At 33.2% G+C, this 55,660-nt stretch overlaps 3 protein-coding genes, 1 long non-coding RNA gene and 1 pseudogene across 5 annotated transcripts; all 5 read right to left on the bottom strand.

Annotated features, from left to right (window-relative positions):
* Window positions 1–5,435: 5,435 nt before the first annotated feature.
* LOC143242844 (uncharacterized) lies at window positions 5,436–24,462 on the bottom strand. Of its 2 annotated transcripts, none has more exons than XR_013023332.1 (5): window positions 23,699–24,462; window positions 21,218–22,759; window positions 16,843–16,897; window positions 11,988–12,085; window positions 5,436–6,446 (listed from the first exon to the last, which is right to left on the bottom strand). It is a non-coding gene; the product is annotated as an uncharacterized LOC143242844 (long non-coding RNA). The 2 variants fall into 2 exon arrangements; XR_013023331.1 differs by having other exon boundaries at window positions 21,218–21,254; window positions 23,699–24,451.
* A 761-nt stretch (window positions 24,463–25,223) lies between these two features.
* Window positions 25,224–28,407, bottom strand: LOC143242811 (uncharacterized). The gene is made up of 2 exons (XM_076486313.1): window positions 27,959–28,407; window positions 25,224–25,570 (listed from the first exon to the last, which is right to left on the bottom strand). The coding sequence occupies exons 1-2, from the start codon at window positions 28,127–28,129 to the stop codon at window positions 25,415–25,417; spliced, it is 327 nt and encodes a 108-aa protein (XP_076342428.1). The 5' UTR covers window positions 28,130–28,407; the 3' UTR covers window positions 25,224–25,414.
* Window positions 28,408–48,000: 19,593 nt separating this feature from the next.
* LOC143242849 (uncharacterized) lies at window positions 48,001–51,031 on the bottom strand. The gene is made up of 2 exons (XM_076486449.1): window positions 50,721–51,031; window positions 48,001–48,330 (listed from the first exon to the last, which is right to left on the bottom strand). The coding sequence occupies exons 1-2, from the start codon at window positions 50,889–50,891 to the stop codon at window positions 48,175–48,177; spliced, it is 327 nt and encodes a 108-aa protein (XP_076342564.1). The 5' UTR covers window positions 50,892–51,031; the 3' UTR covers window positions 48,001–48,174.
* Window positions 48,668–49,241, bottom strand: LOC143242848 (E3 SUMO-protein ligase ZBED1-like; annotated as a pseudogene).
* Window positions 49,232–49,642, bottom strand: LOC143243235 (E3 SUMO-protein ligase ZBED1-like; the record flags this gene model as incomplete). The annotated part of the gene is made up of 1 exon (XM_076487085.1): window positions 49,232–49,642. A coding segment is annotated over exon 1 (411 nt), but the record flags the coding sequence as incomplete, so codon positions are not given.
* Window positions 51,032–55,660: the final 4,629 nt, after the last annotated feature.

Genomic DNA, 55,660 nt, shown 5'->3' with positions numbered 1-55,660 from the left:
CCTGAAGAAATATTTTAAAGAACTGTCGTTAAATAAAAATATTTATGTTACATCGTCCGACAAAACCATTGTTATTCTTAACTAAAATAATTACTTGATCAAAATGGTGGTTATTCTTGACAACTCTACCACATTTAAATTCCTTATTAATACCTATTAATTCATTATCATCGAACGTGACGAAACATTCCAAAGACAATCTGAGATCTTAGAAAGAAAAACGTCGTAGACATTTGACTGATGATGAGACGACACCGGGTAAAACCATCACAGTATATTAATTTGCTATTGTGGGTTATGTAGATATAATTATCCTAAATTTACTAAAATCACGAACTAAAAGCCATTAATTAATAATACAGCAACATGGTATAGCTATCTATTAACCATTGCACCATTATCTTATACTGAAAAAAATATATTTTAGTAAATCCAATATAAAGTATTAATTACGTATATTTTCTAATTTAACTATTATCTAAAGGACATGGCGTGTATATTTGTATCTATGTAACCGAAATAACAAATACATTGTGTCACTATCTACTAAATGGCACCACAAAAAAAATCTATAAAAATTCCTACTTTGGTATTCTAAATTCAGACAATTATAAAAATAACTACGATACGTACAACAAACCTTTGTTTATCAAAGAACAGAATTTTAAAGTACTGTCCTCATAACAAGAATCCCACTTTCACTAGAACTAAATTTGAAGGTTTTATTATATCTTTATTGATGTAATATCTAAATATAGTTTTAAGAAAGGAGTAAAAACTGTTTTTTTTTTAATTAAACGATAACACACTTAATAGACCAAAAATAATGTTTGTTTGCACAATGAGAAACATTTCCACTGCAGTAATTACTGTAAAAAAAATATTTGTGTTAAAAAAATGACCCATTTTTATAAATTTTTCAGTACGACATTGTCAAAACAGCCCAGTACTTGCTGACCCTAATTGCTAAGCCTCTCACAGGTTGCAGAGTAAAGTGAATGTTACTTGTCTGACTTTTGCTTCTTATTTCAAGAATTTAATTGAGATTTATAGAACCATCTTATGTAAATATAACAATAAAATATTCATACAAAACTTTAAACCAACAAATTGTACTGGTCGAAATACCCGTGGAATGTGAGGTGGTAATTATTTGCTATAAAATTTTATATTTCTTCAAAGTCGGATTTTATTTTAATGTCTGGTCTCCATAGTTACTATATGCAAATATTCAGTAATTTTGTGGTTCAACTTTTATTGTTGTCTTCTTCACAGTTTGTATTGGTTTCAGTGTAACTATACTCTTGAATCAATTGTTATGAATGACGTAAGCCAAAGAGAGAAGGAAATGATATAAAATAAAATTGATAAGTGAAGGAAGCAATGGGAAAACTCAGATATTCAAAGTTGAGTGATGAAAACGAAATGTTATCCTTTAAATTTTATAAAGAAATTGTGACTAGATTACAAATAAAATTGTGTTTTTTCGCGATCACGTGTATGACGATTTGTCGGTGTGGATTTTAGAACAGCAAGTCTTAAATGTAACAAGTTTTTTGTCGTCTGTAGATTTATTTTGTACAAACAACTTTAACCTTTATATATATTTTTATTCATATTCACTATATGAATGTATTATATAAAATAAAAAATAGAGAGAACCACAAATATTTTAAGATTATATTAAAGTAAACAGATTCTGCTAAGAAACAAGCATTTAATGTTTAAAGGTATACACGTTTACTAACAGTGATTAAAACAAACTGTTAGATTGTGTGATACTCGTGGTTTTTTAAACCATACTTTTGGAGCCCTTGAAATTAACGTATTTCTCATTTACTTTCTATGTTTTAAGAAATACAACAAAAAAATGTAAACATTAATGAATAAATAGTAAATGCATGTGTACATTATACAGTAACGTACGGTAGCCGAAATAGTGTGTTTTGTAGGCAAATACGAAGTTAGGCCTACTGCATTTGTGTTATTGTCTCAAAACTAAAGTAAATTTAACACCGCATTCAAAACTTGACAACTTTTAAAAAACAAGAGAACTAAATTTTATGAGCAGTGCACAAATAACACCTTCATACATATATGCTGCGAAATTCGACAGACATAAAAGAATGAGCAGTAGCACTGAACACCTGCGATCTCAGATCCTACAACAATGGTTCCCAACCTTTTTTATGGCCCGCACCTCTAAAAAAAATTAATATGTTCTCACAGTAATTATTTATTTAAGAATAAAGGTGAAGGTGGTCAAAACAAATTTTTATAATCAGTTTTAATGATATATAAACAAAAACGAAACATTTGGAAAAGAAAAAAAAATATTTCGCGGGTTCGCATCCCGTTGCGCCAAACATGCTCACCCTTTCAGCCATGGGGCGTTATAATGTAACGATCATTCCCACTATTCGTTGGTAAAAAGAGTAGCCCAAGAGTTGGCGGTGAGTGATGACGACTAGCTGCCTTCCCTCTAGTCTTACACTACAAAATTAGGGACGGCTAGCACAGATAGCCCTCGGGTAGCTTTGTGCGAAATTCTAAAACAAAGAAACATCATTACAATTTATGATAATGGTTGTCACAAATAAATGATTTATTTATATAAATTTTACAAACTCACAAATAATTTAGTCTCTCTTTGGTTCAGAATTGAATATTGTATCGATGATCCAGGTCCACAATTAGCGAATTAATTCTGACTTGATGTTGTTATACCTTGCTCAAGTTAACTTGCCCTTTATTCTTAGCTGTTTTTGCACCACTTACAAGGTAACTTTTACCGACGAAGATATTTAATGTCCTCTAAGAAATACTAACGTCATAAGTTAATTCACTTATGTTAAATGGATTGTAATGTTCGAAATCTATAAATATTCCTGGTACAATTCTGTGGTTTTACGACGTTGATCACATTACAGCTTACGAAGCTTATAGTGTACTGACTCTAGCGACCAAACAACATACTATTTTTTCCCGCGCTTTTGCGATAGCTTTTATAGCTCATAGTTTCTAGAAAGTTCGGTAGACAACAATTGTTGATTTATGCTCCACCAATCAACATACTATTTTTTCCCGCGTTTTTGCGATAGCTTTTTATAGCTCATAGTTTCTAGAAAGTTCGGTAGACAACAATACTGTCAATCACTGATTATTACACACGTCATACATTGTTGATTTATGCTCGACCAAACAACATACTATTTTTTCCCGCGTCTTGTGATAGCTTTTATAGCTCGTTAGGCGAGCTTCTAAAAAGTTCAGTAGGCAACAATACTGTCAATCACTGATTATTACACACGTCATACATTGTTGATTCTTATGCTCGAAAATCTTCTAAATATTTAGAAACAGTTGGGACATGCGCAATACACATTTACAAATGTACGTTACGTTTATTAAACTTAAATAAATGTATAATAGTAAATCCGTAACGCGATGGATAAATTTTAATGTCAGAGAAAAGGAGAGCTGGTGAGTAAAAGTGGCTCACAGAACTGTTATTGCAGTGGTTCTCAACCTTTTTGTATGTTTCAAGAAATCATTCTCTTCTTTAAGGTCGATTCTTGACAGTGTTTCGAACTCTTTGGCTGACATGTAGATAACTAGTTTTTCTTCGTGGTCAATGTGGAGCCCAAGACGTTACCAAAGATGTGGGAAATGGCTTGTGTCCATAAAAACTTTAAACACAATACAATAATACTACGAAATACTTAACAACTATAGTTACCTAATAAACGGTAAGATTAATCTTTCACTGAATATCAAAATCAATACTCATGAATAAACTAACTTTCATTTAAACAAAACTATTTCTTAAATAAATTTGTCCCGACGAAAGTTTCGAAATTATTCAACTGAAACTTAGGTTTAACGTTGAAAATATGCCTCTTTTTAGAGTAAATTGGTAGACATCACGAAAAACCATGAGGTTTTAAAAGTCTCGTTGTAAAAAAGGGTTTCATATGCTCAATAATTACAGTGGTCAACACATTCAACAAACATTGATATTTTTTTGTCACAGAATTCATTTGACTAACGTACAATAACGTTCTCCATTTTTAAACTGTTTTGACCACTTTTGTATTTACATGTTTTAACTCTCTGGTGTAGTATTTATCTATTATATACAAATGAAAATGTTGTTCTAAATGTCTGTTCATAGATCCTACACAGTCTCCTGTGTATATATGTTTCTACTTAACAACAAACAAATCAACTAACTACTACAGGACCAATCGTTAACAATTTTGTTGGAAGAAAGTCTTCTTTATGAGCTAGAAACATCAAACAAGACCAGCACCAATGAAAATAGGTATAACATATGAAAGATAAAGACCACTATCGACACATAGTTGTGCTGCGTATTGACACTGCTAGAACCCTGGTTTTGATACCTGTGGTGAGCAGAGCACACATATAGATCTTTATGCTTAAATATAAAACAAAAGATAAAAGTGAAACGCAATTGAATCCATTCTTGGAAATTTTGCTTCAGTTCATATTAAACAGTCAACGTACCAACAAAGTTTTGAATTCCTCAAAATCTATTATAAATAGGTAACCAGGAACAGGGCTCATAAACCGTGGAAGATAACGATATTTACTTTCTGATCTTATATTCTCAGACAGCTCATAATCTAGAACTCTCAACTATTTTACATCAACATAGAATGAGGAATAGCAGGATAACATTTACGTAACTTTCAAAATAATGTAATTACACTTTTTTAAAGTAAATGTTTCTGTGAATATAAACCTAAAATTTGTGTCAGAAAGAATTTACCTAAAATAGTTATTGTTTATTTAAATACAAGGGTTTTATTTCCATAGTGTGCTTCGACTTTGGAAGCAGTATTTTAACATAAGAAAACAGAGTACCTGCTAACATTTCATGGCTTTAACGTTTCACTTAACTAAAACTAGAATCTCCAATCATCTCTTAAATAACACTTTGACTTTATATTTGTATTTGATATGGCTGTTTAGTAGGCATTTAAATGCTCTATGCTGATAAAAGAAAATAATGTGTACATCTCGATACGACAGAAAAGTAATTTCTAACGCCAAGAATAACTAAGAAATAATTTAAATAAACGTACCCACTAAACTGTGATGTTTCCATGTAAGATCGTTACTATTACTATTTGTAAAGCGATACCGTAGATCAAATGAAAAGAAATAATCTGTGTAAGTTTCAATGTGTATTATTGTACTTATTATAAATCATACTTTCACAATCTAAAACTGAATCATCTATTAAAACATACCTTTTCAGTACGTCACTATATTACTGAAAAAGACAAGGGTTCGATTCCCTTGAGTGGGCTCAGCAGATAGCCGATGTGGCTTTACTATAAGAAACACACACACACACGTGTTTTTTTCAAAAGAATCTTTATTTGAGCTACAGATACAAAAAAAGACATTACACCAACATAGAATGAGGAATAGCAGAATTACGTAACTGTTTCTTTATTTAAATTTTACATAATTTTGTTTTTAAACGTTTATTCAATTAGTGATTTTAACATCAAAATAAATTTTCCACACAAAGCTATGAACTTCAAGGAAGTAGTCATGGAAATTGTACTGTTCTCAAATAACAAGAGCAAAAACTATTAATTTGGTTAATATTAGTACACATAAAGTTGAAAGTAGTAACTACTAAGTCTAATTCAAATTAAAAATATACTTCTTATGTTTTCCAAAATTTCAATCTCTTTATGATACGATGAACTGCATTTTTAATTGTAGTCATGTTTGGCCTTGGTTGTTCTTCCCGGATGATGCGTTCGTTGTCTATGAAGTGACCATTGGGTAGTGAGATTTTCAGTTGATTTATTGCGCCACTCAGAAGAACACGTGATGGTGTATCCTAGTTTTGACACAGATTGAAACAGAAGGCAATTATATATTGTCTTTACAAACTTATACTTTTTAAAACACGTGGACACCTTCCATCCAAGATGTTTAAATTGTTTGTCAGCCTTTGGTTTCACTTTTGGTAAAGTTTCCATCAAACTTTTCTTTGAGCTGTGAATCGTCATTAAATATCCACGATCAGTAAATTCCGTCTGAAACGCTAATGTTTCATCAATGCAGCTGATGAAATCATCCTCACGATCTTTTTGATCTTGAAGAAGCTTTGGTGATAAAAGAACTTCTGCTGGTTCAGTTTCATAACATGTAATTCCTTGTATGAATGTATTAATACTGTGATCGTCTTCAGGAATAATGAAATGTCTTTATATAATGAATAAAGAAAGGGAATATGGTCCCACATCCTTGAAACTGATATTTCTTATCTTCAGGAAGATACCAATGTTGTTCACGTGCTGGAGTGGTAAGTGAACTGCCTAGTTTACATTTGGAGAGCGTTTCAACTGGAATCCTGTGTCTGATTCCACCAATACTCAAACGTATAGTCTTTATTCCTTCAGGAAACATGGAAAAATATCAAGCTCCACTTATTTTACCTGAGATTTTATTTCTCAAAATCTCATTATTTTACTTGCTATCGTTCATTAACTTGTCATGTAGTAACTATATTTCATAAATGTGTACATATTTTCATATCTAAGCATTACTTTTTAATTATTGCTACGTAATACATTGTTTTATCAATAAACGACAATAACTATCATTGAATAACTTTTCTTTCCACGTGTCCTCATTTCGTAACCAATCAACAAAATACTTGACAGGGTGACGTACGATGGCTTGAGGGGTGAGTTGGAACCTTCATCTTCTATTTAAATAAACGTCACTATACGTGTGCATCTGTTCATTAAACGTTTCCACATTTATTGATAAAAGAGCACCAAACTTGACATAGTGATTCAGTAAGACATGGGCTTTCTTTACCAACGAACAGTGAGATTGACCGTAACCTTATAACGCCCCCACGGCTAAATGGGCAAGCATGTTTGGTGCGACGGGGATTCGATACCGCGACCCTCAGATTACGAGTCGAAATGCCTAAACCGACCTGGCCATGCAAGGTCACCAAGACTTAAGATAATTTGAATTAGGTTGGTGAAGAATCCCAGTGGTGGTGATACTATATTAACAATAATATGAGTAAATGAATAACGTTAATACGTAATATTAATAATAATTCAGTGGCATGGTGATTTGACGAGCTGTGAAGTGTGATAGATACAAATACAATTAATTGGATACTTTATCATGATAGTAGTTTAATACTTTTGACTCAGAAGTTCCAAACTTATAAAAGGCAATTGTGCAAAGTCAAGTAACAAAATCTTTCATTATAACACACATTTAATGTTGTGGAATTGTTTGGTATCCTAATAACTTTAAGTTTCAAGCAAAGTAGTTTAACTGTATAGTACTGATAATAGTGTCTCACAAATAATCAGTTAATATTAGATTCACACAAAACAATTTATGGAATAAATATACCCTCCAAGACCAACATATATTGTCTATAATATTTACAGAGCCATTTTTCTATAGTTTTATAATTTGAATTTTGTTAGTTTAGTACTTGTAATTAAACCATGAATTATGATGTTCTTGCTTCATGCCTGAGGTCTAACAAATAGCTTAATATTTAGTATTAACTATTCATACTGTTGATGTTCATCATTTTAATATTTTTGTATCATTGTGCATAAAACTTAATTATTGTATTAGTTTTTGTAGTATTAGTTGGAAGAGTTCCAGAAGTGAATAAAATTTAATTTGTAAGAAGAGTATGGTATAAAGTATACATTTGATTAGAATAACCATTATAATTTAAGTTTATCAGTGTCTTATTTTGAGACCTATGATATTTATATGTATCAAAAGCTTGTTTATATACTTCAGGGGAACTGTATGGGTTTAAATGGGGAAACCTTGATAGTTATGCAAGTTATACCATTTTCTTTCACTAACGATACATAAGTAAAGGCAGAAATGGAATATCAGTAATCATAGAAATGATGCATGTGTTAGTTTGTTATAACTTGAAAACAAATTAAATAAAAAATGCTGCATTGACTGAAAATGTGGGATGTGTTTTCCTTCCTCAGTGGGCCATACTTTTTCAGAGCACATGATCTGCCATTGCTCCTTTTGGTCTTCGCATCCAGGCGCAATTGGATGAATTGAGTCTGTCCTTGGATAACATTACAGAATCCATTGGTCAGCCCATCCCACCGCGGCTCATTACAGTCCCCAAATGTGACCCAATTGGAAGTACCGCCTTTTGTTTACTGAACATCTTTAGAACAATCTTTCCATTCCAATGTATACAGATGTCTTTAACACTTTTATAACTTTACCTTTTGGTACTGGCCATAATGACACATAACCCGGAACCAGGACTGGAAAGACCAACTTCAGGTAACGGGTGGTGATTCTTGTACTTACCTGTTGGGTGGTGGTTCTTGTATTTACCTGTTGGTCTTCCTTGTGGGTTATGATCATCAGCATTATGCTACAGAAAGTCCTTTACAACTTTGTAGACTGGATGTCAACATTGGTTTTATGCCATTTTATGTTTTAATTACTGTTTTGGTTTTACCTTCATTTCCTTTTATGTATTTTACTTCATTTACTTTATGTTTACCTTTTTACTAGACATTTGGCTAATTATTATTACGATTTTGCTATGTGTCTTTTAAAACTTTTATTTTACTTTACCTTTTGATAATGACTCTTATGACACATAACCCGGAACCAGGACTGGAAAGGCCAACTGCAGGTGACTGATCGTGGTTCTTGTACTTACCAGTTAGTCTTCCTGGTGGGTTATGATCATTACTATTATGCTAAAGAAAGTCCCTTACAACTTCTTTTACTCTGCTTTCTCTCTTAACATTGTAAACTAGGTGTCAACACTGGTTTTATGTTTTTTCTATTTTTCAATGCTGTTTTGTTTTACCTTCATTTCCTTTTATGCATTTTACTACATTTAATTTATTTTTACCTTTTTACCGGACATTTGGCGCAGATAGCCTAGCTGCTTTGTGCCATAAAACATGAAATCAACCAACGAATCAACCAACCATCTTGGACCACCTGATTGGACTTGAAACACTGACGATCACAGAAGACTTCAACAATGAGAGAACACCTTGTTTCTGTCTTCTTTGATCTTGAGCTCCCTCTTGGTGATGTTGTTCTTCCCATGGTCCTTAAGGCAAAATTCTTGGGGTTTATTTTTCACCGTAAGCTTTCTTTCATTCATCACATCAAACAGCTATGTGTCAAGTGTACAAGGGCACTAAATATCTTTTGTGTCTTCTCTACCACCTCTAAGCGAGTGGATCAATGTTCTGTGCTCAAGGTGCTTGCATTTGATCCAAATTGGACAATGAGTTTATGATTCTGCCAGGACCTCATCTTCAAAGTGAGAAAACCCCCATGCAGAGCCAAAGCCCCAGATGGTGAATGGGGGTTTTCTCACTTATTCAGTCCAAAGCTTGTACACCAAATCCTACAAACCTGTTCTTAACCTCCACCATTTGCTCTTTCTGAATAGATGGTCTGTCATTTTTCCTTTAGGCTTTTGTATGCAGGGACAGTTGGTTGAATTGGGCATGTCATTGGATGATATTGCTATCTCCACTGATCAGCATTATCCCACCATGGCTTATTATCATTCACACCTGTGACCTTTCTTTGAGCCATCTGAGGATGGTAGATACTCCTGATTAGAAGGTACTGTCTTCTATTTGCTGACCATGTTTTGAACCTTTCTTCTATTTCAATTTACACAAATGGTTCAAAAATTAGGCAACTCTGTGAACTGTGCCAGAGTTTGTTGTGACTCGGTGTTTGCTTTGTTATTTGCTGCCAAGTTGCATGCCATTTACCTTGCCCTGGATGACATAGTACAATAGTACAAATAGTACAATGATTGTACTATTTGCAGTGATTCTAGCTCTGGAATCACATTAAATTCCATCCTGTTCTTGTCAATATTAAACAGCAACAACTGGCCCATCTTCTTCATCTTCCACTAACATACAGTTTTGTTTGGATAACTGGCCATGACAGTACTTGTGGGAATGAGCTCATTGACACCTCAGCCAAGTCCACGTGCTTTGGTGCTGTCACAGCTGTGCCTGTTCCATATATGGACTAAAAGGTCTTGTATTCAAGACTTGGCTTCCTACCAGTTGTCTTAGAATAAACCTTCTTTGGCCATCTTGTTTCCATAAGGATTGGGAAGGAGGAAGTTGCATGCAAATCTCACAGACAGACTTACAAACAACATAGTGTGTGTAGATATGAGTATCTTTGTGGAATACATTTTGAGAAAATATTAACTTGTTTATTGTATCTGAACACCAGATAATTAATACTTACATTAACATACATCTAACATCTTTACACGTTCACACTTGTTATGTTAAAATAAGCTTTGAGATTTGAAGCTGGGTTCCAATTGTTGTTAGAACTTTATATTAAATCATTTAACAACCATCACAATAGATGTTCAGCTTGAAAACAACCTCAAAGTGACATTTTTAGTGTTAAACAACTTACATTATTGATACATTTACATTATTCTGAAATTTAGGTCTGTTTTAAGCAGATGAATTTTTCAGCATATTTTTGTATAAAACTGAGTTAAAATACAAAGATCTGATACTTAAGATTAAAAATATGTTTTTGATATCTTATTGAACAAATAGTTAGTAGCAACATAGCTTCTCCTGATCAATAGATTTTATTGTTTTATAACTCATGTATACCTACATAAAGTTCAGCCAGATATGGCAACTTTAGTTTGCTATTTTAACATTAATTTCTTCATACATTAACTTTATTACTTGCCTCCAATAGACTTTTGCGATATTATTTTGTAATTTTTTGACCAAATTATATTGAATAGAAGTCCATAATTGTGTTGATATACATTTTGATACCTTTCATCCCTTAAATTCTAGGCTAATTTAGAATTTCTAGTTATTACTATAACTACTTGAAAACGCTACAAGCAGGTGTGAAGTTTTTGTTTATTTTGAATTTCGCGCAAAGCTACACGAAGGTCATGTGTCCCTAATTTAATAGTGTAAGACTAAACGGAAGACAGATAGTAATCACCACCTTGGGCTACTCTTTTACCAGCGAATGATGGGATTGACAGCCACATTATAATGGCTGAAAGGGTGAACATGTTTGGTGTGACGGGGATTTGAGCCCAAGACCCTCGGATTACGAGTCGAGTGCCTTAACCACGTGGCCATGCCTGAGCATTGTAAAAAGTTGGATTTATACTAGTGAACATATGCAAAGATATCCAAAGGTACTATCATATTCATGATGATAAGAGGTAAGATGCAGTGGTAAGTTTGAGGTAACTAGATATAATTCAAATACACGATAACTTATTGCGGAGGACTCCAGAAACTGGATTTAACTAGTTTGTATAAAAATGGATCTTTAAAACTTTAAAATTGATTTTGAGATTAGGAATCTCACAGTATTATTGAAAAAAAATGTTATAGGAGGAAATAGAAAGTGTAACAAGCAAAACAAATGTTGGGCGTATCGCTTTTCATTTTTTTTTATGATAATTTATGGTAATTTTTTTCACTAATTCATCACCTAGCAATCAATATTAGAGACATGACAGAGGTTTGGTAAAGCACAACATGAAACTGTTTGGAAAGTCTTTCGATGACCTAAGTCTTTTACTATCAGTTAAAGTAATTAATTGAGTGTTTTAACGACAAGGTAACAGTAGTAAAACTGTATTAAGTTTACTAATAGTAGAGTTAGTACTGTATTTACTTGGGAGTGCTAATGCCAAATTATACCTCATCAGACGAAACATGACTTACTACATGTTTGACTGAACATTAATAAACTATGAATCTTGAAAACATCAAAATCACTTTTCAAAAAAAAAACTACAGCACAGTTCTTAAGTCTCAGAATGAGCCAACTGTCATAGAAAATGTTCTTACATGAAATTATTACAATAAATATCTATTTTAACTAAAAAAACTTACAGAACACCCACTTCCACCACGGTGTTAACGAACTGCTTCCCTTCCACAATTATAGCTAACTGTAAAGAGAGTTCAAACAAACACCCTCCTGTTCTACACTAGAAGGAAATGTAGAAAAACAGTTTCAAAATTACTCTTATATCACTTTATAAAATATCTCAGAAAGGGCACAAGACTGAAAAGTACAATCAGGTATAAGTTAGTGAGCGAGAGCACTAATAACTTGTCCAGAACCAAATGGTCCAAAAAAATAATGTTTCAAACCTAAAACGTTAAAGAATGTGTGTGACTGACATGAAAAACTTTGATTGATTCTTCATCGTTTAACTTTCTCACGACAGGCTAAATCCCAGGAACTGACCTAATAATTATTCTGTGCTTGTTATAGTATTACAATGTATTCATATCATTTTGACAGGCTTTAAGTAAACACAAGTTTTTTGCACACCAAAGATAATATTTTTTAATGGAGTATTTTTACTAAAAATGTATCTATGAATACTTACATATGTATAAATGTATAAATAGAGAATTTCTGTATACTAGTCCGAGTGTTCATTTCCATGTTTAGATTAAAAATACTTTTTTTTTAATCTAAAGAATTACAAACTTTTTTTTTGTGTATCTAAATCTAAACCTGAAGCCTTGTTACTGGTGTAACTCCTGAAACAGTAAAGAAACAGGACTTCAAATTATGATATTAAACTACTAATGTTTATACTAAATAGTTTTATGATCATAATAGTGTGTATGTATACACATTGTTAAATTTTATTGTTTTATTGCCTTAATAACCCCTGACTAATTACTATTCATGCCTTAATAAGTGGTAAATCATGTGACAAATATGCAGCTCTTGTTATGCTTTTGAATTCCATTATGCACAAGCTACTCATGAACATTTTTAAAAATATTATTATTAGTTTTTTGTTTGTTTGTGTGCTTTTGGTATTTTTTAAAAATTTTGTTTACACTATTATTTCAGTTTTTTGCATCACAATACTACCTTTTTTTATGTTTATTTTTGTTTAGAATTTCGAGCAAAGCTACACATGGGCTATCTGCACGAGCTGTCCCTAATTTAGCAGTGCAAGACAAGAGGGAAGGAAGCTAGTCATCACCATCCACTGCCAACTCTTGGGCTACTCTTTTACCAATGAATAGTGGGATTGACTGTCACATTATAACGTCCCAACAGCTGAAAGGGTGAGCATGTTTGGTGTGACAGGGAATCAAACTTGCAACCCTCAGATTACGAGTCGAATGCCTTAACCCACCTGGCCATGCCAGGCCTATTATCATTAGTAGTAAGAGTAGTACTTATTTTACTTAATCTAACCTAACTAAACTAAACTATTTTACACATTGCATTTCCCATGGCAATCAAGGTTGAATTGAAAGCAAAATATGGAATTATATTTACAGGAAACATTGCAATACTATAAATCATCTGACAGATGAAAACCATGGATTTCTATTGGTTTTTAAGTAACACCGTATTGAGTGGCTCAAACACTTATTGGTAATTTCTAATAAAGAGGACGTCACAGGTGGGTGTGGCAAGATGGATTTGATTTCATGTCTCTGGAACCAAGTAATATCAAAGGCTATGAAAAATTATAGTATGCCTAAGTGAAATTATATCATAATAAGTGATTTACTTTAAATTTCATTTTTTACTTCTTGGTGGGGTGATAAATAAATTAAAGAAAAAAAGGCTTAGAGAGAAAATGTTGCAATTCTTAGACTAGAAAATTCTAGTTTTTCTATTTTAAATATTTCCTTCTGAAAGTAAAATCTTTAAACTTGTGTGCTATTAAAATATGGATTATGAGCTATGTATATTTATTAGTATATCATAAAAATAAAATAGTTTAATCAACTTTAAATGTAACTCACTAAAACCTTGAGTTACATGCACAGAAAAAGATGTCTATGGAGTAAAGATTATTAATGCTATTTTTTCCAAGAGGAAGTGTACTTGGAATAAAAATCAAGATTTCATGTTTTTTACCATGACTACAGGTCTAAAATACCAGTGTAAATACAGGACTTCTTATAGTTATTTGGTTGATTGCTATTATGTTATTGAGCAAAACATTGTTTAACCAGATTTCAGATAGAGCATATACATATTGATAAAGTAGGTCATTGATCAATGTTGTCTGTGTTAAGTAGATTACCTCAAACAGTGCAGGTCAGTAAGGTCATGTGGGAGCTTATATACATGTATTAAAATGTAGCTTATTAGAACAAGTAATTTAGGTATGTTACTTTCTAATCTAATCTACATTTGTGTGTGTATAAATAATTATTACTGACCTTGGATCTTATCTAAGCCTAGATCTCTACTACTGTTAGTAGCAATAAAACAATGCAGGTGTCCTAATGATACTCAGGCCTAAACACAAGTATTAGCAACACTGTTTTAGATGTGCAAATTGGAGATAGTTTTACAATGCTTTATGTTTAGTGTCATTTCTACAACATAGTGACAATGTTGAATACTTATAATCTCCTGGGAGAAAATTTCAAAAACCAAAAATTCTTATGAATATGTTTGAGAGACAACTTAAAAAAGAACATTGGAAAAGAAAATCACTAAAGTGCTTAATTATAGAACACATTTAGTTTTATAGATACAGTATAAAATCAAATCCTATTTGCAAATTTCAACTTAAACTAAGAACAAACAACACAATTATTAGTAAAATATTCCCTTCAATGTTTCAGTTACTTTTTAACTTATTTAAATTCTTAAATCATAATATCCTTAGGTATTTAGAAGTTAATTAAGTTAATGGCCATTTTGGCTAACTGACACCATTTTTGCATACATTCTTCACATGACTATATCAACTTTAAAGATACTTTACAACATTCATGTTTCAATATTACCAGGAAATATAAATGAAAGTCTGAAAATGACAAATTGTCTTAATTATTTTGGTAGTGCAAAAGTAAATAAAAAAAGTAGGATTTTATAAAAAATAAAAGTGCAAACAAAGAAAACAGCAACATGTTATTTATTATGACTTAAAGAACAGAAAAGTGGTAATTACATTCCAGATTTAGTTTCTTACAAATTACAAGATTACTGGGAAATTAGAAGTCTCTAGAATCCTTATTTTATAAAGTTATCTAAAGTTAACATTTTTCTTAAAATGAAAATGGTTTCCAATAATACTTACCATCCATCAACACTATAGCTAGAATCTCACATTGATAAAAGTGTAGGGGGCAGTGCAGACATGATCCACACACAAAGCATTTATACAGAACAGGAATGTACTAAGAGAAAAATGGTACAAGAGTGTGGAAATTACACCCTACCTCCCAAATAGATATGCTCTTCACTTGGAGCTTAGTTCCTCTATCAAAGGCAGAACAGAATATGAGTAATCATCAGGTAGGCCACCCCTGACCAGACAGCTGAGATTCTATGACTCAGGGTTTGAATTAAGGAGTTGTAGTACCTATATCCTATGTTGCTGGCTATGGCTATTAGACCACAATATTATATGTGTGTGTGTGTGTGTATATATATATATATATACTGTGACTACAAAATGTTGCATTTGGCACCATCAGAATAACAACAAGAAAGTAAGCAACATTTAAGTGGACAGATTCTCTTCTCCACCTGAATGAGTCCAAAAGGTAACACCTGAGGCTCGGAATGATGGGATCCCATATGCCATTCTCAACAAAGGAACAGAATTCATCTGGTTTGGAATTATGAACATTCATTCTCAGTCCCTAACCATGTAGGTAAGGTGTATTCTACTTAACCCTGGAATTATGTGGAACCTGCACTCAACCAAGGACTTAGGATGGAACTGCTTTGGTTTCAGAATTACGATATATTGAACCAACTTCCATGAATGATAACTGAAATTGGCACTGATCAAAGAGAAGGGTTTTGCACTCCCCAACGAGATAACTGTATGCAAAATATGAACCAAAATTATGAGTAGGCTCCCAGGAAGGCTGGAGCCACTCTTACTGAAATATGAAAAAAACATCCAAGAACCCTAGAAGAAGGACCCCTCACTTTGCCCTCTTCTCCAAGAGTGGTTGAACACACTCAAAAACTTTGGTTGAAAAGCCTCTTGTCTACCACAGATTCTCAAGCTCTACTCATACAGCCTGGGGTGCTAAAATGTCTTGGGAAAACAGAGCTCTGGAAACTGTGCAGTAGGTGAATCAAGTTCCCTACATTTTATTCAAATCAATCACAGTTTGTTCAACATGAAGAACAGCAAGATTAGCTGTATTCACGAATGTTCACCAGTGCCAATCCATAATATCATCTGGTAGGTGTCTAAATGATCTTACAGGACACCTCATTTTGACAGTACCTTTTGCATACTGGTGGTAATTATAGTAAAAGTAGTTGCTAGTATGAAGTTGAAAAAAGAAAGCATTCCTGCCTCAGAAGCACTCACCCCAGAATGGTATACCATGAAAAATAAAAGGACCCTGGAAATAAAAGAGTATATGACTGAGGAAAATACTCATTTCTGGTAAAAGCCTAGGAGATGTGGTAAACAAATCTACAGGAAGTAGTAGAAAACCATCAGAAGAGGAATTGGCAAGATCATGTAAACAACAAGATAGGAAAGTAACAGAAGTATTCCACATACCAGCTGACACAATGTCTTCAAAGAATCACTGAATCCGGCAGCTAATGACACTGGAGATTGAGAAATAGCTACAGTGTCAACAGATGTTAAGTATGTTATGGAATTATTATACAGTACTATGAATAAACTGTGTACAAAAAAAACATTTTAAAGAACATTTTAACAGCTGAACTTTTATATAACAAAAAAAATGACAATGTTATACATACTTCCTCTTGTCGATATCCAAACAATGAATTGTAATGTCCTGGATACCCAATAAACCTATTGCATCAAAAAATAAATTTTAACATAAAGAGCAGTCTTCACATGTAACTTAAAGATAAAAATGAAATATAAAAAAGTCAATTCTGTATTGATGAACTATTGACAATTACTTGATTGTCCTTTTTCATTTTTATGTCTCTCAAAATTTCAAAAGTAAAATCACGAGTTTGTGGGAAATTAAGCACAAAGCTACACATTGAGTTATCTGTGCTTTGCCCACCACCAGTATCAAAATACACAATGGGTTATCTGTGCTCTGCCCACCACCAGTATCAAAATACACAATGGGTTATATGTGCTCTGCCCACCACAAGTATCAAAATACACATTGGGTTATCTGTGTTCTGCCCACCACCAGTATCAAAAGACACAATGGGTTATCTGTGTTCTGCCCACCACCAGTATCAAAATACACAATGGGTTATCTGTGCTCTGCCCACCACAAGTATCAAAATACACATTGGGTTATCTGTGTTCTGCCCACCACCAGTATCAAAAGACACAATGGGTTATCTGTGTTCTGCCCACCACCAGTATCAAAATACACAATGGGTTATCTGTGCTCTGCCCACCACCAGTATCAAAACCTAGTTTCTAGCAATGTAAGTTTGTAGACATACTGCTGTGTCATTGGGGGAAGAAGTACAAGTTTAGGACATTTTGAAAAATAAAGAATTCTATGGCATTTCAATAAGTTATTAAATTTTCCATGATCATTTAATTAACTGTAAACACAATCAATGGAAAAAAACATTTTAGTTTTGTCAAAATAACATGTAAGTTTGTTTTTTTTCTCATCTAGTTATTACGTGCTAACCAATACATTGTTTAGAGGTTAAGGGATCATCTGAAAATTCATTTCCAGCATCTTCTGTTATGCTGCACTAGACCTTAAGTGCCAATCAGCAAAGTTCACCAAGTAAATATGTGCCATTTAGGAAAATGTTTCATCAAAACAACTGATTACCATCTAAGGGCTGGGACTAACTTCGACCAAAACTGTAAAGTGGCTGGATAATTATAATTTGTAAAATAAGCCTTGTTACACAATATGTCAACTATATAAAAGTAGCCTGTTTTGATCAGTTGATTGAATAACTTGGAAAACAACACAAAATCATTTCACATTATATTTTACAATCACAATTAAAAGAATAACAACAACAAATAAACATCTATAAGAAACTAATTTCCACACTACAACAGTCTCAACTACCCACTGCTACATAACTACAAAACACTGAGTGTTAAGTATAACACTCAGACTTCAGGAAATGTCACACGATCGTATGCTATAATTATACAACATGCACTTTCTGAAAGAAGCTTGTCCACTATTTGAAATTCATAAAAATTCTCTAATTTTTCAAGTTCTATAAAACATTTTTTCTTGACTTTCCACAAATTTCATGACACATACAGAACCTGTACAGACTTTATTTATTTTATTTAAAATGAAAACTTTTAATATTTGGACTGGTACATCAATAAATTATATTATTCAGCTTATACATTAATATTATGTGCAATATTTATAAATAAAGAGCCTCTCATAATGCTAAGTTTATTTATAAAATGAACAAAGAATAATGTGCTTCAATATTTGATTACTTACCTGGAATCAGAATTTGAAAGAGAACACTCTTTTTTTTATGGTGTTACAAGTTTGTTTTTATTATTGCTTAAGACATATTTTTCTTGCATATGAATTGTAATGATATCTTTGTATTAGAAACTAAAAACCAACAAAAGTAATGTTCAGTCTGAGTGTGATGTATTTCTATATACAATATTTCAGAACAGTATTAACTATTTTACAAAAGGTACATCTTCAAAGTCAAACTATTTTTATGTTCAGTCTGAGTGTGATGTATTTCTATATACAATATTTCAGAACAGTATTAACTATTTTACAAAAGGTACATCTTCAAAGTCAAACTATTTTCATGTTCAGTCTGAGTGTGATGTATTTCTATATCCAATATTTCAGAACAGTATTAACTATTTTACAAAAGGTACATCTTCAAAGTCAAACTATTTTCATGTTCAGTCTGAGTGTGATGTATTTCTATATACAATATTTCAGAACAGTATTAACTATTTTACAAAAGGTACATCTTCAAAGTCAAACTATTTTCATGTTCAGTCTGAGTGCGATGTATTTCTATATACAATATTTCATAACAGTATTAACTATTTTACAAAAAGAATATTAACATACAGAAAAAGGTTGACATAAATAAAAAATGTTTGATAAACTACCTTAACACTAATGACAACCAATTGATAATACTATTAAACTTGTCATTTCATGTCAGAGGTTTTTAGAGCTCTTAGGTGAAACATTAAGTTCTATTCTTCAAATCAAATCTTTAGTGTATAAATATCTTGCTGTCTGAAAGTGAATTATTTCTTATTTACAAAATTCATTATTTTCCTTAGTTATAAATATCAAACTTTCTAAGTCTGGTTCAGGTCCAGCTTTCAAGTTACTCTGCTACTGTCACACGGAGCAGAGAGATTTCTGCAATGTAGTTTTGAACAATTAGAAATACTATGGCCAAATATTTTTGTATTGAAGGAGAGGAAGTCATAATAAAATACAAATCATAGGAACTGAAGACGAATTTTCCATATTCTTTTTAATTTGTCCATGATCTAAATAAATGTTAAGCCTTATCTTAGCTTCCACCATTTTTGTTGTTGTTGTTGTCAGAAGTAGGATACCAATGACTCTTGATCAAGACACTTGTGGTCTAGATACACTGGTTTCCATAAAATTAGCAAACACTAACTATTTCTCAAATCATTAGGAAACACATGTTAATCTTTAAATCAAAACGATCAACTTCATTCCATATTGTAACAGAAAAAAAAAGCTTTAAATTCTAGTTTTACAATGGAAATTTCTTTTTATGGTAGTTTTTGTACACATTTTTAGTACTCTTTGACAATTTTAAAATATATAACATGCAGTAGTAAAGCCAATTTATGTAATATCTCTACAAAAACTGGCTGCATTAATGAGATGTTTTATTATTAATTTTAACATGATTTTATCTCATATTTTTATTTCAAAATGGAATTCCATATTTTAAAATTTGTTTTATTAGTAGCCTTCATACACAAGTGTTGAAGTTATAAAAAATTATGTTAAAATACACATATATCCTTAACATAAAATGCATGGGGTCGGTTTATTGGACGAATGCCATATTACAGATGTAATGTTCACTATATTTCTGAATTTATTATGTATATCTACACAAGATGTTGCAAGCTGTTAGTAAAATGTACAAGTCTGTTGTATGCTAAATATCAAATACACTGCAAAAGTATTTCTAATCAAGAAAGGATGGTAAAATTGAAGATGGCAATCTGAGTTACATATTAACATGTTAATGTTTATGTAAAAACTAAAAATACTATATCCATGGCACTGTTTGCATATTGTGCTTGCATTCCCTTTAGAGCATCTGAAATACATATTTACAAGTTTTCCTTTTCAGTATCCCTGTACACTGTATATGATATTTTATCCCTGCACACTGTATGTGATATTTTATCCCTGCACACTGTATGTGATATTTTATCCCTGCACACTGTATATGATATTTTACCCTGTACACTGTATATGATATTTACTCTTCTTCACCATGAGCTGTCACTAAATCAAATACACAATACCAAATTAAAAAGTTACAAATAACCATCCAACTATCATAAGTGTATTTATATACCAAACAATTTTTCATGTATTTCTGTATATATGTGTTAGCAGTGTGAACAGTTTTCACTACTTTGATCACAACACTATATGGTATTACAACTAAATATACTTTACTGTGTTTCACACTGATCCATAAGTTTATTTAACAAAACACTCAGATTTGAACAATAATAAAACTAAGACTGGTAAAGTGATATGAAAGTGTGCTCTTAGTGATGTTTAATATACTTATACATAATTACTTTCTTATATTATTTTAATAAATTCTGTACAAACAAAAAAGTTAATTAAAAATTTGGATAACATGCATAATGTGGCATAAATTAATTTTTTAAAGAAATAAGTTCTGTTTCGAAAAATGTGCATAATTTGTATTCATTCACCAATAAAATGTATATGTTTTTTCAAGATGTATAAATTATTCTGATAAACTTTGGATGACTATAATGGTATTTATCTGGCACTAAAATAAATAGGGATAAAAACTTTTGCAGACAGATTCTGGTTAAATTTTGTTATTCTATATGATGAACAAAATATCCTATGTTCATTTGGAATTGCCAAAATTAGAAACAGGTAAAACTTACCCAATTCAGTAAGGAAGGTGGCTATTCTTCTATAAATCTAGAAAAGGTTAATAGTTAGTCAGTTGTTTCAGAAAGAACATCTACACTAGCCATCCCTAACTTTAAACTGATAAGACTATGAAATGGCACCTATTGCCAATTCTTGGCTTACTTTAATCAAATAGCAGGATTTGACAATCACTTTTACAACATTTCCATAATCCCAAGGTTGAAGGGCATTTTTGCTGCAACAGAATTAGAACCACAAACACCCAGATTCAGAGTTCAGCACACTGACCACTAGGCCTAACATACAAATAATAAAATAATACCAAAATGTGTCAGATATCAGTGTGTTATGAATATGGTAATTTTATCCCTGGTTCAGTGTTCATTCTCTTTTGATTTTTTTTTACTCTGGCTTGTAATATTTGGTGTTTAAATCAAGTTTTTCTAATCCAAATTTACATACATGCCCAGCCCAAAGGTAAAAGAACAAATACATAATTAACATGCACTAATTCCTGTGCCTGGTATTTGACAATTCAAAGATGAGGGGTGTGATCATAAAAAAGAAATTGAAAGGTTATTTGGTTTACTTTGTTCTGAAGTTTGCACAAAGCTACACAAAGGCTATCTGGACTAGAAGTCCTTAATTTAGCAGTGTAAGACTAGAGGGAAGGCAGTTATCACCATTCACAGCCACACCTGAGGCTACTCTTTTACCAATGAATAGTGGGGATTGACTGTCATATAATAATGCTTCCATGGCTGAAGTGGCCAAAACTGAAAAGTATTACTGAAAATCTTACAAAACAAATATATAGTAGTGTTACTTGCATCTGAACTTAAATACTGAGGTTTTGTCATTATTTTAATAATTTCTCTGGCACGCAAAGTATAAAGATTTTCTTATGATTATTTTGGTGCATTCATAAAAAAAATTCCAAGCTATATTAATTTCATTCTTGAAAATACAAACATGAAAAAAACCCTTACATTATTTACAGCTGAACAGAAAACAAGAAACAACCTTAAAAATTACACGAAAAAACACATAACATTTCCTTTTAGTCATTAAGAAATCAAAGTAAAAAATAAACAATAAAACTAATATGCTTACATTCCACTATAAATATATATATATACACACATACACTATAAACAGGTACTTGTTACATATGTATTTATATATATACATTGTCCATATATATATATACACACATACCACTATAAACAGGTACTTGATACATCCATATGAACACACACTTATATATACATGCCACTATAAGCAGGTATTTGATCCATATCGTCTTGAATAAAGCCATAAAAAGTACATTTTTACACAACTAGAAATAGCTGAATTTCATATCCCTAATTTTTCTTATTTAAGTGATCTATCAGGTTAAAGGTCATGATGCACACAAGGTTCAACAGTGCAGCTGTGACTGAGGTAGTGAGAGATACCATGCTGGTAAGTGTCTGATTGTCACTCAATGTGAAGTACAGAACAGTTTGAATGGATATTCTGTAAAAAATTGCAGCAACAAGAGCTACTGTAACCTAAAGAACAAAACATAATTTGTTAAACCAGTAAAGAAAGAGCTATTGTAACCTAAAGAACAAAACATAATTTGTTAAGCCAGTAAAGAAAGAGCTACTGTAACCTAAAGAACAAAACATAATTTGTTAAGCCAGTAAAGAAATAGCTACTGTAACCTGAAGAATAAAAAGTCAGTTAAATCTATACAGAAAGAGCTACTGTAAACTAAAGAATAAAAACATATGTTAGGTCTGTAAAGAAAGAGCTACTGTAACCTGAAGAATAAAAACATATGTTTGGTCTGTAAAGAAAGAGCTACTGTAACCTGAAGAATAAAAATATATGTTAGATCTGTAAAGAAAGAGCTACTGTAACCTGAAGAATAAAAACATAATCCTGATAAGTCTATAAAGAATCACTGCATCAAGACCTACTGTAACACAGATATATACTTAAATTTAAAATAGTTTTAAGGAACTTAAAAAAAAAACACTTTGCTGTAGCAAACTATAACTGGAGTCTGGCAGTTAAAGCCCAGATTTCTTTACACATATGGAGGTTGGTTGTCCTTTTACAGAGTGGTTCACTAAGTCTTTACCTAGATTTTCTAGGCAGCAAATTGTTCTGTGGGATATGATAAAACAAAACCCATGAAACCTGCGACTGATCAAACAACTCTAAAGTTATGCTTTCTTGTGGCATCTTAACCCATTTTATAATTACTAAAAATGGACAATTTCACAATTTTTTGTTTGTCAATGTTTGGAATCTGTACAAAAATATCTTTGTACCAGATACCATGTAAGTTGGTCAAAATATGGCTGAGTAAATGATCAACAAATATCTCTAAATTATGCTGTTTTGGATCTCTTACCCCCCCCCCAAAAAAAAGATTCGAAATGGGCAAATCTAGCTATTTTTGTTTGTCATTGTATTAATTAAGCTCACATTATACTTACATTTGTGCCAGTTGTCTTCTACACTGCTGTAAGTATAACCACACAAGAGTCCAAAATATATATTTTTGGGTTGTTTGACATTTGACCCCTTAAAAAAGCCTAAATAAATGAGATGAAAATACTGCCTGGTCATATTGGACCTTGGTAATGACCCTACCAAGTTTCAAGATAATCTGCCAAGATATGTAGGTATGGCAGTCGACTGAAAAGGGTTTGGAAGATAATGAAACAACAGAAAAACTATATCTCTCTCATGATGATGAGGAACCCATGTGAAGTAAAAATGTATCTTAAGATGGCTAGTATGGGTATTAAAACTCTTTTTGTTATCCTGAAGATTAAAGAGACCTAAGAAGGTTGAAACATTGTTCTCTAATTTATTTTAATGAAAGTTTTAATACTCATACCAGCTATCTTCAAATACAGTACACCTCTCTGTGAAGACATAATTATGAGAAATAACTGTCTAGAATGCTATATTGCAGAAAATTGGAAACTGGATTCAGTGAAAATAATAAAAATTCCTCCCAAGTTTACAAAGTGCATCTTTTAAAAAAAATTTTACTTTAAACATAGAACCAAAAATAAATGACCATGAAGTTATAAAAATCATCTTAATTTAAGAATGCAGCCTCACTCTAAAACAGTACCACCTATGGTACTAGGATATCTCTATTAAGCCTTTTAGTGATCTCTAATCATTTGGGTAAAAAAACCTTTAAAAGTAGACTCATTCTTGAAACACCACTGAAAACCTTTCTTGTAAATAGATTGGACCACCAAAAGATTGATAATAAGCAAAATACATGATTTCATGATTGTTGAGACAAAATTAAAATTTGCCTACTTAATTGTATTATTTTTTATTCATGTTATTGTTACACAAAACTACAACAAAATCGACTGAGCAGTTTGAACCACAATATGCTATATGGAATACTGTGAATGTCCATGACTTACCTAAAAATTAATTATTTTTCAGTGTTTTGTTTTTTTTGTTTGTTTGTTTTTGAATTTCGCACAAAGCTACTCGAGGGCTATCTGTGCTAGCCGTCCCTAATTTAGCAGTGTAAGACTAGAGGGAAGGCAGCTAGTCATCACCACCCACCGCCACTTGGGCTACTCGTTACCAACGAATAGTGGGATTGACCGTCACATTATACACCCCCACGGCTGGGAGGGCGAGCATGTTGTAGCGCGACGCGGGCGCGAACCCGCGACCCTCGGATTACGAGTCGCACGCCTTACGCGCTAGGCCATGCCGGGCCAGCAGAAAACAGAAACAAACTAACGGCATCATTATACAAATTAACTAGTGCACCAACAAAATACATTTCACCTTACAACATATTTCAAGAATCACAAATTACACAACAAAGTATCTAAAGAACTAAACTCATGTTAACAATATATATTCTCTTTTTCAGATATCGGGCACAGGACAGGCAAAACTTTCGGCGCCTGTCCTGTGAAAGTGGGTTTTCTCGGGGCACTCCCGTTTCCCCCCACAGCAAAAACTTAGGCTTTGGATTTTTAGTAGGCCGGTCAACGAATGTCAGAACGGCACTCGAATATTCGTGGGCGAAAATTCGTGAATATCCGAATATTCGTGCATATACTTGTTAGATCGTTTTAGAATTATTAATTAATAATTAACTTACCTTAAATTGCAATATTTATGCCAGTAAAGAGTAGAAATAACTTGTTTTTCATCATTTACTGAAGTTTACATTCTTTTCTTGAACTTCCTGTCACAGTGCACCATGGGTAATGTATTACTGTAAACCATATTGTTGCTGCTCTGTTCAATGTGAGCCCTCTGTACAAAAGCTGACTTCTGGCACCTGTGACCTGTTTTTTCTTATTTTGATGCTGTAAAATTGTTGTCCATTATTATTTTATTTATGTAATTATATTACTATACTGTGTTGAATAAAATACTTGTCAAAATAATTATTGTTGTTTGTTTTCTTTTATTCTACACACTGGGGAAACAACATTATTAATAAACATGAACTTTATTAATGAACATAAAAAAACATCAGAAAACAATTAACACTAAACAAGTTAAAATAGACATAAAATACTGAGTTTATGCTGCAGCCACATAGACCTGTTCCACATCCTGGTCAATTATTAATGCTCTGTCCATTGTTACTTGGAAAATATTAAAAGTTAAACACTAACAATAAAAACATTTGTAAAAAAACCTCATAAAACAACTTTCACTGAAAATACTGAGTGTATGCACATTCCTGTTCATGGTGTTTCCTCCTTTACATTTGAGGATGGAAGCCCAGGAAGTTGGGGATAAACTGGATTAGAGACCTGTGAGCTAGTACTGGCAGCACTCGAAGGGGTACAGGTAACTGTAACTGCAGGGAGAGCATCAGATGCAGGGAGAAAATCAGAAGGGACTGTCATGTTGGCTTTGACTGCTGACTTCAAGTTCTTGTTCAGGAACACCAATTGATCCACATGTTCAGGGTTAAGGGAAGCCCTTAGCTTGCTGACGGTCAAACCTGCTGTGCTGAATGTACGTTCGCTTGGTACTGATGTACCAGGAATAGACAGGTATTTCCTAGCAACTGAAGCAATTGATGGAAACCTTGACCTCTACACAGACCACCACTGAAGAGGGTTTGGTGGCCTTAGAGGCTCTCTGACAAAATCAGCCAACTCTTCCTCAACTGAAGAAACATCACTGCCTTCTGTCAAGTCTACTGTATCACCCATTACATAACTCAAAACTTTTGACATAATGGGGTTTTTACAGGTGGTTCTGTTACCTCATCTGCTTCAGGTTCCTTCTTGACTTCTGCAGTGTTGCTTGATCTCCTGATTTCTTCTGCTATGTTGGCATGAAGTTCCTTTCTCTGACTTTCGGTCAAAAATTTTAGACTTTATATCTAGGATCAAGTGCTGAAGCTTTCAGCAGGGAACTATTCAGACCTTCATTAATGATTCCTCCATCTTCTGACAAGAATTTAAATCTTTTCACCAATCCCATACTGATTGTTTTTTCAACTGCTTAGCTAGTGCTTTGTCTTCCTCTGTGGTCTTAAGGTCCTCCATCATATCTGTCAGCAGAGGGTAAATTGAGGACCCTGTGGGAAGATCTTCCTTCCCAAGAATTTCAGTGGCTTCTGCAAAGGATGAAGTATTGGGATTATTGTATGCATCGTGTCCCAAAAGACATCATCAATGTCAAATCTTTCTCCACTTTTACAATGGTAGCGTCTACCAACACTGCATATATGGGCACTCTGAGCTCTACCAGTCACTGCACCATCTCCAGCGCAGAGTTCCATCTTGTAGGGCAATCCTGTATAAGGTTCTTTGCAATGATGGGACCCTTCTTTACTTGTTCCTTCTGGGCTTCAGTAGCCATCTGAACTTGCTTTTGTTTTAGGGCACTTGTGGCCAGAACAGAATGGTTGAAGAATGTAACCAACCTTCTCCCTGCCCCAAGGGCTTTTGCAATGGGTGCAAGCTTAAGCCCATCTTGCAGAGCTAACTGAAGGCTGTGGGCAAAACAGCCAGAGTGAGAAATGCCTAACTTTTCTGCTGCCACAAGCATATTTGCAGCATTATCAGTAGTTAAGTGGACAATATTGTTGGTGTTTAGAAATTCAGAACACAGATTGTGAATTTCAGAAGCAATATTTTGACCTGTGTGTCTATCAGAAAGGAGTCTGGTGCCCAGAACATTTGAGTGCATTTTCCATTGCAAGTCAATGTGTTGTTCTGTGATAGTAATGTAACCTTGCATTGCATTACTAGTCCACAAATCAGTGGTCAGTGAAACATGCTGGTCTCTCAGTTCTCCAATCATCTCTGTCTTGGCATCATTGTACAGTTTTGTAAGGTAGTTACCAACAGTATTTCTACAAGGAACTTTGTATGATGGGTTTAACTGGTTTGCAAAATATCTAAATCCTACACCCTCAACAAAACTGAGTGGTCTAAAATCTACAGCACACATAAGAGCCAGGCTCCTGTTTATTCTCTCAGTGCTGTGTACATTCATTTTGGTAGCACAGGGATTCAGCTGCAGGAGTGTTGTTTGTCTCAGTGTAGGTGCAGCAGTAACATTTTTAGAGTCCTGCAAATGCAGGTGAATAATTAATTATATATTTGCTAGCTATACATAAAATAAATATAAAACATATATTTAAAAAAAATGGGATAATATAATTTTAAACACAGAATATTCCTGCAGGTTCAGAAATGTCAAACAGCCATGTGCTCACTGCTCACCTGTTTGTTGGAAGTTAGGGAAATTCCACTATGCCTGTTACTCATATGATTTCTTAGGTTTGTTGTACCTCCACAAAATGACAGGTTTGCTTTGCAGAGCTGACACTCTGCCTTCTTTCCATCTAGTTTAAAATACTTCCAAACAGCAGACTTTCTGCCTTGATCCTCCATATTTAAAGTCTTTTGGCGCCAAAGTAGCAACTTTAAGAAGGTTTACTGTAATCTTGTACCCACAATGCAATGTTCACAAAAGTTGGATTTCCTTTTCCTCTTTAGCAGACAACTACCAAAAAAAGTTAAATAAAGTGTTATTTATTCAGATTTGACTTCATTTTTCTACAATGGTAAGTTAATATTTATTAATATTAATTAGGCGAATTTCCGAATATTATTGCATTCGAATATTCGCGGAAAAAGATCCATATACGAAGCTTCGATTACTCTTGCCGGCTGTAGTATTTAGTTATTAATACAGCCGATCAGTATTCTAAACTGACTTTCACCTCACGATGACGCTAAACTTACCATCGTTATTAATACTCTAGAAGAAAGGGAGTTTGGTAAGAAGGCGGAGTTAGGTGACGTTTCTACATATCATCCAATAAGAATAACAGTGTCGGCGTAATTCGTGATAACAAGGAACCCGCTTGAAGTAAAAATGTATTCTCAAGACAGCTGGTATGGGTATTAGAACTGGAGGCGTAACTCAAGGCTAATTTGAAGCTTTCTGTGCCAGATTTGCATTCAAACAAAGAAGAAGGGCGTAGCTTCATGTACACAGTTCGTCGGCAGGCGTATTTTCATAGGATCGGTATCCAAGCGGTGGTATTTAAGTTTTATATATTCAAGTTATTGTTTCTCCTATTCTTATCAATTATATTTTTTAACATTCTTTACAATATTTCGATTTATTTTTGTATAAACATATCGCTATCTGTTAAGTTGTTTTTTAATCCTGAACAACTATTAATTTTGTGATGTACTGTCCCTATAACTGGTATTAGGTGCACTACATGTTTTATGAAAGAATAGCATCTGTAAAACAACAGCTATGTTTTACATACGTAACATCGCTTCTATACAAATTTAAAATATCGCTTTTGGTAATTTTGAAATTAGAGTATAATGGTAAAGGACAACCTTACACTAACTATAATTTAGTGTGTGAAACAAACACTTTGCAACTTAACGTAAATATAAATGTATAGTTTGGGATTGTTATAAATATACCTTATTATAAAATAATATATATGCCGATTTTTTTTAGTAAAATTGTTATTAAAAGCCTGAATCGAGAAGGTATTTGATTTATGGTCAATCAAGCTCAGAATCGTTATATTTGCTTGATATAAGTTACAAATATTATTTCGTATAAGCACAACATCAGAACTATTATTCAGTGTACAACGGGTTTGATAATGGTTATTTATCACCTATAAACATGACACCAAAATTAACACGTTTTTGTTTTATTTTAGTGTTAGTTCACTTACCAAAATGAAATCACCATGCTTGTGAAAAACTCAGCTATTGTTTTCTACCATACGCAGTATAAAGTATTGAAAACAAATAGAATCAATTTATTCAGTACGGCAAAAAACGACAAGAACAAAAGAAAAAAACGAACAGTTTTTTATTACGGGTTATGTGGTGATAACATAGATGACCTCGCATATGTTAATTCACAAGTATTTTTATTTGAACTAGTTGTAACAACAATACTAATATTACTATTTCATTTGTTTGCCTATAGCTATCTCTTCAGACACATTATAGCTTACATACTTTATTTTTCAGATTTAATTTTAACAATGAAACTATAAAGCGATGTATAGCGAATTAAATTCTTCGTAATTTTGACACGTAATTACAATAATAAACAACAGTATTACATTATAATTACGTTTGGAAGATCATCAGTGAAATATTATAGAGCAGCACGGTTCACTTTATCTTTCTGTTTGACACAAAGGAAGTCGGATGTCTGTTTCCGTACCTCTGTTTTGTTAAGCCTAACGAGAGAAGTCTCATTTGTTACTATCTGTAACTTAAAATATAATTGTTGGTTTTATGAATCATTTACCAGAAAATTTCAAGAATTGATATTTATTACTTTATTATAAATTTAACTCTATAAACAGCTAAAAAAAAGCGTTCAGATACATGACGAGAAATCAGTTTGTGGAATATAAAAGTATTAAAAATACGTAAAATTAGCCATAAATGTTAATTTTTTTATCTGCAAGTAGTATTAAGACACATATGAGGAAGTATTAAGTAATATGTTAAGATAGTATTAACCTGTACCTAAACCAAATATAGCTATGACTTCATAATGCAAAAAATGTAGTATCAGAAACGTTTCGGGGGCACATTAAATCACATCTGTATGTAGCATAATACAACGTATATCTGGAGACAATATAATGCTCCGCTCTAGAAAGCACTGTTAAGTACGGACAGCATACTTTAAGGTATATCTGGAAAGAATATAATGAGCCAATATAGAAAGCAGTATTAATTATGGATAGTATAATTTAAGTTTCATACTGCCAAACTCCATAAATATAGTATCTTTTACTATCTAGATTCTAGAGGCAGTTTGAATGAATATAGGGGCTATAATACAAATTATATTAGGAGAAAATGTGAGTGGATTTTAACTCAGTGCGAATTCCATTTAGAGACGATATTAAGTTATAACAGGATATGATAGCTAGTCAATCTTTAACTTTCTTTGGTTTACCACCAGGGGATGTAAATAAAATATCATGGTTGGACTAAAAGTCAGTGAATTTGCTTAATATCAATTCAATGTATTATTATCTGAATTAAATAATAGCGTGAAAGGAGTACCGTAAAACTATGTTCAGATAGAATAATTTTCAAAATTTATATTTCTTGTATGATAGTAAGAGTTTATTTGGAAAGTGCAGAGTTCCTTAGTTTATTAGGGTAAAGTATCAAAAACTATATATATATATTATTTCAAACTCCAAAATGTCCCACAGTGGCATGTCACAGCGACATGTCTGCGAATTTATAATACCAGAATCCGGGTTTCGATTGTTTGTTGGTTTGTTTTTTGAATTTCGCGCAAAGCTACTTGAGGGCTATCTGCGCTAGCCGTCCCTAATTTAGCAGCGTAAGACCAGAGGGAAGGCAGCTAGTCATCACCACCCACCGCCAACTCTTGGCCTACTCTTTTACCAACGAATAGTGGGATTGACCGGACATTATGACGCCCCTACGACTGAAAGGGCGAGCATGTTTGGTGTGACGGGGATTCGAAACCACGCCCCTCAGATTACCAGTCGAACGCCTTAACCCACCTGGCCATGCCGGGCTTCCCAGGTTTCGATACCCGTGATGGGTAGAGCACAGGTATCTTATGATGTTACTTTCTGTAAGTTGAATCCTGTCTTTATCTGTGCTGCACTCTGTTCTTGGATTTGTCTGAATAATTTTGTAAAATGTTCAAAGGAAAGGAAATATTACCTTTCCAGTTAAAGTATTTGTTTACAATCTCTAACAAGGAAATGAAGGAAAGCGATATCTCGGGATCTAATCGTTTATTATTTCACTTCTTCACAATCAAAGCTTCCGCTCACAGTGTTTTAAATATGTCTTGTATTCTATGATTACACGCGTTCTTCTAAAATCAAGTAACAATATTTCATTTCCTCTATTATATTGATGTTGTAGTTTGTTCTTCCTGCAATTTGATTCAAACAGATTAATTCTTATGATACGTATTGTATGTCATACTGTTATAACAACTGAAATCATTACATATCTATCTTTTATGTACTATAAAGAAAATGGTGTACTATAGAAATGAAAAGAGTAATATTTTTATTGATGTAAGCATTAATAACTCTTCGTGGAGAAATGTGCTGATACGACAATTTATTGTGAATATATTGCAAACAGCTATTCATAATTCATTACAATATACAACATTCTATAGCATGTGTCATGAAGCTATATTTTCTAAATGTACATTTTGAAACATTTTTATAGTATGCGTTATGGTAACGTTTACTGTTTTAATAAGATATATTATAAACAGTTGGGTTATAATATAGTATACAATAAAATATGCTGAGATAGTAGGATACAGAATGGCATAGAACGCTCTATTAGATGTATTATAAACCATTCTGATAGTTATCATGTCAATTATTCTGGTTTATTATATTTTACCATAAAATATGTAATTCTATACTGTGAGTATATAATTAAACCATTCTAGCGCGATAAACTGTAAATTATACTTTTCTAGTATATTATAACAAAACAGTGTATTTTATAATATATTACAACAAATGAGTGTAGTCATAACATATTATACTAGAACAGTGTACTGTTATTTGTATACCTTACTTATGTTTCTAAAAGAAATAGTTTTAGATTTGTTTTGATAAAAATTCTATTTCGACAAACAAAAAAGTGCGGACGGAACAAAATGACTAAAACTGAAAATTAATTAATGAAATGGAGTTTGGACATTTAAGGAAGTTCACAATTAATTAGGTAACTTGGCAAAAATCAATTCAATACGTATATAAAAGAAAATGTTTTATTGTAATGCTGTTGCATATGTTCTGAACAATTGTGAATTGTATAAGCGTCCAAATCCGAAGCGTTCTACAGGCTTAGCGGTCAGCTTGAAAGCCTATAACTCCACAATTAATGTTTCACACCCAGGGTGGACACTGTGTGTATAACCTAGTCTGTTGCTTTATACTTAGAAACATACAAACAACCAATTAAGTTCCAAACTGGTAGTCAATTTCAGGTGTTTTCGCAGCGTTTTGTGCAATATTGTTTTCAGCCATTGAGCGTTTTCGAGGCTCTGTTTAAAAGGTCCATAATTTTCAACGCTGTCTGATGTTATATACTTTTGGCCATGAGAAATGGGGTAAACGAGTCAAAGACACTCATTGTTGCCTAAGTGCTGAAAGACAAAAAAGTCAAAATGATATACCTGATACACACTATGCAGAAAACTACTCACAGTACGGTAATAACTGAGACACACAGTTGTGACCTTTAACCTCCAGAACGTGTCTGCTGTTGCTAACACACAATAAAAATAGCTGTCAAAGTAATAATGACTAGCCTCAAAAGATTTATTTATGAAAAGATTGGGTTAAATGCTATTTGTACTATTTTTTAATGTGTCTTTCTTTTCGCTGGGCCTGCGCTTCGTACTCTGAGGGTCGCGGGTTCGCGCCCGAGTCGCGCCAAACATGCTCTCCCTCCCAACCGTGGGGGCGTTATAATGTAACGGTCAATCCCACTTTTCGTTGGTAAAAGAGTAGCCCAAGAGTTGGCGGTGGGTGGTGATGACTAGCTGCCTTTCCTCTAGTCTTACACTGCTAAATTAGGGACGGCTAGCACAGATAGCCCTCGAGTAGCTTTGTGCGAAATTCCAAAAACACAAACAAACTTTTCGCTATATTTTTCAAAGATTTGAAATATAGTGTGAATTCCATTGATTATACATTTTTGTCTAGTATAATTGGTTTCAAAATAACAATAAAAACTGTTGAAAACGTTTAACTGGTATTAGTTTCCTTGTTTTGTATTTTTCTTATAGCAAGGCCACATTTGGCTATCTGCTGTGTTCACCGAGCGGGAATCGAACTTCTTATGTTAGTAATGTAAATCCAAAAAACTCGCCGCTGTTGCAGCGGGTGACTTTTGTAATTTAATGGTCACTTAACTGTTTTAGCATCCATGTGAGTGGTTGGATTCTAAGTTAATTTTAACGGCAGATAGTCGTTTGGTTTTGCTAACACAAGATAAAGTTATAAGAGACGATTGTTTAAACAGTAATTGCGTAGTTACGTTTTGATCAACGACAAGTAATAAAAACTAATAATTAATTTTACTCATTTCAATAAAACAGTGCATCAAAAGGCAGCAGATATTTTCGAATCTCTAATAACAAGAGAAGTGTTCCTTATTTGTAAACGAATCGTATTTATTGAACGTAATAATCTAGTGCGATATTCATCTTTGTACCAATATCCTATTAGCGATGTCTGCCACTAAATTAACACAAAGATCTATTGCAGAGTTTGTAGTTTGCAAATTACATGAAATTTGTCTTTAAATTCTACATAAATGATTGCGAAATATGTTAGGTGGAGGACTAACATGACTTGAATGCAGAAGGACTGTGTAAAGTGAATATGAGGACATGGTAAACGATCACCGTTATAATATAGAAAATATTGAAAAAACCTTAATTGTATTGGTGTAAAACAACTTAAATTTATCTACAACTAAAATGAATGATTAATTTCTCAAATATTTTTCCATTTGAAATTTGCTCATATGTTCTGATTAATTACATATGTATTTTTTCTAAAATGATTTCGCCGAGCCAAAATATGTCTGACTACTTAAGAAAGCCCGGCATGGCTAAATGGCTAAGGCACTCGACTCGTAATCCGAGGGTCGCGGATTCGATACCCTGTCACACCAAACATGCTCGCCTATTCAGCCGTGGGTGCGTTATAATATGACGGCCAATCCCACTATTCGTTAGTAAAAGAGTAGCCCGAGAGTTGACGGTGGGTGATGATGAATAGCTGCCTTCCCTCTAGTCTTACACTACTAAATTAGGGACGGCTAGCGCAGATAGCCCTCGAGTAGCTTTGCGCGAAATTCAACAACAAACAAATAAAAACCATATTTATTTTCCGGTTTAGTTTTTATAGAGTGACATTGCCATTTCTATTGAGTTTGAAGTACGACGTCTCGTAGGCTGAAGTAACATACTTTACAAGGTCTCATTTGCTTCCGTTTATGGGTTCTAGGACTACAGTACTGTTTGAAACAAATATTGCAAGCTTCTTCAAAGGAGTTACTCTAACGGAATTATATAAAGTGGGGGTAAGCAAGGAGATACACAGTTCGTTTTAGTTTCTAATTCTTGAGCAAACATCAAAGGCTTCAAAAGAAATACGAAGAATTTCATGTAAAAAAGCTTTTGATGCAAACTATGTTTCACGTCAAATCTATAAAGAGAAGAACTATTTGATGTGCGTCATAGATTTATAAACACTCAAGTAAAACGTTTTAAAGCACCAGCTACAAAAAGTAAAGCTACATAGGCTTAGCTCAATGAGCAAGCGTGAAAACTGACACATATTGCCACATTAACATGTACGAACTGCGGTAGAAAGGCGATCAAAGCGACATGTAATTCAGGTTAACAGATTAACATTTCAGTACGCTTGAGTTAAGGATCAATGTACGTCTATGAGATATGTTGTTCATGTGAAGGTTGCCTATGGACACAGCTATTTAAATTAGGTTTTGCTTCTTTATTCATCAAGATTGCTAGAAATCAGGAAAGATATAAGACTGCATGAAACAGTTGTAACTCGTGTTATTTAAAGTTTGTCCCTTATTAACAGTGGACTGTTGAACTCCAGTAATTGATATCTAAATTTGCTGCAAAATTTCTGAGAACCTGTTACATATATTTTCTCAGTTTGCTGTTATTAAATGTACCTTAACATAGTTTAACCTTACTTCTACAGAAAAATTTTAACTTGTATATCAATAAACTTTTGACCTTTATTATTTTGGAATAGTAGGTTATTCTTCTAAAAATAATTTACGATAAAAGACCTAATTATAAGATGATTAAAATTAAATAAAATGACCATTTTATTATGTAAACTGTTTTGTTTGTTTGTTTTGGAATTTCGCACAAAGCTACTCGAGGACTATTATGTAAACTTTAATAATCATGTATACAGCATTTTAAAAAACCAAACAAAAATATTTAATAAATACCTAGAATTCATGATTCGACTAGCGTAAGCCGCAAACTTGTTTGTTTGTGTTTTTTTTGCTACATTTCTCTCAATTTGTTCATTTTCGATTTTAAATAAAAGGTGTGTAAAAAAATCATATCAGATGATTTTGTCTCCCACAAACATCATCTTCACCAAGTTTTTGGCGATTAAACTGTAATTTTTAACAATTACCTATTTAAATCAAGACATGCGCAGTGCATTGCGCAACCAAGAAAAAAAAAAGGTGAAACATGCCTTACATAGTGTTTTACAGGAACCAACGAATAGCGATTTTTAGCTAGCTGTAACTTAGTACTTCCTCTATCATGTTTCTGAATTTTTCACCCATATTGCTTCCTTGTTTGTTCACTTCACATTTCGAATTTCAAGAACATCCGTGCAATCACAACTGAGATATACGGTATCAAAATTCGACTTATTTGCTTCCTTTCTTTTTCAACTGTTCTTCATTCTAATGATACCGCTACTATCTTTAAAAACATAGATAATAGTAAAAAAAACATTGAAACGGTTCGTAAGAAAGCAGCATGACACCAAACTACATACACTTCGACAAGCAGCTCGTAAAGTTCTATACCTGCACTTCTCAAAAGTATGAGTAACTAAAGTAACTTGGTTTATAAAAATAGTTCATAATTTAACGTTGGTACAATTAACTGAATTATAAGTTATTATTTTATAAAGAGGTTCTAATATTTTTTTACCAATATAATCGTTTTCCCAATAAAATACACTGCTTTGAATTTAAAACTAACTTTTAAAGTCTGTTTTGCAGAATTGCGACTAAATTCAAAACTGATAGAAGTATTACATAGAAAGGCAACCTATGAATAATGTTTAAAATGCTTTAGAATTTCCTGTTGAGATTTTCGTAAGTCCTTCTCAATACCTCCCAACATTGCCATAACTTTCCAAAACCTTTTGAAAACTAGAGTATTAATAAATTTATTTGCAAATTTGCTTCCAGAGCAACAGTTGTTCTCAACTGCAAAAATAAATGTTAGAAATTAAACTTTAACATTCCAGAACTAATTGCGTTAGAGAACTGCAACAAGATAACAGAATAATCATTCTTAAGGTAGACAAAACTAACTCTGTCGTCAATTTTAGCAGGGCTTTTGATTATTAAAAATTAATAGAAATACTGTATGATCCATCTTTATTTAAAAGTTTATATATCAATTCAACCAATTTTGGAGAAATTGTGTTAAATAAGCATCTGATTAAACAATACAAATCGATAATGTACTCAGTATTACTGCATTTCTACTTGAGAAGTAATAATGTCAGGACTCTACAATTTTACGGATCACATCAAACAATTTAAAAACAAATATAACTTATGATCAATTAATTATAACAGCCTTTGACAGTTTTCACTTTAAAATTTCCTGCTCATCTCAACCTTATGGATTCTTTATTGCTAATGGGATATTAAAGAACAGTAGTGGTGAGCAGTCTCTTGTTTGTATCAGAATTGCGTTTCTTTTATTATTATTATTACAGTAAAAGATGACCTGGAGAGATCACCCATTTTAATCATTTACACCACTTTATGGTAGTGTGTTGTCTGTCTATAACTTAGTTACTAGACACTAAAATGTTGTCACTTAAGAAACGCTTAACATTGCAATTTGTACTGTTGTGACGTTGGTGAATCGTGCACATGCCACGAATCACGAGAATAATTATACAATCTGTAGGATACAACACAGTATGAAGTATGAACTTGAACAGCAAGAAATAAAAATATTTGTCACTATTCATTTTGATTTTATCTGCTCTTGATATAAAACACGTCAGAGGTCCCTTCACCAAACATCAAGATGATTAATATATGTCGTGAGTGCAAATCTAGTTTGTTTGTTTGTTGTTGAATTTCGCATAAAGCTACTCGAGGGCTATCTGTACTAGCCGTCCCTAATTTAGCAGTGTAAGACTAGAGGAAAGGCCGCTAGTCATCACCACCCACCGCTAACTCTTGGGCTATTCTTTTGGGCGTCACATTATAACGCCCCCACGGCTGAAAGGGCGACGGGGATGCGAACCCGCGACCCTCAGATTACGAGTCGCACGCCTTAACACGCTTGGCCATGCCGGGCCGAGTGCAAATGTAAAGAAAGATGATAGGATTATGTGTTCAGTTTATTATTTTTAAGTTAATTAATTACAGGGGAAACAAAATTATCTTGGCATAATCCGCTTTAAAATTTCGCTTCGATAGTTTTGAGCCCGACTTGGCCCGGTGGTTAATGCATTCAAATCGTAATCCGAGGATTGGAGTTCGAATCCCCGTCACACCAAACATACTCGCCCTTTCAGCCGTGGGGCTGTTATAACTGACGGTCAATCCCACTATTCGTTGGTAAAAGAGTAGCTCAAGAGTTGGTTATGGGCGGTGATGACTAGCTGCCTTCCCTATTGTATTACACTTTAAATTAGGAACGCCTAGCATAGATAGCCCTCGTGAAGTTTTGCGTGAATTTCAAAAACAAACAAACTTTATTAGTTTTACACTTTGCGCTTAATATGGTTTGTAAAATAGTTAGGGTGAGCGTAGTGCAGATGGACCTTTGTTAAGATTAAACGCGCACACACACAGATTCACTCCGAATTGTCGTAACAGATTGACTAATGTATAGTTTAGCACATTCTTCACTCAAAGCCACCTATGGAATAACTGCGCATAGCAGTTCCAGGTTTTAAACTTATAATATAGAAGTTAATTACTCAATAAAACCGTTGTCCTTTTTAGCCTACTCCAGAGCAACATCCTGCCCATTTAACAGTTTCAATAGGTAAAAACATAGAAATTATTCGATATGACCTAATATGTTGTCTTCCCTCCTGAAGTTAACAGCCAAGAACAAGTCCATAATTTGAGGGATAAGTAATGTAATAAATATACGAATTGAGCACAGTCAATAAGGACCAATTTGCTCAGAGCACGTTGTATTACCAACAGTTATATAACAGAGTCTAGAAAAAATTACGTTATCATGCCTACATAGTTGTAAGTCGCTATTCCATGTGCCTTTCATTGATTTGTTGTTACTTTAAGGAATGTTTTTGTTGTGAAAAGAAAAGAGGAAGGATTTTAACTGGTTAACGCGATCTAAATATTCAAACATTTTTTTTTCCTTTTACGGACAATATGTTTTCAAGTTATTTTGTATTCGTGTCTTACCTCACTAACATTGTTGAACAAAGCAAGTTAGTAATTTATATACGAATTTTAGTAAAGAAGATTGACGCACTAAATAGCAAAAATTACTACAAAGTGTACATATATGTATATATTTATTGTTTTAATAGTTTCAGGAGTTTTCGTTACTCGTATAAAAAATTACGAAACATTTATTTCACTCACTGGAATTCTTGATCCCGGTAACGAAATTCTAGAAATAGATGGCATTAGTGTTAGCCAAAAACACATCATAGATATCCAAAATATGATAATAAAAACCAAGAAAATACGCTTCACAACCCTGTCTCTTGTAAATCGGAAAGAGAAATGAATACATGCAAAGAACATAAAATGGATTTTTTATTATAAATAATAATTTGTGTATTTATATATGTTATGTTTCTTGTTTAAAATTGTAAAATAATAGATTAAGAACAGTTTAAATTGTATTAAATGTATTGCAAAATTTTGTATTGGATTTTATTGTTCAAATGATGAAATAACACCAACAGAATTAAAGACAGACAATACAAAATTTTGTATTGGATTTTATTGTTCAAATGATGAAACAACACCAACAGAATTCAAGACAGATTTGCTACAGAGGAATCAATCCAGAAAGAGATATAATTTTATGAACAAAGCATCACTGAATATAATTAATATATAATTAATACAATCAGTTTAAATCAGTAATTTATCAGTTAATTAACTTTTCTTACCATTCAATTAAATCATCGTGAAAAAGGATGATACTGTAGAATAATTGAAAAGAACTCTTAGATATTAAATTAACTCAATAATGATTTTCGGTAACATGATTACAATAAAATAATCTGGAAATATTTCTTTTCAACAATTTATTAATTTTCTCACAACGTAGATTGTGCAGTATGACCTACACACAATGACACTCTATTCACATAGTATTTTCGAAAAACATTAGTCAATCTCGGTTGTGTCATCTTCTAAACCAAATTAGAATAATTTAAAAATAATTAAAGCCAGTCGTTATCATTCATGCACTTTTCAAGCTTTTTATCTAAACTCTCATGTACTGCTTTTTCAACGTCTGAAGATAACCCATTCCAAAGGCCAACCAAACTCTTAAATAATTAAAACTGCCTTAGCTGAAGATGATTCCTACCAGTCCATAAGTTATACCTGTGTCCCCTAGTTCTACTATTTTCGTTGACAAATATGGAAAAAAAAAAAAAACGATTATGCATCAGCATTTCCACGTATGATAAAACAATATTTTCTTTTCTTTTAGTGTGCTTTAAAAAAGTCTGTACTCTTAATTTTTAAATTTACAGTCATATATTTTCTCATATATCCTTTCTCATATTTTCATTTCTTGTTTCAACAACTTTTTAGTCTTATGAATCTCGTGTCATACCAGTCAATTCAAATTTCTTAAATTTATGATGATTTTAATAAATCTTATATCTTAAACTGTGTGTGAGTCAACCTGTTTATTGTTTCCTTGTAGCTACCCTTTTCATTCTATAAGGAATATGTTTATCTTGAATATTGAAGAATTTACCTTTAAAGAGTTTATACATGTGATCAGTGTCGCTATATAACTCAGTTGACCAATTCAGAACAGATTATTCTTGTCGCATCCTTTCAATTTTTTTAAAATTATGACCCAAATATCGTTGTTATTTATCTCTATTTGCAACAGAACATTTCACCTGATAGAGCACTTATCATACGCATCCATACGTTCTCCAATTTCCATAATCATTTCTGTATTTGAAGTTAACAATAAATTTATCATAGCTTTATTTTCCTTGACTAGTTTAAGAAGCTCAACAGTTTCCAAAAGCATTTCTCCCTCATGGTTTGACTTTAATATTTCCCAATATATATGTTCCATCATGATTTCATTAAGAGCTGAAATCTTAATCTGATTGTAAAGATTCTCACTTATTTCATCAGTGCTATTGTGGTTTCTTAGAAATTCCCACTAAAAGGCCTTTCCTTTTTTATATCCACTAATAACGACCAAAATGAATTTTATCTCCAAACTAATATCCTTAATTTGACCATATATTACTATTAGGCATATCTTGTAAAAAATGCACTTTATTGATGAATGAGTCGTATGCAACAGACATGTCGAAATTGAAGTGGTTTGAATATTATTGTTATACATTATTCTAATTGTTAAAAGTTTTCATGGGACTAGATGTAGTGTTATAAATATAATATGTTTAACATTTATTTCTGACGATAAGTACATTAATATAATCTCTCATTGCCAGCTTGATGCATAAGTTAATTCACCCATGATTTGTGACAGACGTTTATAATCAACAAGAAGTTGAATAAACTATCATTACATGTAAAGCCATAACTTAAATTGAGATTAATACAATTTTAACTTCTTAATAATTTTACTGTAAATGTTTACTGAAGGTTATCTTTTTACACCACGTAATGCTTTCTGTTAAAATTTTACAATGAACGATTCATTTGAATTTCTTTGGTGGATTTAATATTTGGGAAACATAACAGGAGTTCATCTACAAGATGGTGATGGTGATTCCAGAATTATGGCTATTGGCGGGAAGAGAGGTATTCATGTTCTAATTAAACTATGTTAATGACAACACTCGGAGATAATCCAGGTAACAACTTTCTAAACTCATACACGCAATACAAGAAGTCCTCATTCATCAATGTTCTGTTGTCTAATTATTTAGGTTTATGTACACCCTTAAAATAAAGAAAGGAAGAAAAAAAAATCTTCATTGAATTACTAACTAACCAGTACTTGCTATTCCTGTTATTATGTGCCCATGCTTTTCTTATTGGGCAGAACTGTTGTGCAGTGTTATTCTTACGAGTTCAGAAAACTGAATGTCGTATCTTAATCGCCACACACTATAAAAACGTAATACAGCTATAACAATAAATAAATAACAACGAACACACGTATAATTTATTTTGAATTCGTAGGTTGCTGAGTATACAGTCTACATGAACTTTTTGTACGGAGTACCTATTGGACGGATATCTATCTACTAACAATTCCATTGATAAATAAATAAAATTCGTGGCAGGTACTTCGATTTAAAACTTTGCATCTCAAGAAGAAATGCAAAGCAATCGAGAGCACTCAGAAGAGACCTTTTCTTCGCCTTGCTTGAAATAAAATTTAACTGGGCTAGTGATTGATAATTAATAGCGAAGCCGAAAAGATTTAAAGTTTACGAGTTTGTAATACAATCTGGTGGCAAAGGTCCAATGGTGGCATTTTGAAGATTAGTTGCTCGATGTTGGGGGCGTTCGGCAATAAAATGAAAATATTGTAGGGTACATCCGTGGTTAAGTATAAAATCAGCTACCTGTTTGTGTTCGGTCACAACTTTAACAAAGTTAGTTGGCAATGCTGTGGTCTTGGAATGAATTCTGTGAGCCGCATGGAGTAACGTGAAAGTTGTGGTTTCCAGAGAATGTTGAATTCCAGCAGGAGTTAAGACAAATGAACGTTCTTAATAAATATCGAATACAGGCAACGTGAACTTTAGGTAGGAGAGCATTGAACGTTGATATCTGCTTTCCATGGTTCACATACATATGCATGGTCCTGGAGTATTGAAAGCTGCAGTAACATGCCTCCTCGGTGAAGAATTTTGGTTTTTCTGGGGTCAACTGAGACGTCAGGATTGAACTGATCGATGAAGACAACATGGCAGCGATGACTTCTCATTCTAAACACTTCAGCTACTAGTCGAGGAATGAAACGAGGTTATTGATGTCAATTCGTCTCTGCATTTATACGCTTCTAACGGTAAACTAACAGGTTATGTGATTAGTCTTATTCTTGATAGGTACAAAACTACAGAATGGAATACACAGGAATACCTCGTACAGGGCGGTTAATGCGTGAGAAACACTACCGCATTGATTGAATCAGCATTGAGCGGGGAATAGTTTCAACAGGAAAAATAACGATACATGGGTATCATAAGGGATTTCTTCATAGTAGAAATAATTAAGCCTGATTAGTTAGAAAAACAGAAATAACTATGAGATAAAATGAAAGCGATATTAATTTATAAACTTTATTTTGAAAAATTAAAAGAATGAATATTTTATTTTGAAAAATAAAAAGTTTAAAAATTTACTGATTAAAATAAATCTATCTCTTCTTGGTGGCACCATTTTCTTTTTCTTCATGGAATTCTCGGTAACATCGAATGACATTTTATAACCGCACTCTATGACTGGATCATGATTCATAATTAAGTATGTATCAGTTTCCACTGCCCGAAACATTGTTTCAAGTTTCCGTAAGATAAATCATTCTTCCTGCTCTTCACTAGCACCTTCGTTACACTCTGGACTTTCTTCTTTTTCCTGATATGCCCGATCTTGGTCTAAATTAAGGAGCATATCATTGTCGAGAGCTTGAGAATGTGCGTAAATGCACTCTCGAACCTTAGCCACTTCCAAAGACTCGAATTCAATGTTGTGTCCAACTTTGACGACGTCTTCGGAAACATCCCTTATTTCGGACTCAAAGCCGCAGGAATGACTTGCGCCATCAGGCAAAACGTGCTTCCACGTCGCTCTCGTGTTACTCTTGCTAACTTGGAACCACGCTTCGATGATGTTTTCGATAACACTTCTGATGTTGTAATTTTTCCACAATTCAGTCATAGATAGCGCAGATTCTCTAGTTGTAGCCTTTCTCGCTTGAGAAAAGTTCACCCAAAATAATAAGCTTTAAACATCGCAATGACACCTTGATCCGTTGGTTGCAGTGGACATGTTCTATTGAATGGAAAAAAAGTGAATTTTGAGATTTTCGTAAAAGTCACAATGTCCCGTTAGACGGCTTGGTGCATTACATAATAAAAACAAAGCTTTAAAGTCCAAGTTGTTTGTTTTCTTTGCAGTAATGTTCAGCTGTTGGACAAAATTAGCTTTTTTACCAGTCATCAAACAAAGTTTTCGTAATTCATACTTTTTTATTTGATCGCCAAACAAGTGGAAGGGTCTTCTTCTTTGCACATTCTTCTATAAATCTAGAAAAGGTTAATAGTTAGTCAGTTGTTTCAGAAAGAACATCTACACTAGCCATCCCTAACTTTAAACTGATAAGACTATGAAATGGCACCTATTGCCAATTCTTGGCTTACTTTAATCAAATAGCAGGATTTGACAATCACTTTTACAACATTTCCATAATCCCAAGGTTGAAGGGCATTTTTGCTGCAACAGAATTAGAACCACAAACACCCAGATTCAGAGTTCAGCACACTGACCACTAGGCCTAACATACAAATAATAAAATAATACCAAAATGTGTCAGATATCAGTGTGTTATGAATATGGTAATTTTATCCCTGGTTCAGTGTTCATTCTCTTTTGATTTTTTTTTACTCTGGCTTGTAATATTTGGTGTTTAAATCAAGTTTTTCTAATCCAAATTTACATACATGCCCAGCCCAAAGGTAAAAGAACAAATACATAATTAACATGCACTAATTCCTGTGCCTGGTATTTGACAATTCAAAGATGAGGGGTGTGATCATAAAAAAGAAATTGAAAGGTTATTTGGTTTACTTTGTTCTGAAGTTTGCACAAAGCTACACAAAGGCTATCTGGACTAGAAGTCCTTAATTTAGCAGTGTAAGACTAGAGGGAAGGCAGTTATCACCATTCACAGCCACACCTGAGGCTACTCTTTTACCAATGAATAGTGGGGATTGACTGTCATATAATAATGCTTCCATGGCTGAAGTGGCCAAAACTGAAAAGTATTACTGAAAATCTTACAAAACAAATATATAGTAGTGTTACTTGCATCTGAACTTAAATACTGAGGTTTTGTCATTATTTTAATAATTTCTCTGGCACGAAAGTATAAAGATTTTCTTATGATTATTTTGGTGCATTCATAAAAAAATTCAAGCTATATTAATTTCATTCTTGAAAATACAAACATGAAAAAAAAACCCTTACATTATTTACAGCTGAACAGAAAACAAGAAACAACCTTAAAATTACACGAAAAAACACATAACATTTCCTTTTAGTCATTAAGAAATCAAAGTAAAAAATAAACAATAAAACTAATATGCTTACATTCCACTATAAATATATATATATACACACATACCACTATAAACAGGTACTTGTTACATATGTATTTATATATATACATTGTCCATATATATATACACACATACCACTATAAACAGGTACTTGATACATCCATATGAACACACACTTATATATACATGCCACTATAAGCAGGTATTTGATCCATATCGTCTTGAATAAAGCCATAAAAAGTACATTTTTACACAACTAGAAATAGCTGAATTTCATATCCCTAATTTTTCTTATTTAAGTGATCTATCAGGTTAAAGGTCATGATGCACACAAGGTTCAACAGTGCAGCTGTGACTGAGGTAGTGAGAGATACCATGCTGGTAAGTGTCTGATTGTCACTCAATGTGAAGTACAGAACAGTTTGAATGGATATTCTGTAAAAAATTGCAGCAACAAGAGCTACTGTAACCTAAAAGAACAAAACATAATTTGTTAAACCAGTAAAGAAAGAGCTATTGTAACCTAAAGAACAAAACATAATTTGTTAAGCCAGTAAAGAAAGAGCTACTGTAACCTAAAGAACAAAACATAATTTGTTAAGCCAGTAAAGAAATAGCTACTGTAACCTGAAGAATAAAAAGTCAGTTAAATCTATACAGAAAGAGCTACTGTAAACTAAAGAATAAAAACATATGTTAGGTCTGTAAAGAAAGAGCTACTGTAACCTGAAGAATAAAAACATATGTTTGGTCTGTAAAGAAAGAGCTACTGTAACCTGAAGAATAAAAATATATGTTAGATCTGTAAAGAAAGAGCTACTGTAACCTGAAGAATAAAAACATAATCCTGATAAGTCTATAAAGAATCACTGCATCAAGACCTACTGTAACACAGATATATACTTAAATTTAAAATAGTTTTAAGGAACTTAAAAAAAAACACTTTGCTGTAGCAAACTATAACTGGAGTCTGGCAGTTAAAGCCCAGATTTCTTTACACATATGGAGGTTGGTTGTCCTTTTACAGAGTGGTTCACTAAGTCTTTACCTAGATTTTCTAGGCAGCAAATTGTTCTGTGGGATATGATAAAACAAAACCCATGAAACCTGCGACTGATCAAACAACTCTAAAGTTATGCTTTCTTGTGGCATCTTAACCCATTTTATAATTACTAAAAATGGACAATTTCACAATTTTTTGTTTGTCAATGTTTGGAATCTGTACAAAAATATCTTTGTACCAGATACCATGTAAGTTGGTCAAAATATGGCTGAGTAAATGATCAACAAATATCTCTAAATTATGCTGTTTTGGATCTCTTACCCCCCCCCCCAAAAAAAAAGATTCGAAATGGGCAAATCTAGCTATTTTTGTTTGTCATTGTATTAATTAAGCTCACATTATACTTACATTTGTGCCAGTTGTCTTCTACACTGCTGTAAGTATAACCACACAAGAGTCCAAAATATATATTTTTGGGTTGTTTGACATTTGACCCCTTAAAAAGCCTAAATAAATGAGATGAAAATACTGCCTGGTCATATTGGACCTTGGTAATGACCCTACCAAGTTTCAAGATAATCTGCCAAGATATGTAGGTATGGCAGTCGACTGAAAAGGGTTTGGAAGATAATGAAACAACAGAAAACTATATCTCTCTCATGATGATGAGGAACCCATGTGAAGTAAAAATGTATCTTAAGATGGCTAGTATGGGTATTAAAACTCTTTTGTTATCCTGAAGATTAAAGAGACCTAAGAAGGTTGAAACATTGTTCTCTAATTTATTTTAATGAAAGTTTTAATACTCATACCAGCTATCTTCAAATACAGTACACCTCTCTGTGAAGACATAATTATGAGAAATAACTGTCTAGAATGCTATATTGCAGAAAATTGGAAACTGGATTCAGTGAAAATAATAAAATTCCTCCCAAGTTTACAAAGTGCATCTTTAAAAAAAATTTTACTTTAAACATAGAACCAAAAATAAATGACCATGAAGTTATAAAAATCATCTTAATTTAAGAATGCAGCCTCACTCTAAAACAGTACCACCTATGGTACTAGGATATCTCTATTAAGCCTTTAGTGATCTCTAATCATTTGGGTAAAAAACCTTTAAAAGTAGACTCATTCTTGAAACACCACTGAAAACCTTTCTTGTAAATAGATTGGACCACCAAAAGATTGATAATAAGCAAAATACATGATTTCATGATTGTTGAGACAAAATTAAAATTTGCCTACTTAATTGTATTATTTTTTTATTCATGTTATTGTTACACAAAACTACAACAAAATCGACTGAGCAGTTTGAACCACAATATGCTATATGGAATACTGTGAATGTCCATGACTTACCTAAAATTAATTATTTTTCAGTGTTTTTTTTTTTTGTTTGTTTGTTTTGAATTTCGCACAAAGCTACTCGAGGGCTATCTGTGCTAGCCGTCCCTAATTTAGCAGTGTAAGACTAGAGGGAAGGCAGCTAGTCATCACCACCCACCGCCACTTGGGCTACTCGTTACCAACGAATAGTGGGATTGACCGTCACATTATACACCCCCACGGCTGGGAGGGCGAGCATGTTGTAGCGCGACGCGGGCGCGAACCCGCGACCCTCGGATTACGAGTCGCACGCCTTACGCGCTAGGCCATGCCGGGCCAGCAGAAAACAGAAACAAACTAACGGCATCATTATACAAATTAACTAGTGCACCAACAAAATACATTTCACCTTACAACATATTTCAAGAATCACAAATTACACAACAAAGTATCTAAAGAACTAAACTCATGTTAACAATATATATTCTCTTTTCAGATATCGGGCACAGGACAGGCAAAACTTTCGGCGCCTGTCCTGTGAAAGTGGGTTTTCTCGGGGCACCCTGTTTCCCCACAGCAAAACTTAGGCTTTGATTTTAGTAGGCCGGTCAACGAATGTCAGAACGGCACTCGAATATTCGTGGGCGAAAATTCGTGAATATCCGAATATTCGTGCATATACTTGTTAGATCGTTTTAGAATTATTAATTAATAATTAACTTACCTTAAATTGCAATATTTATGCCAGTAAAGAGTAGAAATAACTTGTTTTTCATCATTTACTGAAGTTTACATTCTTTTCTTGAACTTCCTGTCACAGTGCACCATGGGTAATGTATTACTGTAAACCATATTGTTGCTGCTCTGTTCAATGTGAGCCCTCTGTACAAAAGCTGACTTCTGGCACCTGTGACCTGTTTTTTCTTATTTTGATGCTGTAAAATTGTTGTCCATTATTATTTTATTTATGTAATTATATTACTATACTGTGTTGAATAAAATACTTGTCAAAATAATTATTGTTGTTTGTTTTCTTTTATTCTACACACTGGAAACAACATTATTAATAAACATGAACTTTATTAATGAACATAAAAAAACATCAGAAAACAATTAACACTAAACAAGTTAAAATAGACATAAAATACTGAGTTTATGCTGCAGCCACATAGACCTGTTCCACATCCTGGTCAATTATTAATGCTCTGTCCATTGTTACTTGGAAAATATTAAAAGTTAAACACTAACAATAAAAACATTTGTAAAAAAAACCTCATAAAACAACTTTCACTGAAAATACTGAGTGTATGCACATTCCTGTTCATGGTGTTTCCTCCTTACATTTGAGGATGGAAGCCCAGGAAGTTGGGGATAAACTGGATTAGAGACCTGTGAGCTAGTACTGGCAGCACTCGAAGGGGTACAGGTAACTGTAACTGCAGGGAGAGCATCAGATGCAGGGAGAAAATCAGAAGGGACTGTCATGTTGGCTTTGACTGCTGACTTCAAGTTCTTGTTCAGGAACACCAATTGATCCACATGTTCAGGGTTAAGGGAAGCCCTTAGCTTGCTGACGGTCAAACCTGCTGTGCTGAATGTACGTTCGCTTGGTACTGATGTACCAGGAATAGACAGGTATTTCCTAGCAACTGAAGCAATTGATGGAAACCTTGACCTCTACACAGACCACCACTGAAGAGGGTTTGGTGGCCTTAGAGGCTCTCTGACAAAATCAGCCAACTCTTCCTCAACTGAAGAAACATCACTGCCTTCTGTCAAGTCTACTGTATCACCCATTACATAACTCAAAACTTTTGACATAATGGGGTTTTTTACAGGTGGTTCTGTTACCTCATCTGCTTCAGGTTCCTTCTTGACTTCTGCAGTGTTGCTTGATCTCCTGATTTCTTCTGCTATGTTGGCATGAAGTTCCTTTCTCTGACTTTCGGTCAAAAATTTTAGACTTTTATATCTAGGATCAAGTGCTGAAGCTTTCAGCAGGGAACTATTCAGACCTTCATTAATGATTCCTCCATCTTCTGACAAGAATTTAAATCTTTTCACCAATCCCATACTGATTGTTTTTTTCAACTGCTTAGCTAGTGCTTTGTCTTCCTCTGTGGTCTTAAGGTCCTCCATCATATCTGTCAGCAGAGGGTAAATTGAGGACCCTGTGGGAAGATCTTCCTTCCCAAGAATTTCAGTGGCTTCTGCAAAAGGATGAAGTATTGGGATTATTGTATGCATCGTGTCCCAAAAGACATCATCAATGTCAAATCTTTCTCCACTTTTTACAATGGTAGCGTCTACCAACACTGCATATATGGGCACTCTGAGCTCTACCAGTCACTGCACCATCTCCAGCGCAGAGTTCCATCTTGTAGGGCAATCCTGTATAAGGTTCTTTGCAATGATGGGACCCTTCTTTACTTGTTCCTTCTGGGCTTCAGTAGCCATCTGAACTTGCTTTTGTTTTAGGGCACTTGTGGCCAGAACAGAATGGTTGAAGAATGTAACCAACCTTCTCCCTGCCCCAAGGGCTTTTGCAATGGGTGCAAGCTTAAGCCCATCTTGCAGAGCTAACTGAAGGCTGTGGGCAAAACAGCCAGAGTGAGAAATGCCTAACTTTTCTGCTGCCACAAGCATATTTGCAGCATTATCAGTAGTTAAGTGGACAATATTGTTGGTGTTTAGAAATTCAGAACACAGATTGTGAATTTCAGAAGCAATATTTTGACCTGTGTGTCTATCAGAAAGGAGTCTGGTGCCCAGAACATTTGAGTGCATTTTCCATTGCAAGTCAATGTGTTGTTCTGTGATAGTAATGTAACCTTGCATTGCATTACTAGTCCACAAATCAGTGGTCAGTGAAACATGCTGGTCTCTCAGTTCTCCAATCATCTCTGTCTTGGCATCATTGTACAGTTTTGTAAGGTAGTTACCAACAGTATTTCTACAAGGAACTTTGTATGATGGGTTTAACTGGTTTGCAAAATATCTAAATCCTACACCCTCAACAAAACTGAGTGGTCTAAAATCTACAGCACACATAAGAGCCAGGCTCCTGTTTATTCTCTCAGTGCTGTGTACATTCATTTTGGTAGCACAGGGATTCAGCTGCAGGAGTGTTGTTTGTCTCAGTGTAGGTGCAGCAGTAACATTTTTAGAGTCCTGCAAATGCAGGTGAATAATTAATTATATATTTGCTAGCTATACATAAAATAAATATAAAACATATATTTAAAAAAATGGGATAATATAATTTTAAACACAGAATATTCCTGCAGGTTCAGAAATGTCAAACAGCCATGTGCTCACTGCTCACCTGTTTGTTGGAAGTTAGGGAAATTCCACTATGCCTGTTACTCATATGATTTCTTAGGTTTGTTGTACCTCCACAAAATGACAGGTTTGCTTTGCAGAGCTGACACTCTGCCTTCTTTCCATCTAGTTTAAAATACTTCCAAACAGCAGACTTTCTGCCTTGATCCTCCATATTTAAAGTCTTTTGGCGCCAAAGTAGCAACTTTAAGAAGGTTTACTGTAATCTTGTACCCACAATGCAATGTTCACAAAAGTTGGATTTCCTTTTCCTCTTTAGCAGACAACTACCAAAAAAAGTTAAATAAAGTGTTATTTATTCAGATTTGACTTCATTTTTTCTACAATGGTAAGTTAATATTTATTAATATTAATTAGGCGAATTTCGAATATTATTGCATTCGAATATTCGCGGAAAAAGATCCATATACGAAGCTTCGATTACTCTTGCCGGCTGTAGTATTTAGTTATTAATACAGCCGATCAGTATTCTAAACTGACTTTCACCTCACGATGACGCTAAACTTACCATCGTTATTAATACTCTAGAAGAAAGGGAGTTTGGTAAGAAGGCGGAGTTAGGTGACGTTTCTACATATCATCCAATAAGAATAACAGTGTCGGCGTAATTCGTGATAACAAGGAACCCGCTTGAAGTAAAAATGTATTCTCAAGACAGCTGGTATGGGTATTAGAACTGGAGGCGTAACTCAAGGCTAATTTGAAGCTTTCTGTGCCAGATTTGCATTCAAACAAAGAAGAAGGGCGTAGCTTCATGTACACAGTTCGTCGGCAGGCGTATTTTCATAGGATCGGTATCCAAGCGGTGGTATTTAAGTTTTATATATTCAAGTTATTGTTTCTCCTATTCTTATCAATTATATTTTTTAACATTCTTTACAATATTTCGATTTATTTTTGTATAAACATATCGCTATCTGTTAAGTTGTTTTTTAATCCTGAACAACTATTAATTTTGTGATGTACTGTCCCTATAACTGGTATTAGGTGCACTACATGTTTTATGAAAGAATAGCATCTGTAAAACAACAGCTATGTTTTACATACGTAACATCGCTTCTATACAAATTTAAAATATCGCTTTTGGTAATTTTGAAATTAGAGTATAATGGTAAAGGACAACCTTACACTAACTATAATTTAGTGTGTGAAACAAACACTTTGCAACTTAACGTAAATATAAATGTATAGTTTGGATTGTTATAAATATACCTTATTATAAAATAATATATATGCCGATTTTTTTTAGTAAAATTGTTATTAAAAGCCTGAATCGAGAAGGTATTTGATTTATGGTCAATCAAGCTCAGAATCGTTATATTTGCTTGATATAAGTTACAAATATTATTTCGTATAAGCACAACATCAGAACTATTATTCAGTGTACAACGGGTTTGATAATGGTTATTTATCACCTATAAACATGACACCAAAATTAACACGTTTTGTTTTATTTTAGTGTTAGTTCACTTACCAAAATGAAATCACCATGCTTGTGAAAAACTCAGCTATTGTTTTCTACCATACGCAGTATAAAGTATTGAAAACAAATAGAATCAATTTATTCAGTACGGCAAAAAACGACAAGAACAAAAGAAAAAACGAACAGTTTTTATTACGGGTTATGTGGTGATAACATAGATGACCTCGCATATGTTAATTCACAAGTATTTTATTTGAACTAGTTGTAACAACAATACTAATATTACTATTTCATTTGTTTGCCTATAGCTATCTCTTCAGACACATTATAGCTTACATACTTTATTTTTCAGATTTAATTTTAACAATGAAACTATAAAGCGATGTATAGCGAATTAAATTCTTCGTAATTTTGACACGTAATTACAATAATAAACAACAGTATTACATTATAATTACGTTTGGAAGATCATCAGTGAAATATTATAGAGCAGCACGGTTCACTTTATCTTTCTGTTTGACACAAAGGAAGTCGGATGTCTGTTTCCGTACCTCTGTTTTGTTAAGCCTAACGAGAGAAGTCTCATTTGTTACTATCTGTAACTTAAAATATAATTGTTGGTTTTATGAATCATTTACCAGAAAATTTCAAGAATTGATATTTATTACTTTATTATAAATTTAACTCTATAAACAGCTAAAAAAAGCGTTCAGATACATGACGAGAAATCAGTTTGTGGAATATAAAAGTATTAAAAATACGTAAAATTAGCCATAAATGTTAATTTTTTTATCTGCAAGTAGTATTAAGACACATATGAGGAAGTATTAAGTAATATGTTAAGATAGTATTAACCTGTACCTAAACCAAATATAGCTATGACTTCATAATGCAAAAAATGTAGTATCAGAAACGTTTCGGGGGCACATTAAATCACATCTGTATGTAGCATAATACAACGTATATCTGGAGACAATATAATGCTCCGCTCTAGAAAGCACTGTTAAGTACGGACAGCATACTTTAAGGTATATCTGGAAAGAATATAATGAGCCAATATAGAAAGCAGTATTAATTATGGATAGTATAATTTAAGTTTCATACTGCCAAACCCATAAATATAGTATCTTTTACTATCTAGATTCTAGAGGCAGTTTGAATGAATATAGGGCTATAATACAAATTATATTAGGAGAAAATGTGAGTGGATTTTAACTCAGTGCGAATTCCATTTAGAGACGATATTAAGTTATAACAGGATATGATAGCTAGTCAATCTTTAACTTTCTTTGGTTTACCACCAGGGGATGTAAATAAAATATCATGGTTGGACTAAAAAGTCAGTGAATTTGCTTAATATCAATTCAATGTATTATTATCTGAATTAAATAATAGCGTGAAAGGAGTACCGTAAAACTATGTTCAGATAGAATAATTTTCAAAATTTATATTTCTTGTATGATAGTAAGAGTTTATTTGGAAAGTGCAGAGTTCCTTAGTTTATTAGGGTAAAGTATCAAAAACTATATATATATATTATTTCAAACTCCAAAATGTCCCACAGTGGCATGTCACAGCGACATGTCTGCGAATTTATAATACCAGAATCCGGGTTTCGATTGTTTGTTGGTTTGTTTTTTGAATTTCGCGCAAAGCTACTTGAGGGCTATCTGCGCTAGCCGTCCCTAATTTAGCAGCGTAAGACCAGAGGGAAGGCAGCTAGTCATCACCACCCACCGCCAACTCTTGGCCTACTCTTTTACCAACGAATAGTGGGATTGACCGGACATTATGACGCCCCTACGACTGAAAGGGCGAGCATGTGTTTGGTGTGACGGGGATTCGAAACCACGCCCCTCAGATTACCAGTCGAACGCCTTAACCCACCTGGCCATGCCGGGCTTCCCAGGTTTCGATACCCGTGATGGGTAGAGCACAGGTATCTTATGATGTTACTTTCTGTAAGTTGAATCCTGTCTTTATCTGTGCTGCACTCTGTTCTTGGATTTGTCTGAATAATTTTGTAAAATGTTCAAAGGAAAGGAAATATTACCTTTCCAGTTAAAGTATTTGTTTACAATCTCTAACAAGGAAATGAAGGAAAGCGATATCTCGGGATCTAATCGTTTATTATTTCACTTCTTCACAATCAAAGCTTCCGCTCACAGTGTTTTAAATATGTCTTGTATTCTATGATTACACGCGTTCTTCTAAAATCAAGTAACAATATTTCATTTCCTCTATTATATTGATGTTGTAGTTTGTTCTTCCTGCAATTTGATTCAAACAGATTAATTCTTATGATACGTATTGTATGTCATACTGTTATAACAACTGAAATCATTACATATCTATCTTTTATGTACTATAAAGAAAATGGTGTACTATAGAAATGAAAAGAGTAATATTTTTATTGATGTAAGCATTAATAACTCTTCGTGGAGAAATGTGCTGATACGACAATTTATTGTGAATATATTGCAAACAGCTATTCATAATTCATTACAATATACAACATTCTATAGCATGTGTCATGAAGCTAAATTTTCTAAATGTACATTTTGAAACATTTTTTATAGTATGCGTTATGGTAACGTTTACTGTTTTAATAAGATATATTATAAACAGTTGGGTTATAATATAGTATACAATAAAATATGCTGAGATAGTAGGATACAGAATGGCATAGAACGCTCTATTAGATGTATTATAAACCATTCTGATAGTTATCATGTCAATTATTCTGGTTTATTATATTTTACCATAAAATATGTAATTCTATACTGTGAGTATATAATTAAACCATTCTAGCGCGATAAACTGTAAATTATACTTTTCTAGTATATTATAACAAAACAGTGTATTTTATAATATATTACAACAAATGAGTGTAGTCATAACATATTATACTAGAACAGTGTACTGTTATTTGTATACCTTACTTATGTTTCTAAAAAAGAAATAGTTTTAGATTTGTTTTGATAAAATTCTATTTCGACAAACAAAAAGTGCGGACGGAACAAAATGACTAAAACTGAAAATTAATTAATGAAATGGAGTTTGGACATTTAAGGAAGTTCACATTAATTAGGTAACTTGGCAAAAATCAATTCAATACGTATATAAAAGAAAATGTTTTATTGTAATGTTGTTGCATATGTTCTGAACAATTGTGAATTGTATAAGCGTCCAAACGAAGCGTTCTACAGGCTTAGCGGTCAGCTTGAAAGCCTATAACTCCACAATTAATGTTTCACACCCAGGGTGGACACTGTGTGTATAACCTAGTCTGTTGCTTTATACTTAGAAACATACAAACAACCAATTAAGTTCCAAACTGGTAGTCAATTTCAGGTGTTTTCGCAGCGTTTTGTGCAATATTGTTTTCAGCCATTGAGCGTTTTCGAGGCTCTGTTTAAAAGGTCCATAATTTTCAACGCTGTCTGATGTTATATACTTTTGGCCATGAGAAATGGGGTAAACGAGTCAAAGACACTCAT

Source organism: Tachypleus tridentatus, unplaced genomic scaffold, assembly GCF_004210375.1.
Source record: "Tachypleus tridentatus isolate NWPU-2018 unplaced genomic scaffold, ASM421037v1 Hic_cluster_2, whole genome shotgun sequence".
In the NCBI taxonomy this organism is placed as follows: Eukaryota; Metazoa; Arthropoda; class Merostomata; order Xiphosura; family Limulidae; genus Tachypleus; species Tachypleus tridentatus.
The sequence above is the reverse complement of the archived record's forward strand: the minus strand, read 5'-3'. Positions and strand labels throughout refer to the sequence as shown.

What these genes read in the sequence shown, in the direction of transcription:
- LOC143242849 (XM_076486449.1), bottom strand. Translation starts at nt 50,891, where the DNA reads ATGGAGGATCAAGGCAGAAAGTCTGCTGTTTGGAAGTATTTTAAACTA. An exon ending in CCCTAACTTCCAACAAACAG is followed by an intron (nt 48,331 to 50,720) that starts GTGAGCAGTGAG and finishes ACAATTTTACAG; the next exon opens with CATCAAAATAAGAAAAAACA.
- LOC143242811 (XM_076486313.1), bottom strand. Translation starts at nt 28,129, where the DNA reads ATGGAGGATCAAGGCAGAAAGTCTGCTGTTTGGAAGTATTTTAAACTA. An exon ending in CCCTAACTTCCAACAAACAG is followed by an intron (nt 25,571 to 27,958) that starts GTGAGCAGTGAG and finishes ACAATTTTACAG; the next exon opens with CATCAAAATAAGAAAAAACA.